General features: G+C 35.5%; 7 protein-coding genes and 1 long non-coding RNA gene across 9 annotated transcripts; 6 read left to right on the forward strand and 2 right to left on the reverse strand.

Annotated features, from left to right (window-relative positions):
- The first annotated feature begins 6,204 nt into the window (after window positions 1-6,204).
- Window positions 6,205-8,443, forward strand: LOC107770988 (peroxidase 43-like). The gene is made up of 4 exons (XM_075227585.1): window positions 6,205-6,577; window positions 6,672-6,854; window positions 7,401-7,563; window positions 7,953-8,443. Exons 1-4 carry the CDS (start codon window positions 6,347-6,349, stop codon window positions 8,381-8,383), a joined length of 1,008 nt encoding a protein of 335 aa, XP_075083686.1. The 5' UTR covers window positions 6,205-6,346; the 3' UTR covers window positions 8,384-8,443.
- A 2,935-nt stretch (window positions 8,444-11,378) lies between these two features.
- LOC107770982 (putative arabinosyltransferase ARAD1) lies at window positions 11,379-18,262 on the forward strand. The gene is made up of 8 exons (XM_016590307.2): window positions 11,379-11,890; window positions 14,756-14,902; window positions 15,099-15,163; window positions 15,713-15,782; window positions 16,204-16,422; window positions 17,248-17,391; window positions 17,479-17,614; window positions 17,701-18,262. Exons 1-8 carry the CDS (start codon window positions 11,417-11,419, stop codon window positions 17,928-17,930), a joined length of 1,485 nt encoding a protein of 494 aa, XP_016445793.1. The 5' UTR covers window positions 11,379-11,416; the 3' UTR covers window positions 17,931-18,262.
- A 771-nt stretch (window positions 18,263-19,033) lies between these two features.
- On the forward strand, window positions 19,034-21,209 carry LOC107770985 (psbP domain-containing protein 4, chloroplastic). The gene is made up of 5 exons (XM_016590312.2): window positions 19,034-19,728; window positions 20,029-20,132; window positions 20,278-20,389; window positions 20,568-20,795; window positions 20,879-21,209. The coding sequence occupies exons 1-5, from the start codon at window positions 19,401-19,403 to the stop codon at window positions 20,941-20,943; spliced, it is 837 nt and encodes a 278-aa protein (XP_016445798.1). The 5' UTR covers window positions 19,034-19,400; the 3' UTR covers window positions 20,944-21,209.
- Window positions 19,571-20,653, reverse strand: LOC107770986 (uncharacterized). The gene is made up of 4 exons (XR_001644720.2): window positions 20,515-20,653; window positions 20,195-20,368; window positions 20,043-20,115; window positions 19,571-19,710 (listed from the first exon to the last, which is right to left on the reverse strand). It is a non-coding gene; the product is annotated as an uncharacterized LOC107770986 (long non-coding RNA).
- Window positions 21,210-21,297: 88 nt separating the features above from the next.
- Window positions 21,298-23,276, reverse strand: LOC107770983 (pentatricopeptide repeat-containing protein At3g21470-like). Its single transcript, XM_016590308.2, has one exon. It carries the CDS (start codon window positions 22,924-22,926, stop codon window positions 21,298-21,300), a length of 1,629 nt encoding a protein of 542 aa, XP_016445794.1. The 5' UTR covers window positions 22,927-23,276.
- A 516-nt stretch (window positions 23,277-23,792) lies between these two features.
- LOC107770989 (putative pentatricopeptide repeat-containing protein At3g15930) lies at window positions 23,793-25,352 on the forward strand. The gene has a single exon (XM_016590315.1). It carries the CDS (start codon window positions 23,793-23,795, stop codon window positions 25,350-25,352), a length of 1,560 nt encoding a protein of 519 aa, XP_016445801.1.
- A 363-nt stretch (window positions 25,353-25,715) lies between these two features.
- LOC107770984 (bidirectional sugar transporter SWEET1a) lies at window positions 25,716-38,607 on the forward strand. Of its 2 annotated transcripts, XM_016590310.2 has the most exons (6): window positions 34,714-34,931; window positions 35,037-35,073; window positions 35,198-35,293; window positions 35,436-35,715; window positions 37,930-38,049; window positions 38,154-38,607. In XM_016590310.2, exons 1-6 carry the CDS (start codon window positions 34,889-34,891, stop codon window positions 38,328-38,330), a joined length of 753 nt encoding a protein of 250 aa, XP_016445796.1. In that variant the 5' UTR covers window positions 34,714-34,888; the 3' UTR covers window positions 38,331-38,607. The 2 variants fall into 2 exon arrangements, with proteins under 2 accessions (XP_016445795.1, XP_016445796.1); XM_016590309.2 differs by lacking the exons at window positions 34,714-34,931; window positions 35,037-35,073 and adding an exon at window positions 25,716-25,882.
- A 3,209-nt stretch (window positions 38,608-41,816) lies between these two features.
- Window positions 41,817-44,536, forward strand: LOC107770987 (bidirectional sugar transporter SWEET1-like). The gene is made up of 6 exons (XM_016590313.2): window positions 41,817-41,953; window positions 42,076-42,112; window positions 42,213-42,308; window positions 43,220-43,499; window positions 43,777-43,896; window positions 44,074-44,536. Exons 1-6 carry the CDS (start codon window positions 41,908-41,910, stop codon window positions 44,293-44,295), a joined length of 801 nt encoding a protein of 266 aa, XP_016445799.1. The 5' UTR covers window positions 41,817-41,907; the 3' UTR covers window positions 44,296-44,536.
- Window positions 44,537-71,397: the final 26,861 nt, after the last annotated feature.

A 71,397-nucleotide genomic window follows, 5' to 3' on the forward strand; every position in this document is an offset into this window, starting at 1 on the left:
ACCAACATAAAGCGGTTATGCCGCCTCACTCCAATGTATGCGGGTGGAAATGCATCAACGATACCAATACCAACACAAAGCGGCTATGCCGCCTTACCCCAATGTATGCGGGTGGAAATGCATCAACAATACCAATACCCACACAAAGCGGCTATGCCTCCTAAGCGCCTATGCCGCCTCACCCTAATATATATATATGTGGGTGGTGGTGCCACAACAATACCAAAACTATACATAAAGCGGTCGTACTGCTTCACCCCAATGTATGCAGGTGGAGGTGCATTCCCACAATACCATGATCCCCACACAAAGCGGTCATGCCGTCTCACCCCAATATATGCGGGTGGAGGTGTATCATAATCACAATCTCTACACAACTTGGCATAATAACTTTCACATAAGTCACGACTTGAAATTATAACATGTGGATACACAATCCATAGTTTGGGACACATCCTTAATTTATAATGCAATATGATAAGAGCATTTGAATCACGAATTGAACATATATCTTCATCACAAAACTTATCGGAATACTCGATTTGTAATCAACATCTTGGAACTTACAAGGATAATGGAAATTCCAATTCTTAAAGAAGAGTTTAGCCAACATACCTCAATTCGTCCCTTAATGATACTACAACGATGCACTACACTAAGAAACTTCAATCTAAAATAACAACATCCAATGGGACCAATATTAGTAACAAATCTCATAGGTTCATTGTATTCATAAATTTCATCGCCAAGATTACCATTCATCTTCTCTTTTATTTTCTCAAAAGTACTATTCATGCCATGAGCTAGAGTTTTATAATCCAATTTTTTAACCATTAAAACTTGTAACAAATGCTTCAAATACTTCTAACTACTCATAATAAACGAGTTTGAAGCATTAAAATTATCTCTAGTGGATCAATCTTGAAAAATCACAACTTTGGTGATTTTTGTGTTCTTGAGGATTTGATAATGAAATCTTGTATTTGGATGTAAGAATGATGTTAGAACTCATGTATATTGAGTAATAATCAACCCAAAATATCATTAACAACTTACCTTGGTTGATTGGACTTGATTTGAGCTCAAAATCGCTCTTTCACCTCAAGAACCCTAACCCCCAAATACACAAAATACCCTCTTCCCCTGATTATGTATTTATAGGCCCAGAATTATGGGTTTCGGATGCGGCCTTGGATGCTTTGCATCCCCGCTTCACTCCTCTTTGAAGCTCGGATGCGGACTTGAATGCTACGGCAGCACTTCACTGCCAGCCTCTCTTTCGGACGCGGCCTCGGATGCTTCGTATCCGCAGACTCCTCCGCCAGCCTTTGGTAATTTGGTCATAACTTCTTGTATGAATGTCCAAATGAAGAACGGTTTGAAGAGTTAGAGACTAGACTCAAAGACCTTTAATTGGATAGGTAATACCTCACATAAAACCTTATATATATGTAGATATGTCCGTCCAAAATTTAGTCTTGTGCGTACTCATTTGGAACTTTAGTCTATCATGAAATTTCCAACTTGACTTGGACTTATGGCTCTCCCTAGACCCCACATCACTTATAATATGACTCATACACTTATTATCATATCCAATTGATATTCATCCTATTAATAGTCCTCATCTTCACACAAAATAATATAATTAGCGCACATCGACTTTCTTAATAGCGCTTAGGTATTTTGAAATTTTCCGGGGTATTACAGAATCGAATAGCCTTGGCCCTCAAGTTCGATCACCCTTGAACCAAGAGAAGTTTCAAGTGATATAAGAACAAAGTAACAAGATAATGAAAGCTAGAAAAAGACAGTACATCACATTTACGCAATATAAAGCAATATAGTGTCTTTTTCTAGCGTTCATTATCTTGTTACTCTGTTCTTATATCAGTTGAAACTTCTCTTGGTTCAAGGGTGATCGAACTCGAGGGCCAAGGCTGTTCGATTCGTTTGGTTTGCATTTATTTCTTTTATCGTCAAATTCAATATTAATATATTCTCTTAATTTGTGTCAAGTTATATCACGTATCCTTAAAACCGCATATAAATACAATTATTATCCGTTTTTAGGGTAAACATAATTATCTCGCATTGCCTCCAATGTTTGGATGGTCTTCTTAGACTGGCCATCAGTCCGGGATAGAATGTTAATTGTGATAACACTCACTCTACTTTTTTATAATTAACTACTCTTAGAGTACGCGCGTCGTGCGTGTACCTCATATTAATGTGTGCACAATTTTTTAAGAATTACATGAATATTATTACAATGTGTTTTATTTATGAAATAAAAATTAAAGAAAAAGGTATAAATTTCTAAAAATAAAGAATGTTGATCTAATGTAGCAAACTCAATAAGAAAGAAATTATGTCCCCTAATTAGAAGTCTTCATATGCCTTGTCGTATTTTCTGAAGATTACTGTGGGAAAACAACCTATTTAGAATTTATTTTATCTTCTACTCGTTCATCCTTATTGCTTTAAATTTATATTTATATCAATTTGATTCTTGATATTATATAACCGATTTTATTCTATTTTTTGATTTATTTTTTCACCCCAATGCTTTTCCTATGGATATTTTTGTATCCTGAGTATGTTGAATTTGAGAAAAATAACATTGGCTTTTTAACTATTTAGCTGATTCAAAGACATTTTCTTGCCAAGTTCAATGACTTGATTATTGGTTCTCAACGGTAAAGAAAATATTTTTACAGATTCAAATTCGTAATATTAGCTCATCTCATATTTTAAAATGTTTAACTGTATTTATAATAATGTTTAACTATAAGTATATTTTTATCCAATAATAATTTTATGTTCAGAAGATAAAAATTGATCTAATAGTTTACTTATTAAGTTAATTTAAAGTTATAATATTAGAACAGTAATTAAATTATATTTTGTTATAAAAAATCAGGCATCATTTTATTATAAATAAATTTTAAAATTTAATTATTTTCTCAACCGCTTTATTAGAGTTTAAATTCAAAGCCGACGAACGTTTAAGTAAGATACCAAAATCAAAAGGAGACTACTTTGAGTCATACGTTTGGAGAACCTTAACTGAAGTGGAATTAATAATACCAAATATATAGATCTCTTACCTAGTTCAATAAGGAAAAATTCAACAAACAAATATTTAATTGATAACAAAGTCCTAAATATTAGGAACATAACTTAAAATTATAATTTTGTCTAGTGTGAAATCTATTTTGAAATGGTAAAAAAGGCGAACGATATTTTGCTAAAGATCTTGGTGCTTTTAATATAACTAGTTTTAAGATACGCGCGATGCGCGTGAACCCTATATCGATGCGTATAAAATTATAAAAATGTAAGCCCTTGAAAATATTTTTTTTAAAAAAATATAAGATCTTGAAAATGACAAATATTGGGCATATTTAATTAAAAAAAAAGGAGCGGATAGCCTAGCTAAGTATGAAAACAACCAAGATAATTTGGAAAGTTTAGTGTTCTATTACGTAACCCCTTCTTTCGTATCAAAATAATCGTCTAGGTACCATGTATGCTAGATAAGTCAACTACAAAAAGAAAAAAAATTAGCGATGGACAAATTATGTAGTCAAATAACAAAATTTATCACTAATCTTATTCAGTGATAGAATTAGTGACAGATTATTAAAAAAATTATATCAGCCACAAGACGAATTTCGTAAGTAATTTCTATTTTGTAAATTTATATTATGTAATAAACTTTCTTAGTAATAATATCAGTTTCTTTTTTACCACAAAATAAAAGTCCTTTTTCATCTATTTAACATGAATATGCATTGAGGTAATTTAGGTATTTTCTATAAACTAAATTACAGTAATTAATTTTTTATCTCAAATTAATAATTACTATTTTTTCAAAAACAATTACTATTTCAAAACCTAATGCCGTATTAAATTTTTAGAATAGAATAAACGAATTTGACCAAGCTTCTTAAAAAGTACTTATGATTTAAATTTTAAAAATAACAAAAAATCATATGAAAAGAAAATAAAGAGGCAAAATTGGTCTTTATGATTAAACAATGACAAAGAACAAAAATATTAAATAAAATCGTGAAGTTTCCTTGTTGGAAACCAACAAGAAACTTTCCTCCTATTTTTTTTTTTTTTGTATTCTTTTAGTGTTTTAATATTTTGTATCCATATTAGGAGATGATATTTAGAACTCCAAAATATTAGGAAAGTTTTTTGATTTTACAGTTTTATTCAGTGTGAAATGTATTTCTAAAGGGTAAAAAAGACGAACGACATTTCATTAAGGGCATTCGTGCTTTTAATATAGTATATATATATAGATAGATATAGATCGATAGATAATAGGTAAAACTGAAGCATATTCATAGTACCTTAGAAATATGGTGTTCTAATGTTTTATCTCTTAAAACTCTCCCGGCTTGCTATATTTAGACTTGACTTTCCAAGTCTTCCTCGAAGAAGTGTAAAGGTCATATGTATATTGAAGTGCTATTGAAAATAATTTTAATATAAGATAACGTTTTATGCTTATTCAATCAGGCTCTAAACCAAATATAAAACTCATGTATCAAAATTACAACAAGGCATATGACTTCCATGGGGAAATGTTACAACAACGGACCCAGTGTAATCCCATAAATGGGATATGGGAAGGGTAGTGTGTACGCAAATCTTACCCCTATCTTATAAAGATAGAGAAGTTGTTTCTGATAGACCCTCGGCTCAAGGAACAATGGAGATAAGGCAAAAGTAACAAACAATAGTAACAACAATATATTAAGGTAACGGCCACAAATGACACATCGTGTAATGGTAAAGATTCATGAATAAGATAATACAAAAATAATTCTAGTACTACTGGTAAGCCTAGGAGGAACACACTACTATCTGTCAACATACAACCTTAATTCTTGACCTCCACGTCTTTCTATCGTGGGTCATATACTCGGTAAGCTGGAACAATGACATGTCATGCCTAATTACCTTTCCCCAATACTTCTTAGGTCTACCCCTTCCCTTTTTCAGACCCGCAATGGACAACCTCTCACACCTCATGACCAGAGCATCTATGTCTCTCATCTTCACATGCCCGAACCATCTCAGCCTTGACTCCTGCAACTTACTCTATTTTATTTTATTTTTATTTTATAAACTCAAGATATATTTAAAAATAAATTTGTGTGATCTCTTCAAACAAACTATACTTATTGACATAGGGCACACAAAACATGCTTACCGGATTATTTAAATTTAATTTCATGAATGTAAATATTTTCCGCCATACGAAATGCCCCTTAAGGAATATATGTGGAACTTAATTTATTCCCTTTTCCTCCTACCAGGAAAAAAGGAACACCTTTGTCTCTAACCCACCTCTTTGTTCACCGGCTACAATACTATATTTCAACTTTTTTATCGTATCCAAGAAAAAATAAAGCTTTTTATCGTAAATATTTTCTTAACGTAAGCATTCTATTTCCCCACTTTTTCTTTTAATATTTCAACCGTTGATATAACCACTTAAAAAGAAGGTAGGCAAAAAAATAATAATAATAATTTATTGGTAACACCATATGGAAATGCTCTTGAACAATTTTTTCCATAGCTCTTAAAACTTTTTTTCTCTTTTACCGAAAGGGTCCATTCTCAACAAAAAGCACATAGCTGTTTAGAAACAGACATGATAGTTGAGCTCAAGATCCTTATCTCCTTCACGGGAAGAAGTCGGTGAGAACTAGCTACTAGCTACTAGCTACTACTGTAGACATTTGTTTTTTACACTTATCCTTTGAATAGAGCCAAGTTGTTGTATAATTAATATTACTTTCTCACACCTTGTGAATTATGTTGAAAATTTAGCTTGTGAACGTAGGGAGAGACAGATGTAACGTCCCTCGTTCTTATTTTCGATTAACTTTAGATTATCCTAATTGGAATAATTTAATATAAAATAAAAAGCATTTATCTGTATTGTACTTTGTACATATAAAAATATTATAAAAATGATCTGTACTGATACTAGCATTTGTATTATTAAAAGTTTAACCTTTAAAAAGTTGAAATCTTTCAATTTTGACGCACTTCTAACTATCATATAAAAAAAATATTCAGTAATATCCATAGTAATCATTTCAGGGAAAATGACACAACGTAATTAAATAAAATTTAGAAGATAAAAACAAAAGCGCTTGCTGGAAAGAAGAACGCATGGATGACATGTAGTTAGTGAATAGTGAATAGAGAGATTGACAAAATCTCAGTTATTTAATGCTTTTTACTTCTTTTACTTGACTACTATTATCATCAACTTCCTCGATCTTTCATTTGCACACTTCTTCTGCTTCTAACAATGGCGGCATTATTGTGCAAGAGAAATGCAAAGAGTTTAATTTTCAGTTCAATTATATGCTTCCTAATACAAATAACAGCTCTAAATGGACAACTTAGAGTTGGGTTTTATTCTCAAAGATGTCATAATGCAGAATCCATTGTTAGCTCTGTCGTAAAAGAAGCTTCCCAAGGAGAACCAAGAATGCCAGCCATGTTACTTAGACTCCATTTCCATGATTGCTTTGTTCAGGTTCATTAATTTTTCTTCTACCTTTTTTAGTATCAATTTTAACGAAAAATTAATTAAGCGAACATTTTTTTTTCTCCTTTTGTTAATGTTAAAGGGTTGTGATGGATCAATTTTGATTGATAATGTTAAAGAAGCTGAAAGAAATGCATTTGGACACGAAGGACTTGGAGGATTTGAAGAGATCGAGAAAGCCAAAACTCGATTGGAAGCTCAATGCCCAGGGGTGGTTTCTTGTGCAGATATTGTTGCTTTAGCTGCTAGAGACGCTATCGTCTTGGTAATTATTATGTCTATTATAAAGATTTACTTTTAAAATTACCTCATAGTAACTGACTTAGTTACAAATTAATTTGGTTGCGCAAATATTTTTTACACCGTCACTACATAAAACTTAAACTTTTGACCAAAAACTAAATTATTTTCCATACATAATTGACTCCGGATACTATTATTTCGATTTTAATTTCTTCCTTACGATTAAATGTGAAAATGTACTAATTAAGGCGGAATAGCATGTCTTTAGTCATGTGTATGACATTTTTTTTTCCTTTCAATTTCATGGTTCCTTTAAGAAGTGTATGACATATAACTTTTTTTTTTCAATTTCATATTCTTTTTGTGTAATTCGAGATTATTAAGAAAGAGCTCCATGTTAGGATTACTGTGTTGTTAAGATAATTTTTGTTATAACGTAAGTACATATATTATATATATATATATATATATATATATATATATATATCATGTTTATGTATTTGCATTTTCTAAATTAAGAGATACTTAGTAACAGTCTAATTCTCTTTTGCTGCATTATGAGATATAGGCTGGCGGACCATTTTATGAAGTTGAGACAGGTAGAAGAGATGGTAGAGTATCCGATTTGTCTCTTGCAGCTGCAATGCCAGATGTGGATGACTCAATTGATGTTTTAAAAGGAAAATTCAAAAATAAAGGCTTCACTGAAAAAGAACTCGTCATTTTGAGTGGTATGATCTATTCCTTCTACTTCAGTTTTATCCATTGGTATGATATAACCCATCTATTTCATTTATTAAACTTAACTTACACATACAGTATAACATGGATACTGTAATTATAGCAAGTTATCTATCGTACTTTTAGATTATTAATTCCACAAGTTATATGTAGTTACTTTTTTAGTGAATTAATCGAGTAAAAATTCCTCTGTACTTTCAATATATAAAAGTTAAACTCGTATACTAAGACATATAAATAGTGATATTAATCGTAATAAACATACAGAATATTCAATGTATCACTGATAGAATTTGGTTTATAGCTATAATATCATATATTTTTGTCACTTTATTATAAGTTTGACATTAATTTATTATGTATCATGTTAAACATCTAGGGGCACATACTATTGGCACAACAGCTTGTTTTTTCATGCCTCGAAGATTATACAATTTCACTGGAAGATCAGATGCAGATCCAACTATCAATTCTAAGTTCCTCCCAGAGTTAAGAAGCAAATGCCCCAAAAATGGAAACATAAATTTCAGAATACCTCTTGATAACGCAAGCGAACGAAAATTTGACGATCAGATTTTGCACAACATAAAGAATGGTTTCGCAGTTATAGCATCAGATGCAAGGCTTTATGACGACAAAATTACACGAGCAGTGATTGATTCTTATCTTCAGAGAAAGAAATCGATTCCTAATTCACCATCATTTGCAAGGGATTTTGGTTTAACCATGATAAAGTTAGGAAGGCTTGATGTCAAGACTGGATTAGTAGGAGAGATTAGAAAGGTTTGTAATTCTTTTAATAAAATGTAATAACATTAATATTGAGCCATACTATTACTTAATTAACGTCTTAATAGTCTTCGAGAAGAATAAGATGTGATGCCTCCCTATAGTTTTTATTCATTTGGTTCCACAATCTGGGGCTTATGCTGGATTATATTGTTGGGTTGACCTATTTCAAAATTGTTGTTATTACTTAGCTTATGTGCCTTATTTTAAGCTCCAATATCTCAATCCAAATACGTAATTGCTTATTTTTTTCCGGCTCTAACACTTCTAAAGTGATTTTCAACACTTGGTGCTTTAAAAACTTCTTAAATTTAGCTTTATCCAAAAAGATTCATAGTCTATTACCGAAGTAAAAAATACATGGAAAAAAAGTATATTACAAGAACACACACACAAAAGACTTCGGAGAACGAATCACGAGCAAGCTAATGTAGTATCATCGTATTTTTCTGTCATAATTTCTTAAACTGAAACTATAAGGATTTCAAATCATGAAGAAGAGAAGGGAATGTGTAACTTGAACAAGTGAGAATGGTAGAATAATATGCTTTGAGCTCAATCAATTTTTTCATCCCTTGGCAGTTTGGACACGATGAAGTGATGGGAATTCTACGAAGAAAATAATTGCTCCCAAAAACAGGATTGGAAGTTCTTCAAAATGATTATTAATGTTCATATGACTATCCTTAAACTTTTAGAACCCGTTTGATTGGTAGAAAAAGAGGTTTAATCATCCCATTATACTCTTCTAAAATCTTATACTAGTATATTGTTTGGTTGCTTCTTGTGTTTTCACATAAATACTTGCATAAATTATGGTTGAATATATGTATCAAAAAAGAGCAAAATTCATTTGTAGCTACTCTATGCAAACTTATATCATTTGGTAGCCACAAAATTTCAGATACATTTAGTAGCCTAAAAGATATTAGAATGGCCGGTCCAAATTCCATCAACCCCACAACATCTACCTTTTATTTTCCACCATCTATCAGACATTCACACAAAAAAGCTCCACCGTTGCCTTATCGCTATTGCACCGCCGTCGCTACCGCCATGGCACCGCTACCACCTCCACGCACCGCTGCCATCGCACCGCCTTACCCACATCCCAAAAACGATAGATCATCAAAAAAACAGACTCATGCACTCCTAGACCAGCCTCATCCACCCCAATTCCACCACCAAACCTAAAGAATTAAGGACTAAAAGAGGGGGTGGGGGGGGGGGGAGGGGTGGGGGGAGTGAGAAGTAAAAAAAATAAAAGGCAGTGTAAACTGACAAATTGAACTCAACGAAATAAGATCTAAAAGAGAAAAAGAAATAAAAATTGAGTATTTATGAGAGAAAAATTATACAATTTATATACGAAAGATATATTAATTATTTACTTTATATACAATTATAAATTCTATGTGCACTGCATATATACATTATATACTATTATATACTTTATATATAAAATTATATGAACATTGAATTTGTATAAAAATGTACATGTATTATATAAGTACATATCGTATACATATAAATGTGCATACATAATATATACATATTATATACAATATTCTCAACACTCAATGTGGCCACTGTAATCTTTCACGCCCAGTTACGCTCATTTTTGTATAATATGTGTATACTAAATGTATATATACTATTATATACTTTATATACAAAATTATATCAACATTGAATTTGTATAAAAAGTGTATATGTATTATATAAGTATAGATACACCTTTCATATAAATGTGCATACATAATATATACACATTATATACAATATTCTCAACACTCAATGGTAGCCATTGTAATCAGTTTTGTATAATAAATGTATCATTGGTGTAAAATGTATACACACCGATTATACACCATATTATACCATTATTATACATTGATTACACAATGTATAAATAAAGGAGCACTTATGGTAATGGAGGACAATGAACTTGGCCGAAAAAAGCTTTTCTCTGGCTGTCACTATTTTATTTTCTCCATTTTTGACCTTCTTGTAAAATTCATCCGAAAAAATATCATGCAATATTATATCTGAAAGTGGACAGAAAGCAAAGAAAGCAGCAACCACCGCCAAGCTTTTACCGGAAATTACTCAAAGAAGGTAGATATTTTTGCATCTAAGTAAAGGAGGAGGAGATTTCAAAGAAAAAAAGAGAAATTTTAAAAAGATGTATGTTGGTGTCGCTATAGGAGAAGAAAAAAAAAAGAAAAAAAATGAGGGAGTGAAGAAGGGAAAAGATAAGAAGAGAGGGAAAGATGAAAGTCACTGGTAGATTGAAGAAGGACAATATGAGAAGAGAAAGAGACGGAGTGAGGAGTAGGCGACTGAAAATGGGAGAAGTACATTGAGAATAGTGGCTATAATTTGTCAATAAATTGGACCTAAAGGCTATTTCATGTCCATGGGAAAAAATATAGGCTAATAAAAATTCCAGGGGCCATAGATGGTCATTTTATCTATAAAAAATTAACAAAAAGCCCTTACACCAGAGGCGAATCTAGGATTTTAGTTATATTGGTTCAACATTTAAAGTTACGAGTTCATATCTACTATTTATTGTAATTTTAGTAATTTTTCATAATTTATGCTTCGCGTCGAAAGTATTGAGTTCATTTGAACCCGGTAGTTCTATTGTGCATCCGCCCCTGCCTTACACACTTTAGATTTATTTCTCTTTTTCTTTGAAAAAAATAAAAGCATTTGTATTATTAAAATTTTATATTATAATACCTTCATTATTAATTATTATATTGCTAATACCTGCATAATTTGTTAACAAAACCAAACAACTCCTATAAAAGTCCTTTTATTTGCAAATAAGTTAATACTAGTATAATAGTATTATAATACGAGATTAAATAATAATTGAATTATCTAATAAAATATTATTATTAATGGACATTTGGTTTATTGGATTAAAAAAGAATAAACAAGGTATAATTTAATATAAAGGTTTGGTTTACTTGAAATATCCATAATTAACAAAAAAAGAAGAAAAGATGTCCATAATTTTCCAGAAACTAAAACGATAGCTGTATGAATATTGAACCTAGCAAACGACGACGTTCGCGGCTTTCATCTCCATTTCCTTCTTCGCCTTTCTACTCACTGTCACTACCCTGCTCAGTAGCAACAACGATGGGGAGCATACACAACAGCAAGAGCAGGCTCAACAGCAACACCATTACTCCCTGCACTCGCACACACCAGATCGGCGCTCTAGCTCTCGTTATCACCACCTTCTTCCTCACCAGAATCTTCGATCAGTCCTTCAATCGCTCCTCCTTCTCAATCCCTACTACTCCATACCGATCCAAAAACGACGTCGTAAGGTTCTCGGATTCATCAAGTGGGTCCATCTTCTGGCCACAACGTGGGTATGGGACCCACCTTTCTTTGAAGATTTACGTGTATGATGAGAACGAGATTGATGGGTTGAAACACTTGTTGTATGGCCGTGATGAGAAGATTTCTCCTGATTCTTGCCTTAAAGGCCAATGGGGTACTCAGGTAGTTTCTTCCATATTCCCCTGTGTTGTTATTGGGAATTTGTTTTTAAAGTTAAACGGAAATTTGTGGTTTTTTATTTGTATTACAAATTATTAGCTTGATTTTTATTTTTCCTATTGATTATGCAACTTCTAACATTTGAGCTCGGTAACACCCTAATAGTGAGAAAATGATGATTCGCTAAAAAAGTTACTATCTTTGTTTTAATTATGTATTCCCTATCTCGGTTTGAAGTTGCTTTAGAGTAGTTAATTGTTGGACGGCATGAATTTAGATTAACTGTAACATGCGTGTAAATGTGGTTATCAAAAGCTAGTAGCAAAACTAGGTAACTTGAAATAACTTTCAGTCTAAATCAGGTCACTGATCTTAATGCAAGAGAATGATTGAGGTGGATTTTGCCTGTGGGAAGAATTGTACATAAGTTGGAATATAGAACTTACATTTGCCCTCATATCTAACTTCAATTATTACATTATTGAAAAAATTGAAGTCCTATTTATTCTCAAATGTTACTTTTTCCGTATCTGACATCGAGGGATTATTATCTAAAAGTCATTGTTGTACATGAGGTGGTGAGCTGGGTTGTATATTTTGTAACTATCTCTTCTTTTTGAATTTGAAGTATTTGGTGCAAAGGAAGGGAGATTGATAAAGGAGAAACCAGAAAAGGTCCTTTTACCAGAGTATGCTGGTGAGAGAGGAGACCACTTTTCCATACTCCTCGATCTGGATTCCTAGGTCGCTCACGAAGGTGTGCTTTTTTGCATGGCTAGCGGCGAGGGGAGTGATCTTGACTGCTGAAAATCTCCGAAAGAGAGGAATTACACTTGTTAGTTGGTGCTACATGTGTAAAATCTTAGGGGAAGAAGTTGATCACCTTTTGTTGCATTGCCCTGTGTCCTCTGCTTTGTGGAGGGCAATCCTGAATCTTTTTAGTGTTCAATGGGTGATGCCAAGCACTGTTAAGGAAATGTTATATAGCTGGGGCGGTTTCTGTAGAAGAAGAAAGCAAAAGGCGTGGAAGTTCGCCCCGTTAGCTCTCATGTGGGTAGTATGGGGGAGAGAAATAGGAGAGCTTTTGAGGAGATTGAGTCTCCTTTTTCACATCTTAAGAATAGTTTTTTATCTTTGATCGCTTTTTGGTGCACTCATTTAGCCCCTACTTGTATAGAAGATTGGGCGTCTTTTGTAGAGAATCATGTTCTGATGTAAATTCTCTACGTCTTTGGTATACTTCGTGTATACGGGAGTTCTCTCCCTTTTGATTAATACAATTTACCTTATCAAAAAAAAGGAGAAACCAGAAAAGGATCCTCAGGGAACATATCCGTTTTTTGGTTAAGTGATGTCTGAGGAAATACTAATGAGAAGCACATTTGTCCCTCTGTAACTTGAGAAATTACTTGAAATCCTTCCTTGTAATTCTCTATCATCGTTTGAGAATTACTTGCAAAGTTACTCGAGATCCTGTCCAGCCTTTCTACTCCCAATCTACTATGGCCATGGAGAAAAATCTGAAAAAATAAAGCTCCTTATAAGGTGAAGTGTTTTGTCTAGTTAGTTGCGAAGGAGGCTTGCCCAACCCAATACAATCTTCAAAGGAGACGCTTACCAGAGTGCACAAGATGTCCACTTTGTGAAGGTCAAATAGAGGAAGTCAACCATCTGTTCCTGCACTGTCACTTCACACACCAAATGTGGTTACTCTTCTTCAATATCCTGAACATTAAATGTTCCATGCCAAAAACAAGCCTCGACTTTCTGAAGAGTTGTCACAGAAAAAAGATCTAGCAAGACAACTATCAGTATTTGGTATTCCATCTCAGCAACTATTTGGTGGACTCTTTGGGGGGGAAAGAAACCATAGAGTTTTTGAAATTTCTACTTACTTCATCATCATTCAATGATTACCCTCCTAGAATTTCTTTTCCACCTTTCTCTACTTGAAAAGCCAATGGGCTTGTCTGGATGAATGCTGTGTCGGAAGCCGTGATCACATAGGCAATTCCGCCCACAGTGCTGTTACGACGGCAGGTCACCGGGAGTGAAGTAAACCCGGCTCCTGATGTAGCATTCATTCGGACCATTCAACGTTTGATTCTTTCTATCGGGGATACCAGAGAGGATTGCGCCAACCAAAGCTTTGACTCTGAGAGTGAGAGTTGGCGTCAATCTCACGCCTTGTCATCAGATAACAAAGTTGATTTCGCCCCAGAACCCTCCGCAGCCCGATGGCTCTGTGAGAGGGCAAATCTACCAAGAAACCATTGAATTTTTTAGGGCAAATTTAGAATTGTAATTAGCCTTAAGCATAGTTGTATACTTCTGCTACACATCTGGTGCAAGATGGCATTGTGAATGATGTTGAAGCCATTCTTCATTTCCTTAGCACATTACAGTATATGCGACTATAAATCCTCTGCTGTAATTTTCGAACCAGTACGTTCTTAGTGATGGTTTTCATTAATAATTTGCTCTTTACTTATTAAAAAGGTCCTCTATCTTTATTTGGAAATAAATAAAGAGGTTCCGATATTTTTGTCCTTTTACTTCTCCTTTTTTATTTCCTTAGCTTCTGAAGTTCCGTTTACAAGCACGACTCTTTGTATTAATAAATGTCTCCATCTCTGCAAGGTATGGGAGAGAATTCACTCTCCATGTTTTCTTCTAAGTATGGACAAAATCTGAGTATCTTTATGTTGACTCCTTTTTTTGGGGGGGCAGCATAAGGAAAAACCTGCAAGAATTAGATTGTTACCTCCCCAACAATTACATGAAAATCTTTCGTTATTTTGCTGCTTGTTTTAGTTTTAAAATTAATCTCTAATGTTTCTCTATCTCGTTCGTCTGATTTGACCGTAGGTTAAGATACACAGGATGCTTTTGCAATCAAGGTTACGGACCAGAAAGAAAGAAGAGGCAGATCTTTTCTTTGTGCCTGCTTATCCTAAATGTGTTAGAGTGATGGGCGGCCTGAATGACAAAGAGATTAATCAGACTTATGTGAAGGTACTAAAGAATCAGGGTCCTTAACATTACATTTATTCTGTCAAATAGCTTTCGAAGTTTTATTTATTGCTATAGTTCAATGATTAAGATTTTTTTCTTTGATTTATCTCTTTAACTGCAATGTCACATTATCCATTTCCTTTCATTTAGGTTTTCCTTTGTGTACGCTCTTCTTTCTTGACACTTTTCCTTGCAGGTGTTAGGTCAAATGCCATATTTCAGGTTATCTGGTGGCCGCAACCACATTTTTGTCTTCCCAAGGTATTATTAGTCATAGCGAGATATTTAAACATTATTTACCCTATAAAAAATGAAGATCTTTAAACACATAGATAAAGGGAATGCATCGGAATCCAATTATACGATACTTGCTTCACAGAAAATAGACGACCCAGCGGTAGTCGTATTTCATTTGTTAAACTGGTATATATGAATAAACAGGCATAGCTGAGTTCTGCATAAGCTTGGATGTAGATATGAAGCCACAACTTCAAAGTTGCATTTTGCAATCTAATAAAAATATGGTCTAATGATAGTTGTATTTCATTTGTCAAAACTGCAATGTGAATAAGGCAGGAACCCAGCCAAGCTACTGCATGAACTGGGATGTAGATATGAAGCCACAACTTCAACGTTGCGGTCATTTAAAATATTAATCACGACTGTTACTTGTGCTAAAATGCTGATGCAAGTAGGCATGTAGTTAAATTTTCTTAGTTGCATTTTAATTGAAAGAATAACAGTTTTAGACGGTTCATTAATCTTCGTTATGACTTGTTTCTTATGCATGTTACTTTTGCTGAACTGCAGTGGGGCTGGAGCACATTTATTTAAATCATGGGCGACATACTTGAATCGGTCTATAATTCTTACCCCTGAGGTAGGGTCTTCGAAAATTTCAGTCTACAATCCTTACCCCACATAAACCGTAGAAAATGTTTCAAGGGTTGCTGCGCTGTCTTTCACTATGCATTTATCTATTTTTGTTTCTGTCTGTCTCATGGAACCGCAACTTGCTCACCCTAACTGTATTGTTTCCTCGGTCAGTTTATTGTGACAATTTCTCCTTTGACGATGGATTATTTTTCCCTTAAACAATTCAATGTATCATGCGTAGAGCCCGTCTATAAAAAAGAAAATATAACCTCTGTCCAGGGACATGAGTCAATTAGCAAGTTCCTTTTAATTGTAATTTAAGTTTGCTAATGTTATTCTTCATGTTTGTTGTCTCAACATGCTTGTACCTAGTCATGCCTGTTATCTTCAATAAGTTAATTCACATATCATTGCATCTAATGCAGGGGGATCGCACGGATAAAAGAGACACTAGTGCCTTTAATACATGGAAAGATATTATAATCCCTGGAAATATTGATGATGGGATGACTACTCATGGCTCTAGGCTAGTTGAGCCTTTGCCTTTGTCGAAGAGGAAACATTTAGCTAACTATTTAGGTCGAGCACAAGGAAAGGTGGGTCGCCTTCAGCTGATAGAGCTCGCGAAGCAATTCCCGGAGAAGGTATGCTTTCTCCTTGTCTCCATTGATTTTGCGCATGTAGCTTCATAGCTTGGTCTAGAATAATGACTCACTGGCAAAAAGGGTTTGTTCTATTGGTTAAGAATATCCAAATATTTTTGAGAGTGTATGATACAGTAGTCCATGTGTGGACTATCGATTTTCAAGACACACCTAAATTTGATAATTCAGTTCATACCTATGGTTGTTTTTCTTCGGAAGCAGTTTTTTCATGATTGTTTTAACTAAAAGTCTAGTACACAAAAACTCACCATTTTACTCCCCTTGTAATGTCCTGTTTAAGTTCCTCTAATCTCTAACATCTCTCTTAATTGGTCCCAGCTCACAAACATCTTACCAGTGTATCTTCGGTCAATATGGTAGTAGCATTAATTCTATGGTGAATGTCTGATGTCTCAAAAGTCATTTTCTCCAATTGAAAATTTCCCCTACCTCTCAAAAGATATAACAGCTCACAGAAATCCTGAACAACCCTCTTAAATTTCTCAAATACGTGTCAAATTTATCTTCCTCTCCTACTGCATTGCTGCCGATGGTAGGCTAGTGAAATCGACATTTGACCTCATATGATTACACATAGTAGCTAAGCTGTCAAACATTATTCTGTCGGTTCTTCTCCAGGTACAGGGATTTTTCAGTTTATCTGCATGCGTGAGAATCCATAGTTCTCCAATATGACTAATTATGCTTGATTCCAGTTCAACCGTCAGATCTTTGTAAAACATGACTAATTATGTTTGCTTCCAGTTGAGTCCCATATAATTGTCTTGTTTGTCCAAAAGATGGTCTTTTTGATTCTATCAACAGTTGGAATGTCCAGAATTGAAATTCAGTGGTCCCGACAAGCTAGGAAGGAGGGAATATTTTGAACATCTCCGCATTGCCAAGTTCTGCCTGGCTCCACGTGGTGAATCATCATGGACGCTTCGCTTTTATGAATCCTTCTTTGTGGTTAGTCTCTCATATCTTGTGTGAATGACTAAAACTCGTCAAACTGCATTTCCTGAGCTGTTTTATGCTACGTTTTCAATTAAACAGGAATGTGTTCCAGTAATCCTATCAGATCAAGCAGAATTACCATTTCAGAATGTGATTGACTACACCCAGATATCAATCAAATGGCCATCCACTCATATAGGAACTGAACTTCTGGACTACCTAGAGTCAATACCTGGTCAGCACACTGCTTTTCTTGTTCTGGCATCTTGCATTCAAGTTAGTAGCCAATAGGATCATGACATAACTTTCTTTCATTCTCAGATAAAGACGTAGAAGAGATGATAGCTAGGGGTCGGAAGATCAGATGCTTATTCGCTTATACTCCCGAGTCTGACTCCTGCTCTGCGTTTAATGCAATTATGTGGGAACTACAGAGAAAAGTAAGGCAATTCCATCAGTCATCAGAAACTTTCTGGCTCCATAATAGAACTATAGTCAACAGAGATTTGGTGGAATTCAGCAAGTGGAAACCACCTATGCCTCTGCCTTGAATATGCTTTACACGACTTGTAGATCAATTGTGCGTTTGTTATAGTTGCATTGTAATTTTTTCCAGAGTTATAAATGACCACAGTCCATTTTTTTCTCTCTCCAGAGCTATAGAGAAAATCTCACTAATTATTTACATTTTCTTTCTTCGTGTTTTGTCCTTGAAAAAGTTGTAACGTTTATTAGGTTGTCACAGGAATTGTGATTCCTTAGGCTATTTTGAAGTTAGGATGCACCACTTAGTGGTTTTCGTTTGTGTTCTCGGAATATAATTATTGACCAGCCTTTTCATATGGACTTTTTGATTCTTGTTATTTAAAGTAAAGAGAGAAGAAAAGATCTGTGGTTTGTCTCCCTCTTTTTCTCGGACCAGTATGATGGCAGAGATTGAAGCAAAGCAGCTTTCTTTCTTGGCAAGATAAGAAATATGTTATCCCTAAATCAGTTTCAATCTACTAAATGCATAACATTATACTCGTATCACATAGAAGGGCAGCCCGGTACACTAAGCTCCCGCTATGCGCGGGATCCAGGGAAGGGCCGGACCACAAGGGTTTATCGAGTAGCTTTACCCTACATTTCTGCAAGAGACTGTTTTCATGGCTCGAACCCGTGACTTCCTGGTCACGCGCATCCGGGAAGGGCCGGACCACAAGGGTCTATTGTAAGTAGCTTTACCCTGCATTTTTGCAAGAGGCTGTTTCTACGGCTCGAACCCATGACCTCTTGGTCACGCGCATTCCGGGAAGGGCCGGGCCACTAGGGTCTATCGTAAGTAGCTTTACCCTGCATTTCTGCAAGAGGCTGTTTCTACGGCTCGAACCCGTGACCTCCTAAACAGCCTCTTCACATAAATTGATATATAGTAACTTAGTTTATCACTTAACTATAGTAACTTATTGTAATTTGGTCCAAATATCGAGTGTGGGGTAAATTATTAATTTTACAAGTGTTTTTTCTTTTTCAATTCCTTGCAAAAAAATTCACCAAATTGAGCCAAAATTTTGTTGAACTTGCAAAAGTAGACGCGATCTGGGAAGCTCTTGTTCATTTACATGAATTGCTTAAGGGAATAACCACACAATATAGTCTTTATTTTTATTTAATTTGGTGAGCATCAAGTGACAAGTGGTAACATGTAAAACCAGAACTTTCAAAAACTTTTATTTGATAGAAGCAAAAACCAATCTTCAAATCAGTGACACCACAACCACAAAAATCTCAAAGACATTTTAGGGCCTGTGGACCTCAGCTTTTGCTAGGTGTCAAGTGTCAACCCAATCAGAAAGCTCTTTTTAACTTGAGCAGGGAAGAACTGATACCAGAAGTTTTAGAGAACAATCCAACAGCAGATTCAGAAAGGCTTAATCTGCAAACTTCTTTTTGAAATTTCCCGTATTGAATTTCCTCAAGATTGCATAGAGAACCTTTGAGAAACCTCATTTCTCTCCTACTTTCTTGGTTGAGAGGAAATGGGAACATTTGTATACAGCAGCAGTTGCCTTTCTTGGAAAAACAATCTGAGCAGACAGGTGATTTCATCTCACCTAGTAGTTCCTCATGGTGTCACAGAAAAAGGGTGTTCAAGAATTAAGGCTGCTGCTTGTTCCAAAGAAGATGTGCATGTGAGTCAGGATTGTGAAAAATCTGGAGGCTCATTGAATAGGAGGTCAACTATTGTATCTGGAGTCTCTTTGATTTCATCAGTCCTGCTTGGTTTTCCTGGAGAGGGATCTGCTGTGGTGAAACAAGGCCTCCTAGCAGGGAGAGTTCCTGGACTTTCTGAACCAGATGAAGAAGGTTAGTTTCATAATCCCACACTTCATAAGCTGCAGTAAGCTTATTGGCATATTCATGAGTGATGTTGGAAAACTTGGACAACTAGTAGACTCTTACCAAATCAAATAGAATTATTCACAACCTCAAATAGCAACAAAAGATTGTGTGTAGGCTGGAAAATTGCATAGACAGAGACTACATTCAGATAATGAAAGAACACAGAGCGTGTATATAACTGAAATTCTTCACGTCTTTTTCGTCTGTGCTTTTTCTTTTTCCAAGTAAATGTTCATCTTAACAAGGGCAAAATTGCTCAGGCAGGTTGGAGGACATACCGAAGACCGGATGACAAGTCAGGTGGACATGGTGTTGGATGGAGTCCTATCATTCCTTATGCTTTTTCAGTGCCTGATAATTGGGAAGAGGTAAGAATCCAGTTATTCACAACTGTATGTATTTTAATATTCAACAATGTCAGAGAAATTACCTTTCAGCTTGATGTCAATTTGCTTTGCACAATTGGACATACCTTAGTCAGGTTCACTTTTGAAGTTTTCACCTATTGAACAGGTCCCTGTGTCAATTGCTGATCTAGGTGGTACAGAGATTGATTTGAGGTTTGCGAACCCCAAAGAAGGGCGTATCTCTGTAGTTGTGGCTCCTGTTAAAAGATTTTCAGATGGTGAGCATCTCATGTTTTTTCTTCCTTCTATTCTAGTACTGAAGCTAAGAGAACTAAAAGAGATTAGGTGGACATAGGGATGAACGTGTAAAAAACACACTGGCAAATAAATATATCAACTCAACTTGTATCTGACGGATTCAATCTTGGTGGTATTCTAACTCCAAATATGACCCAGAAATTGGTGAAGAAGCCACCATAGAACAAATTGGACCTCCAGATAAAGTGATCAGCGCTTTTGGGCCTGAAGTCATTGGAGAGAGTGTGGAAGGTAAAGTCTTAAGAGCTGAAGTAGCAGAGCATTCAGGAAGAAAATATTACCAGTTCGAATTAGAGCCACCACACGTAATGATCACAGCAACAGCCGCCGGAAATCGCCTATACTTGTTCAATGTCACTGGAAATGGTAAAGATTCAAATCCGCGTTTTCTATCTTCGGAATATCTGCTATATAGTAGTTAAATCCTACAACTCTCTGTGATTTCACAGGTCTTCAATGGAAAAAGTATTACAAAGATTTGAGAAAGATTGCTGAGTCTTTTAGGGTTGTCTGATTGGCACATCGACTCCATGTGTGATAGTACCTTAGCAAAAGTGGAATACACAAGGAAGAAGAGTTGGTGGCTACAATCATAAATATTTAGAAGCAGCCACTTTACCTCTAGCATTATATACAGTTCAATATATTAGAGGAGCATCTCCTCGAGATTGAGTTTTGTAACAATTTTTTGCTAGCAATGGTTATAGTTAACATCTACTGATGTTGCAAGTTTCAGAAGGCACCTCTTTTGGATTAATATCTACATTAGGCATTGATAGCTCTGTTTGATTATTCCTGCAATCACCTCAGCATCGTCTAATGGCTAGAGTTAGTATCATGTTTTAGAAGTTAATTATTCTGGCAATACTTACATAAAATTAGTCTCCGGTCCATCAAGCATGACCACACTACACCCAGGTGTCTTTTGAGACCCTTTATTTGACAAGGCAAACCTCATCCTTTCAGCCTTCTCCCATCTTTCAGAGGCAGCATATATATTAGAAAGAATCACATAATGTGCATCAACACTGGAATTGCAACTGGAGCTCAATTTTTTAACCTCTTTCAGAATGTTTTCTACCACATCTGTGTCTGAGTGAACCCGGCATGCTCCAAGCAGAGCCCCTAAAACTGTGTCATTTGGTGTGACAGGCATGCCTTTTATCAATTCACAAGCCTCCTTTAATCTTCCGGCCCTTCCCAAAAGGTCAACAAGACAACCATAATGCTTGATGCTTGCCTTCAACCCATATTTCTCCATCCCGGAGAAAATCTCTAAACCTTCCTCCACGAATCCACCATGGGCACAAGCCGATAGCACTGAAAGAAATGTTATATCATTAGGTTTCACTCCTGAGCTCTCCATTCTCTCGAAGAAATTAATTGCCTCCACACAGTGGCCATGAGAGGCATAACCAGATATCAGCGAGTTCCAAGCTGCATCACTTTTAACTAACATTCCTTCAAAAATTAATCTGGCATTACTTAAATCCCCACATTTTGCATACATATCAACCAACCCATTAAGAACAAATTGATTCAATTCAATCCCTTTCCGAATTATCATTTCATGTATTTCCTTGCCAACATCCAGCAAAGCCAGCTGTGCACTAGCCGATAAAACACTAACTACAGTAACCTCATCCGGTTCAAACCCCTCATCTTGCATTTTAGTAAACGCTTCTAAGGCTTCTTCACAGTATCCATTCTGTGTATAACCACATATCAATGAATTCCAATTCACCAAGTTCTTCATAGTCATCCTATCAAATATGGCCTTGGCACTCTTAACATCACCATTCTTAAAATACCCAGAAACCATCGACGACCAGACATAGAAATTTCTTCTTGGCATTACCTCAAACAGTTCCCTTGCAGCATCCATATCTCCATTACTAGCATACCCATCAACCATCACACTCCATGTGACTACATTCCTCAACTCATCCGGCACCCGGTTAAAAAAACTCCTAGCCATCACGATATCTCCATTTCTAGCATACCCGTCAATCATTTCATTCCAAGTCACAATTGTCTTCTCAGACATATTCTCAAACAACAAAATTGCAGTCTTTGTACCACCACCTTTCATATATCCTGATATCATAGCATTCCATGTTATCACATTTCTTTCAGGCATATAATCAAACACCTTCCGGGCACTCCAAATTTCTCCACATTTCCCATACATACCCAACAATGCAGTCCCCACCATAACATTACAATCAAATCCTGATTTCACAGATTCAGCATGTAAAGCTTTGCCGAGGCTAAGCATTGAAAGTGCAGCACATGCCTTTAGCACCAAAGGAACAGCACCCACTATTGAACTTCCAGTAACACGATTACGGTTGTATATTAAAAGGGCTTCTTTGAATTTTCCTTGATATACGCAGTTCTTTATGTTATAAGCCCAATTTGTTAATGGGTTTGTGATATTATTCAGCGAGGACAATCCAGAACTTTGAATTTGGCAATTCTTATGGCTGTTTTTCATTTTACAGTGAGGATCATTTCTGAGTTCCTTGTGGCCAAGGATAAAGTTTATTGCTTTAATCGTTCTTTCAAATGTCAATTAGCTGACTCAAAAGTTTCTGATGGCTCTTTTGGATTTTAGTCCTTCTATTTTCTGATGATTATATTTCTGGTCCTGTGTATTTCAAGTTATATGAAGTAACTAATTTAGAGTTAAAACTTAATGGATTAACTGGTTTTGTAAACTAGATTAGCAAAACAAATTGATTTGAATACAAGGAATTTTGATATTTAAGTCATAGTGTCAAATATATTCTTTTCTTTCTGAAATTTCAACAAAGAGTAATAATTGTGCGGAGTCAAGTAACCTCTGTTCATTTATGTTGACTTCACTGATGAAAAGCCTAAAATTACTCGGCTCATATTTCATGTAAGTTAAAATTTAAAACTATCATTTAAAATTAAGCAAAATACGTGGTCCAAAAATACTGATTAAAGAAACGAGGTCCTAAAAATGCAATTTCCTTTTTTACTTTCCAACCCCCTGCCCCTTTTGTTGCCACTCTATTAACTGTATTACCCGTATTGAACCTTTTCCGTTTTCAAGACCCACACAAAAAAATGGAGCAAACATTGCTCCAATTTTTACAGAAATGCAAAACTAGCAAACAATTGAAAGAGACTCATCTTCAGATTATTGTAAATAGCCTCATGAATAGCAACTTTATAGTGCCAAAGCTTATGTCTTTATCCTCAAACCTTATTTCACTTGATTATACACTCGACTTTTTTAGAACATTACAAAATCCAAGCCTTATTGTATACAACACGTTGATTAAATGCTTCATAGGAAAGACACTGAAATATGCATTATATACTTATAGTAACATGAGGATATCAAATATTGCACCTAATAGTTTTACATTTACTTTTCTCTTGAGGTGTTTTGAGTCTTTTGACTCTTTAGAAGCTGGCCAAGTAGTGCATGGTCACATTGTGAAGTTGGGTTTTGAGTCTAGTGTGTTTGCTAAGAATACCCTTATGGATTTTTATGCTAAATGTGGTGGGAATTTAGACTCAGCTCGGAAGGTGTTTGATGAAATGCCTGATCGGGATGTTGTTTCGTGGAACACGATGATTGGTGGTTATATGATTCATGGTGATCAAGAACGTGCCCTTTGTTTATTCGAGGCTATGCCCGAGAGGAATGTTGTTACGTGGAATTCGGTTATTGCTGGGCTATTGAAAGCAGGGAACATGGAGTTGGCTCGTTCTGTTTTTAAGCGTATGCCGGAGAAAAATGATGTTTCCTGGAACACAATGATTTCTGGATGTGTAAAGTTAAGTGACATAGAAGCTGCTATAGCTGTTTTTGATAAGATGCCGGAGAAAAGTGTAATTTCTTGGACTGCAATGGTGTCAGGATATGCTACAATTGGTGATCTTCAATCAGCAAGAAAGATGTTTGACCGAATACCAGCAAAAAATGTGGTTTCATGGAATGCCTTGATTGCTGGATATGTAAATTACCATATGTTTGATGAAGCTCTTTCAGTGTTTCAGCATATGTTGATCGATGGGAATTGCAAACCCAATCAGACCACTTTGATTAGTATACTCTCAGCTTGTTCACATTTGGGATCTCATGAGCATGGAAAATGGATCGATTCTTTTATAAGAAAGAACAAATTTGACTTATCAGTCCCACTAGGAAATGCTTTAATTGATACATTTGCAAAATGTGGAGATATGGAAAATGCAAAAGCAGTTTTCTTAAGGATGGCTCAGAGATGCATAATTACTTGGACTACAATGATATCAGGATTAGCAGTGAATGGGCACTGCAGAGACGCCCTAGAACTATACGAAAAGATGTGCTTGGAGGGAGTAGAGCCGGATGATGTTGTATTTATTGCTGTTCTGTCAGCTTGCACTCACGGTGGGCTGCTGGAAGAAGGGAAAAGGGTATTTGACCAGATGGTGACGAAGTTTGGCATTAAACCGCGGATTGATCATTATGGATGCATGGTTGATCTTCTTGGCCGAGCTGGAAAGTTTGAAGAAGCACTGAGTTTCATTAAGAGCATGCATTTGGAACCTAACGCAGTCATTTGGGCCACTTTACTTTCTGCTTGTAAAATTCATGGAAATGGGGAGTTGTTAGATTCCTTAACCCGGAGGATCCTGGAGCAAGAGCCTGACAACCCGAGTTATTTGACATTGATAATGAACTTAAGCTCTTCTATTGGGCGGTGGCAGGATGCCTTGAACTTCCGTAGAGCTACTAGAGACAAGGGAATAGAAAAAATTCCTGGTTGTAGCTCAATCCAAATAGGAAATAGTGTCCATGAGTTCTTAGCTAAAGATACAAAGCACTCACAAAGGAAGGAAATCTATAGAGTTTTAGGGTGTTTAAATGGACACTTAAAATTATGTGAGGTCGAATGAAATATGATGGCCATGGTTTCTTAGAGATTCTAGCGATAGCAAGATTTTTCTATAATATCTATTTCTTGACAGCTACTTGAATATGCATGGTTCTGAAGCCTGTATAGAAATGAGTTAAGTGAGAGCTTAAAGATTATAGTTCGTGACCAAGTTGAGTTTTTGATTTTCTTCATGGGTTTAGCCAAGTGGCACCAAGCTTGACCAGATTATGTTTTATGGAGAGTTTTGAACCAGGCACCTATTGATATAACCCAGTCCATTCCTGTTGGATCTGTGATTAAAAATAACTATGCGGAGTTTTACAGTCATGAGAGGGTCCTCAGAAGCTGAAAATTTCGTCAAAAAGCCGAATCTGCTGAAGAAATGTGGATGGGAGCATTCGGTGCAAAGCTCTCGTTGGCTAATAACATTAGTTTTACAGTCATGAGAGGGTCCTCAGAAGCTGAAAATTTCGTCAAAAAGCCGAATCTTCTGAAGAAATGTGGATGGGAGCATTCGGTGCAAAGCTCTCGTTGGCTAATAACATTATGGTACACTACTGTTTTCTCACTATCTTGTCTTCAGTTTTGCCCTCACTATCTTCTCATTGGATGTTCGTTACATGGATCACACCTTCTTTGTCTGTTGTTCTTTCCCGTCTAAATTTTTAATATCAATTAAGTTTTTATGAAAGTCATTGTCATAGATCATAATCTTGTCAAATATTACAACTAGCTGATGCCGTTGCACCTTATTGTTCCAAGTTTTAACAGTGATCTACTTATTCTATAAGGTAAATATTATCATATTTGAAATATATTAAAAAAACTTAAAAAGAATTAAAATGCAGTATTTAGACTGAGCAGAAAGGTTTAATTTCGGATTTCTTCTATACCATGCAACTCTCGACATTAAATCATGCTAGTTAGACAAAATACCGATTAATTCAGTTCCCTCAAGTGCTCAATTCATCAAGCCTTGAATTGTCATTCTTCCTTTAGCTCAAATACTTCTTGAACCAAGCAAAACTAGGTCAAACAGGACAACATAGCACTTAAACTAACGCTAACCAGACCTTACTCATGTTTATAGTATTTAAACTCTAAGTTAGCCATACTGGGAATATCCCCAGATAAGGCTTAGATGTTTATTCTTACAATTCTTCAAAGATTTCATCATCAAAACCAAAATTCACCTCAACATTGTAGAAATCTTTAATATCCTTCTGCTTGTGCACTCCACAATACTGAATTGCGGTACCTAGAGGGCGTTTGAAGCCCTAACCTTCATTTACTGCCTTAGCAGTAGGGGGCTGCTCTAGTATTAAGTTTGCTAGTTTTTGTCTCAACCATGTTCTAAATACTATCTGAGACTTGTTCGGGTGAGGCACAATACAAGTTGGGGCAACTAATGAGCAATCTACACAAGACATCTCTAAATAAGTAGTCACTTGCAATTCCTAAGAGCGTGGTGTTAGTACCTCAATGTGACAACAAGGTACGATAGACAAATCCTATGCACGGATGTCACTTGGTAACAAGTGGTCTTATCAACGTTAATTGACATCCTATGCAATTACTTTGAGATCTTCATATTAATTACCCTTTTTCTTCTTATTTCTTTTATTTATGTTGTTTCGGCTATCTTTCAAGATCCTCTGTAATTTGAGTGTGAGCTAGTACCGGGATTAATGTGTCAGTGTCTTTACAGATGACACATTAGTCTGTGTAACATGATTCAGTCCTTTTCTATATATGCTATGTCTTAAAAGTTGATTTAAACAGGAAATCAAAATGAAAATTGATAAATTTATTTAAATTCATGAAAGAATTGTGTTTAAAGATATCAAAAACTTAGAAACAAAAACAAATATTTAATATGAGATTAAAAAATTAAGTTATTTGAACTTGTGCTGTTATGTGGATCCAAAAACCCAATTTGTTTAACAATGATTGGGAGACATCAGTGGCCATGGTGGAGGTGAACTTTTGACCTATATTCGTAAGCCATGATAGAATTTATTACTCGCATTTGTCTTTTCAAGAAGCACTAATGCTTTTGAAATGATTTAGAGTATTTGATTAAAGATGATTTGTTTGTAGTCCTGGAGAAGATTAATCACTTAGTATTTCTTCTACTTTCCTCATCTTTTTTTCTTTGTTCCCTCCTTATTGTGATCCAATCCTAATGGTGCCAGCAACTTAGTTCATCTTATTCATTCGTTTCATTCACCTTCACTTGCCTGTTTGTTCTTATTCGAACTAATTAGAGATTGCAACATTTTTCCTCCTGGAAATATTCCTGAATCAAATTAACAAGTAGTCCTAATATAACTTTTTTCTCCTTCCACAAAGGTACTCTAGGCCCTACAAATTAATTAAACATTAAACCAAAAAGAAAGGACTCCACGTAAAAGAGAGAAGAGTGGTGCATGGAATACAGAGTGGAATCTTTTTCTTTTTTTACTGAAGAAAACAAAAATTATTGGTTCCATTAGTGGGTATCTTTTTGTTCTTAGAATATCTTAATGCGGATGCTTTTTGGTCTTTAGGACGAAGTTCTATTAGAATAGTTTTCAGTACTTCTGATTTTGCTCAACTTTAAGCGGAAGATAAGGTTGAGTGAAATAAATATCAACCGCCAATAATTCTCCTTTCTTTAGTTCTTATATGCTCTCTGAATCCAGAGATGTTGAAGAGGCAAAAGAGAGGTGATGCTTTGAGCGATTAATTAAAGGTCAATCTCTTTTTTCCCCTAAATAGAAAAAGTTAGTGATTATACATTTACAGTTAAAAGAAGAAGCAAGATTCGCACTCACATGCATATAAGAACCTTGTTTTATCAATCTCGGCATACGAGAACCTTCTATAACGAAATACCCATATCTGGAAAAGTAGTTTTCCTTTTTGAAAAATAGTTATAAGATAGACTAAAGTTAATTATCTCATTGTTTTATGGATTTTTTCCTTCAAGATACACTATCTATAAACTTGTAGAAAAATGACTATTTCTGTTATATGATAAATACCTAGATGATTATTATTGTACCGCTCCACCTATACTTGAAGGGGTATCTCATTCAAAAGCCAAAGTAATAGGCATGTGCCTAAGGAAAATTTCTTTGGTTTGCTAGCCAATTTTGTTAAATTTCTTTAGTTTGGTAGCCAACTTTGTTGAATTTCTTTGGTTAGGTAGCCAACTTTGTTGAATTGTCAACATTGAAGAAAAAGAAGGAAAAATGTGTGCAAATTGTCAAATATAGTAGGCTTTAGAGAGTGAGGTTTCGGCTATAAAAGGAGAGCTTCAGCTCTCATTTCTACACACTAACAAAGAGAGAAAGAAAGAGTGAGGTTTCACAGACAAGGTATAAGAAAATAATCTGTGAAAAAAATAGAGAGTGATCGATATTGTAGTGAGGTGGGAATATCAAAAGAGGGTTATTTCTTTTGAGTGTTGTAGTGGTTTTTGGAGTATTTTACTCGGACCTACAAAGTGTAAAATTCCTTGCTATAGTGATATCAGTTGCTTGTCTCGGGGCCGTGATTTTTTCCTTATTCAAAAGGATTTTTCACGTAAAAATCTTGGTGTCGTTGTGACTCTTTTATTCTTGTTAATTACCGTATCTCGGTGCTACGTTATTATTCCGCTTTTATTACTGTGAATATTATTTCTGTAGGGGGTTTATTCCCAACAACTGGTATCAGAGCACAAGTTCTGCTCGTTCATAGAAATACTATTCACTGTCGGTAGTACTATACTCGGTGAAAAACAAAAATGTCTGGAGTAAAGTACGAGGTAGCAAAATTTAACGGAGATAGCGATTTCTCAACATGGCAAAGAAGGATGAGGGATCTGCTCATCGAACAAGGATTACACAAGGTACTAGATGCTGATGCCAAAAAGCCTGATACCATTAAAGCTGAGGATTGGGCTGACTTGGATGAAAGGGCTGCTAGTGCAATCAGGTTGCACTTATCAGATGATGTGGTAAATAACATCATTGATGAAGACACTACATGTGGCATTTGGACAAGTTTGGAAAGCCTATACATGTCCAAAATGCTAACAAATAAATTGTACCCGAACAAGCAGCTATACGCCCTACACATGGGTGAAGGTACGAATTTTTTGTCACATTTAAATGTGTTTAACGGACTAATCACACAGCTCGCCAACCTCGGAGTGAAAATCGAGGAAGAAGATAAAGCCATCTTGCTATTAAACTTGTTGCCATCTTCGTATGATAATTTGGCAACAACCATCCTGCACGGTAAGACTACCATTGAGTTGAAAGATGTCACATCGGCTCTTCTACTCAATGAGAAGATGAGAAAGAAGCCTGAAAATCAAGGACATGCTCTCATCACAGAAGGTACAGGCAGGAGTTATCAAAGGAATTCAAACAACTATGGTAGATCCGGAGCTCGTGAAAAGTCTAAGAACCGATCCAAATCAAGAGCTAGAAATTGCTAAAATTGTGATCAACCAGGTCACTTCAAAAGAGATTGCCCAAATCCAAGGAAGGGCAAAGGTGAAACCAGTGGCCGGAAGAATGACGACAACACAACCGCCATGGTGCAAAACAATGATAATGTTGTCCTCTTTATAAATGATGAAGAGGAATGCATGCACTTATCAGGTCCAGAGTCGGAATGAGTGGTTAATACAACAACATCTTACCATGCCACACCGGTAAAAGATTTTTTTTGCGGATATGTAGCAGGTGATTTCGGCCTTGTGAGAATGAGTAACACAAGTTACTCAAAGATTGCGGGGATTGGTGACATTTGTATCAAGACAAATGTCGGATGCACATTGGTTCTGAAGGACGTGCGACATGTACCTGATTTGCGGATGAACTTGATCCCGAGAGTTACTTTAGACCGAGATGGATACGAGAACTATTTTGCAAATCAAAAGTGGAGACTCACCAAGGGATCATTTGTGATTGCAAAGGGAGTTGCTCGTGAAATATGCCAAGGTGAATTGAACGCGGCACAAGATGAGATTTTTGCAGATTTGTGGCACAAAAGAATGGGTCATATGAGCGAGAAGGGATTGCAGATTCTTGCCAGGAAATCACTCATTTCTTATGCCAAATGTACAACGGTAAAACCTTGTGACTACTGTTTATTTGGTAAGCAGCATAGAGTCTCATTTCAGACATCGTCTGAAAGAAAATTGAATATACTTGATTTGGTATATTCTGATGTTTGTGGTCCAATGGAAATTGAATCGATGGGCGGTAACAAATATTTTGTTACTTTTATTGATAATGCTTCACGAAAATTATGGGTTTATATTTTGAAAACCAAATATTAGGTGTTTCAAGTTTTTTTCCAGAAGTTTCATGCTCTAGTGGAAAGGGAGACAAACCAAAAGTTAAAGCGTCTCTGAAGTGACAATGGAGGTGAGTACACTTCAAGGGAATTTGAAGAGTACTGTTCGAGCCATGGGATCAGACATGAAAAGACAGTTCCTGGAACTCCACAACACAATGGCGTAGCCGAAAGGATGAACCGCACCATAGTAGAGAAGGTGAGAAGCATGCTCAGAAGGGCTATACTGCTTAAGTCATTATGGGGTGAAGCAGTTCAGACAACCTATTACCTGATCAATAGGAGTCCATCAGTTCCGTTGGCATTTGACATCCCAGAGAGAGTTTGGACCAACAAGGAGGTGTCTTACTCGCATTTGAAGGTGTTCGGTTGCAGAGCTTTTGCGCATGTACCAAAGGAGCAGAGAACAAAGCTAGATGATAAATCTGTTCCATGTATATTCATTGATACGGAGATGAAGAGTTTGGATACAGATTGTGGGATCTTGTAAAGAAGAAGGCCATCAAAAACAGAGATGTAGTCTTCCGAGAAAGTGAAGTTGGAACTGCTGATGATATGTCAGAGAAGGCCAAGAATGGTATAATTCCTAACCTTGTTACCATTCCTTCTTCTTCTAACTATCCCACAAGTGCAGAAAGTACGACCGACGAGGTTGCCGAGCAGGGGGGAGCAACCTGATGAGGTTATTGAGCAGGAGGAGCAACTTGATGATGGTGTCGAGCAAGTGGAGCACCCCACTCAGGAATAAGAACAACCTCAACCTCTGAGGAGATCAGAGAGGCCAAGGGTAGAGTCATGCAAGTACCCTTCCATGGAGTATGTCCCCATCAGTGATGAAGGGGAGCCAGAAAGTCTTAAGGAGGTGCTGTCTCATCCAGAAAAGAACCAGTGGATGAAAGCCATACAAGAAGAGATGGAATCTCTACAGAAAAATGGCACGTACAAGATGGTTGAACTTCCAAAGGGTAAAAGACCACTCAAATGCAAATGGGTCTTTAAACTCAAGAAAGATGGAAATGGCAAGCTGGTCAGATACAAAGCTCTATTGATGGTAAAATGTTTCGAATAGAAGATAGGTATTGATTTTGATGAAATTCTCTCACATGTTGTCAAAATGACTTCTATTCGAACAATTTTGAGCTTAGCAGCTAGCCTAGATCTTGAAGTGGAGCAGTTGGATGTGAAAACTGCATTTCTTCATGGAGATTTAGAAGAGGAGATTTATATGGAGTAGCCAGAAGGATTTGAAATAGCTGAAAGGAAACACATGGTGTGCAAACTGAATAAGAGTCTTTATGGGTTGAAGCATGCACCATGTTAGTAGTACAAGAAGTTTGACTCATTCATGAAAAGTCAAACTTACACAAAGACATATTCTGATCCATGTGTATACTTCAAAAGATTTTTTGACAATAATTTTATTATTTTGTTGTTGTATGTGGATGACATGTTAATTGTAGAAAAAGACAAGGGGCTGATCGCAAAGTTGAAGGGAGATTTGTCCAAGTCATTTGATATAAAGGACTTGGGTCCAACACAACAAATTTTGGGTATAAAGATAGTTCGAGAGTGAACAAGTAGAAAGTTGTGGCTGTCTCAGGAGAAGTACATTGAACGTGTACTGGAACGCTTCAACATGAAGAATGCTAAGCCAGTCAGCACACCTCTTGCTAGTCATCTAAAGTTGAGCAAGAAGATGTGTCCTACAATAGAGAGGAGAAAAGGAACATGGCTAGAGTTCCTTATTCTTCAGCAGTCGGAAGCTTGATGTATGCAATGGTATGCACCAGACCTGATATTACTCATGCAGTTGGTGTTGTCAGCAGGTTTCTTGAAAATCCTGGAAAAGAACACTTAGAAGTAGTCAAGTGGATACTCAGGTACCTGAGAGGTACCACGAGAGATTGTTTGTGCTTTGGAGGATCTCATCCAATCTTGAAGGGCTATACAAATACTGATATGGCAGGTGACATTGATAACAGAAAATCCACTACTGGATATTTGTTTACATTTTCAAGGGGAGCTATATCATGGCAGTCGAGGTTGCAGAAGTGTGTCGCACTCTCTACAACTGAAACAGAGTATATTGCCGCTATTGAAGCTGGCAAGGAGATGTTATGGCTCAAGCGGTTTCTTCAAGAGCTGGAATTGCATCAAAAGGAGTATGTCGTCTATTGTGACAGTCAAAATGCAATAGACTTGAGCAAGAACTCCATGTACCATGCAAGAACAAAGCATATAGATGTGAGATATTATTGGATTCGTGAGCAGGTGGAGAACGAATCTTTACAGGTCAAAAAGATTCACACGAATGAAAATCGTGTTGATATGTTGACCAAGGTGGTACCAAGAGACAAATTCGAATTATGCAAAGAACTTGTCGGCATGCACTCAAACTAGAAGACAGTTCTACCTCCTCTAGATGAATGAGACTGGAGGGGGAGATTGAAGGGGTCCATCTCATTCAAAAGCCAAAGTAATAGGCATGTGCCTAAGGAATTTTTTTTTGGTTTGGTAGCCAACTTTGTTGAATTGTCAACATTGAAGAAAAAGAAGGAAAAGTGTGTGCAGATTGTCAAATATAGTAGGCTTTAGAGAGTGAGGCTTCGGCTATTAAAAGGAGAGTTTCGGCTCTCATTTCTACACACCAACAAAGAGAGAAAGAAAGAGTGAGGTTTCACAGACAAGGTATAAGAAAATAGTCTGTGAGAAAAATAGAGAGTGATCGATATTGTAGTGAGGTGGGAATATCAAAAGAGGGTTATTTCTTTTGAGTGTTGTAGTAGTCTTTGGAGTATTTTACTCGGACCTACAAAGTGTAAAATTCCTTGCTATAGTGATATCAGTTGCTCGTCTCGGGGCCGTGGTTTTTTCCTTATTCAAAAGGGTTTTCCACGTAAAAGTCTTGGTGTCGTTGTCACTCTTTTATTCTTGTTAATTACCGTATCTCGGTGCTACGTTATTATTCCGCTTTTATTATTGTGAATATTATTTCTGTAGGGGGTTTATTCCCAACAATAAACTCTCTTCAACTTTACCATCCATGGCCAACGAAATTCAACATTAATTTGAGAAAACCTTGGGTGGATTGAGCCCCTATTTAAGCAAACTCTTCTGTTTTTCTTCCCCTTGGCTTGGGTTTCACCCAAAGTTGCTTTGACATATTGGGCTCCTGATGACTTATAAATTTAACATAAGACTCAAGTAATTATAACTGGAGTTCATAATGAATTAACATTATGGTTGAAAGAAGCGATTGAAAACTTCTACAGGTGAGTGTTTTTACAGATTCTAAAATAAAATTGGATTTGACACAAGACTTTAGCATCGCAGATTGTGAATCCTATCATATTATTACTAGTTAAAATTTATTAGTTTCATGGGTTGTTAACCCCTTAGCTGTATATTGTCTTATAGATTCATTGAAGAGTCGATCGAGTTGATCAGATTGAAGTTCTGTTGAGCAAATAGGATAACATAACGTGAGTGGTAACTTAACACATAACTAGCTTGGCATTTTTCTACATTGAATTAAACATAAGCTTGTGATAATTGGATTTGAGAACTTCAATAATATAAGTGTTAATGATCTTAGTTGCCATGTTTTTGACAAAGTATGCATTCTTGTGGACAAGCTCTTGAGATAAAATGACAAGCTTTTTGATATAGGTCAACCATATTTGAGTATATGAAATGATAATTGCACATGAAAGCTGTCCTAGTACTTTGTACTGTTCCAAACTAACTGGAAATAGAAATTCACAAAGTGCTGCTTGAACTTGGACTATTCCTATTTTTTTTGTCAAATCTTTTTATTTCTTCCTTAATATAAGTATAAAAATTAATGCTGAAGGAAAAAGTAAAAATAGATAACAGCAACGGAAAAGCTAAAGTTCAAAGTATGTTTTCAAGTCCAAACATTTAGATCACATATATGAGTGAAATATATAGTAGGAAAATATTATGCCACAAAATCCTGATAAGGAGTGTTTACCCTCTAATGGAATAATGGATGCGTATGTATTCGTTACCAGTGAATTCCGAATATCAAATAGTTATTAATAAAGGACCGAATCTCCCATACTATTGCTACTGCAAATCATGCAAGTAAAAGACAAATTAGCCCTTTTTGGGTCTACATTAGACATATATAAACCCAGAAACCACTTGCTAGCCCTGCATCATATGCTCATTTCCAGTTTTGTAGCTTGAAGAGAGATGAGAGACATCAAAATTCTCCACACTACTTTCGGAATTTTAGGTGGGATTATTCATTGTCCATGCATCTTCTTGTGCTTAGTCCTACTTTTTTCTGGATATTGATTATTATACTCTTTTCCTTCTTTTACTTTTTTCCATGGAATAGGAGATGTTTTTGGTTTATTACTCTTCATGGCGCCCATGTAAGAATTCTTCACAATTTTCGTTTTTTTTTGTGTGTGCGTGCTATTTTTGTCTTCTTTTTTGTTTTTTTTCCTCATCAAAGCTAAAAGTGACTAAATGATCAAATTTTGACACTACATACAGGATTACATTCAAAAGGATTATTAGGAAGAAATCAACAGAACAGTTCTCTAGCATGCCTTATCTAATAAGTCTGCTCCAATGCTTGCTCTCAGCCTGGTAAGTTTCTTTATGTAACTTGAAAACCTTTAATGTTTCTCCTATTAATACTCTGTAAAATAAGTTTAGCATTGTTTTTCCATTTTTCTTTGAGAAGTTATTGAGTTTAATTTAGGAATCCGACTTGTGGTGAATCAAACAGGTACAGTTTACCTTTTGTGTCACCAAACAACCTGCTGGTAACTGTCATCAGTGCCATAGGCATTGGCCTGGAGGCAACTTACGTGCTTATTTTCCTCATATTTTCCCCCAAGAAAGGGAAGGCCAAGATCTGCGGATACCTCTTTGTGGTCCTTTCTATCTTCTCTAGTCTGGCCTTGGTTTCCATATTGGCATTTCATGGCAATAAAAGGAAGCTCTTTTGTGGCTTTGCGTTTGCAGCTGCTTGTGTTATGATGTATGGTTCTCCTCTCTCTGTAATGGTAAGTACTCTTTCTCTTACACATGCATGTTATGTCCTCCGTCCCATTTTATGTGATGTTTGACTAGGTATGAAATCTAATAAATTAAAGAACACTTTTGATATGTTAGCCAAATATATGCATAGTACCAAACATATCTTTTTAAATGAATAATGGTGAGAGTTTCATATCTCTTCATTTTCTCTACCCTTAAACAATGAACTTTTATATCAAATGGGTCCCGAGAATTCATGTTATTAAGGGTAAAATAAAGATACTTAGTAAGCTAGCGTTTGGACATAGATTTGGTTGAAACTTCAAAAAGGAATTTTTGAAGTTGTGTTGAAAAATAATTTTTGGAAGTTGAAGTTGTGTTTGGACATGCATTTTACTTGAAAAAGTGTTGAAATTTTATGAGTGAAAGAAAAACTTTCGCCTAAAAACTGGTCCAAACCAGTTTGTGGAACTTGATCAATTTGTTTTTAAAAAAAAACTGATCAAATTCCATGAATAGACAATATTTTCAATTTTTTTTGAAAAAAAGTAGTCAAAATCTATGTCCAAACGGGAAGTAAATAATTCCAAAAAAAAATGTCATAAACTAAAAATAAAAGTGTATCCTATAAAATGGAACAGAGAGAATACTAAGTAATTATACTCAATAGGGTACTAGAAGCTATGTTAAGCGGACTCTCCAAAATACTGCCGCACCCGTATGGAATCCTCCAAAAATACACTACTTTTGGAGGATCCGATCAGGGGCGGAGCTACAGTAGTGGGTGCGGGTTCGGGCGAACCCAGTGACTTTTTCCGGAACCATGTATTTGTATTGAAATATTTACTAAATCTATATAAATATATACTGCCGAACCCAATAACAAAATGGGTCTTGGTTCAACGGTAAGTGTTGTGGGTTCGCTGAAAAAGATCGGGGTTCGATTCTCCCAGGAAGCAATGTTTTATTTTAAAATTTAGAACCCACACTCTTAAATCCCTAGCTCCGCCTCTGGATCCGATACATACCCGACAATATTTTCGGAGAGTCCTAGCAACATAGACTAGAAGTAAGAAAATTTGAAGTTTGTCATCCTTCATGATCTGTTCTTTTTAAGTTCGTGTGCTTGGGCATTTTCTTCGCCTTTAGATGTAGGTTGTCTTATTTATTGATTGGTCATTTTGTTGTGGACAACAGGGCGGGTTCAAGGCCAAATCTACTAAGGCAAAGGCTTTAGGCCCCAAAATTTTGGGGCCCCTTTTTATTATTATTAATAGTAGGTGGTATGACTAGTTTTCTGTAAATTTATTTAATATCTTAAGATAAAAATTAGTCTAAGATTTTTATAAAAAATGGGTAAGAGAACTTTTTAACCATGTGATTGATTAGCTGTGGCACATATAGCCTTAGAGCTACGGGTTCAACTGAACTCTGTACTTCTTACATGGAACATAGATATATGTGAAAAATAAGAAATATTAGATTCTGAACCCATTTTTTTGAAGGTTGAACCCATCAAATTAAAATTCTAGATCCGTATCTGTTGATTAGCTATATTGTCAATTGAAAAAATGTTTGATTAATAATAGAGTTGAAAAAGGTACTTCATACACTACATGGGGATAAACTTTTTTCCTTTTTTTTTTTAACTGAAAAGAACTTTGCAAAGTACAACCTTTTGCTTTAAGTTATGTTGCTTGGACTCTCCTAAAATGTGGCCGGGTGCGTGTCGGATTCTCCAAAAATAGTGCATTTTTGGAGGATCCGACACGGGTGCGGCAACATTTTGGAGAGTCCGCGCAACATAGCTGAAAACTAATAATATTCATGATTGATTCAAATTTTCCAAATTAACATTGACGTTGTTTTGAACTAGTATAATTTTTGTGGATGAATTTCAATAAAAGAGTTAACTTATCTGGTACTGCTATTGCAGGATTATGATTTTATTTACATGTTTTTACTGTGGACTTAGGGCTGTTTATTTAAGATTACAATATTTGAATTTGAAAACATATTTAATTATTACTATAAACTAATTTCTTCTAAAATTTAGCACTGAATATTTAAAGAAAATAAGTGTATTCTAAAAAAAGAAAGAGTTGAGGAGGTTTGAAATATCAAGCATGGCCTAAATGACCACTGAGAAAGTTTCCAAAAAGTAAGCTCGTATTATGAAGTAAAATAAGATACTCTTTTATGTTATTTTCTTTCAATATTCCTTCTCTCTCCCTTGGCAGAGGCTGGTGATCAAATCTAAAAGTGTGGAGTACATGCCCTTCTTCTTGTCTCTATCTGTTTTCATCAACAGTACTTCATGGTTAATCTTCGCCCTGCTTGGAAAGGATCCTTTCATTTTTGTAAGTAGCTATTCAGTAACTTCTACTTAGGTCATTTCATGACCAGAAAGTTAATAACATTGACAAATCTTAAGATTAAATCTCACAAAACTGTTGTTTTATAGGTTCCAAATGCTGCCGGAACTATATTAGGAGCTGCACAGTTGATTTTATATGCAGTTTATCGTGATAAAAAAGAAGTTAAGAAAGACGGAATTAATGAATCAGTAGATCAGATGAGGACTGGGAAACTCCAAGACGAGAAGATAGTTGACATCCAAAATGAGAATGCAAATCCATAACATTCATATGTACACAAAGTTTCTGAACTTTATTACCCATGTACTGTAAAGTTTCTGTTTGGAACCAAAAGTTATGGTCACTTGTCTAATGTCGAATGAAAAAGGAGTTAGGTTCAAAAGTATAGAGAAAGTTCAATCACTGTGTAATCTTTTCTCTTTAACTTTTTAGCAGCTTTTAGTTTTTCTGTTTTTATCTAATTTTCTTGTCAAACTGTGCATATGTATTCTTTGGAACAAGGAACAAAACCATACAAAAACCATCTCAAATTTCGATCTATGGATATAGTAATTAGAGATTGAACTTGGGATGAAAAGAAACGCAATTCTGAAGTCTAAACAAATGGCAGCTAATTGTTTCACTGGATCCTTTAGGAAAGGATTAGACAATATAATATTGTGGATGACAATGCAGCTTAGTTTTATGCTTTCTTGGTCATTGGCCGACCTAACTTTGCTGATGAAAACATATATAGTGCTTGAATTAGCTTTTGGCTGGTTGGTGAGATATTCATCTGACCAATCGAATTACGAACTTTGTGCTTCTTGATTCTATATGGTTTCCTCCTTGCACAAAACCAAGCAATTTAGCTTTAACAATCATAAAAAATTAATGTAAAAATACATATTACCTTGTGATAGTTAAATGTGTCCGTAAAGATACGTGTCTTGCATTCATTTATTTGTTGCAAATATTGGTTCAATTCTTTTGGTTTGTTTAAAAATATTTCTAGATGTATAGCCTTTTAACTTAATTAGATTTTGTATAACACTCCTTAAACTCATTCATCTAATCATTTCTTGTTCTTGTTGAATGATTTTATTAATGAATGAAATATTGTTTTTTTTTTGCTTTGATTTACACATAATTTGCCATGAGCAAAGAAACTTTTTTCTTTTAGAGGAAGTGTTAGATAACGATAGATGCTTTCATTGTCATGTGGTTTAGAGACACTAAATATCGCAAAAAATAAAAAAGAATCGCAAGCACAAAGTACCCATCAGGTGATGCAGTGTCAAATTGTCATAATTTGAATCCTGAAGATTATGTTTTGTACGTAGATCTTTTTAATTCCACTGCGAGTGCTAATTTGCCTTTTATTTTATTTTTTTATTTTTTATAATACCATATCCATGATTTAATTCTCATATTTTTGTATTACTATTTTGGTGAGCTCGTGTTTTGAGTAATTTTTCACCTTTTCACTAAAATAATTAAATACATTTACTCGGCAGCTGAATTGTTCTTACTCAATAAATGTAAAGAAAAGCCAAAATATTTTTGAAGAATTAACCCAAATAGCCGTCTACCTAGCCTCTTAAATTAAAAATAGCCAGTGGAGGTATAATGTATGCATAATTTATGTATTATATGTTAATATGTGTATAACTATGTATAATGAATGTATAATCTATGTATATGGCTAGAAAAAATAAACAATAAATATGGTCGGCTATTTGTGTAAAGATCCCTAATATTTTTATGTAGAAATATATAGATGAGGCTTTAGCTATAAAAGCTCTTATTGGTGGAAAATATACCTTTAACAGAATATTAATTCTCTACTCACTATATTCTCATTGTTTCCGACAAGGATAGCACTTACGTTTTGTTCCATTTTTTCCGTTTAAAGTTATATAAGTAAATGTCATGGTGGGATTCACTGTCATAAAATGAAAATCATAATATTGTCAAAGATAACAATTAGCTTACGTTATTGCGTATCAAGAATGCTCCTGTTTGTTTCCTTGGATGGTTAATCTAGTCTGATCTATTTGTTCTATAATTAAGGGTTATATATTTATAGCATTAAAATATGTGAAACTTAATGGGATAGCTCAATTAAAGATATCATTATATGCAATAGGAAAATATATGACAAAGTAAACTACAACTTCTATAGAACGTACGATAGTAAATAAGATCAACAACAGTTGTATATACGAGTAAATATAGTGGGCATCTAAGGTCCACAAACAAATATGTCAGGATGAGTGCATTATTAAGAAAGATGGATCCAAAATATAAATTTTACGGATTCAACCTTTAATTCTTACGATTGCGTACCTATTGCACTTTTGGAATTATAAGTTCAAATTTTTATTTTTTTAAATAGCAATTTTCTTACATCTATATCTATTTTTCATGTTGAAAATATTGAGATAAGTTGAACCCATTGACTATATGCTACATCATACACTGCTACTAGTCTTAATATACACATTTTGTTTAATCATATAAGATTTTATAGCGACAAAAGAAGAATATGAATTTCAACGTGTGAAAATTTAGAAAGAATTAACCAAACAAAAAAAGAAATAAAAAGAAAAAGTACTTAATTAATACCCAAAAAATAACACTAGATACACCCATCTCCCATGGGCATCTACTTTTAGAAAAAAAAAGGAAAAAACAACAAGATTGACATAAGATTTGTACTCACAATCTCACCTAGAGAGATACACTCAATAACCATCATATCATATAATACTTTGAGCGTAGGTGCACACAAATATATTTAAATATTTTTTTTTAAAATATAACATTACTATACATGATTTAGGGCGGGAGCATAGGTTCACGTGCCCCATGGAACCCCTAGATACGCCCCTGCTAAAAATGTGATGTTATGATGGGTGCATGCCGCATGATCATAATAAAATCTGAGAAGGTCGTCTAAAATTGTTTGGACATATCGTACATAAATATATGTCCATATGCACAGTATGTGGAGGTAATATTATGATGATCGAGAGTGTTAAACTAAAGAGGAACGATCAAAAGTTTCATGGCCATGAATTCTATAAAAATATCTGCAATTTCTCTGAATTAATACAGTCTTAATTCAATAACGTAACAAAATGGAAATACGAATTCATAGATGATACCAACAAGTTGAGATTCTTCCAGTTAATTATTACACTTATATAAATTAGATCTGGTATTGTCTGCCACGAATTTACTGAGTCCTGTATGTCACTAGAGGATTAAATATTTGATTTTTAGAACCTCTACTTACAAACAATAGCGACCCAGAAATTTCAGTTGAAAATATAAAGGAGGAAATATACAAAAAGCTCAACATCTACTATATTATACATAAAAAATAATTTTAACCTAGTATATATTGTATAATTTTTTGACGAAAGGGGTTCGGATGAACCACTTCCGCCCCCTGCTGCCACCCATGGTTACAGAGAAGACAATTTAAATAGTATTGGAATGAAATGAGTGGGAACATGTATATATATAGAGTCATAGCCGATTAGTATTGATAATGTAATGTTTAAGTAAGAAATTCGAGGCTGCAAATTATAGCTTACATTATTTTCCCTGTTTTACCCTAATTCATCAAAACAACCAAATGATTCAAAGCAATTAAGTGGAGTTTGTAGGGCCTGGATCACACTGAATATTCTAGTGCAGAACAAGCAAACAAAAAGTAGTGGATAATTCCTCAGCAAATCACCAAATTATGGCTCTATATATCATATATGTATGTAGATATAAATCATGCTTAATTGCCTGCACCATTTTATACATACTGGGATAAACTAATTATCATCATTCTCAGTTAATATGGGTCATGTCATCAAAATTCTCCACACGACCTTCGGACTTTTTGGTGGGATTTTAATTTTATTGTCCTATTATTGCTTCCTGTGTTTATTAATTAATTCTTAATTAGTTGAATTCCTTTGAGTTGTTTATGATATATTTTTTCTTCATCTGTTTTTCTTTGAATAGGAAATGTTTTTGGTATATTACTCTTCTTGGCGCCCTTGTAAGTCTTCGATCAAGTTTAATTTTCTTTCTTTATGTATGCATGTGTGTTGTTATCTCAACAAAACTAATAAAAGAATTGTCATATTTTGACACTACAGGATTACATTCAAAAGGATTATTATGAAGAGATCAACAGAGAAATTTTCGGGTGTGCCATATTTAATGAGTCTGTTCAACTGCTTGTTCTCAGCTTGGTAATTACTAAGCTTCTCCAAGTCACATTTCAACCAGCTGTTTTTTCCAACTCTTTTTTAGTGATCAAGTTTAGCGTCTGAGCCATGACCAGACCAGGGGGAGAAGAGAGGGGGGCAACTAACCAAATTAGTATTTAAAAAATAAAAGAAGGAAATTGTTAGTTTTCAAATCTTAATTAATAGATGACAATTTTTCACAAACCCTAGTCGTAAGAGAAAACAGTCTGCCACACGACATTAGTGCAACTCCTATTGTCTCCTTCTCCTTTCCACTTAGCTTCTTTGATTTCAAAAAAGTAGCTTAAAAAAGACAAATAATTTTTTATTTAAGTATCGGATTATAATACAAGATATTGAGAGGTAAGGTGGAACAAGATATAGTGTTGAAATATGCTACCAACTCAAATAAAAATTTTATCCGCGCGTGAGAGTGGAAATACATTTATTTATAACTTTATTTCGTAGATCAAGCACCCGCAAAAATTCATTCTTTTCCTTTCATAATGGAAGGCAATCACGATACTCGAACCACATTTTTTGTCTAAGAATACTACATGTGAGAGAGAGCAGGCAACTTTTGGAAGTTTTTTTTCTTTTTTATAATGTGTAACTTGAACGAATATTTCGTCTAAAAATTTAATTTGTTAGAAATGAAATACTTTTATTTATTTATGTTAGGTTTGCAACACAATTCCTCACATGGGGACCTGACTTTTTTTTTTGTTTCCGGGAACATGTACAACAAAATTCCTTTTTTTCTTTGACAATGAAACTTGAACCCATGACCTCAGCACATGAATACTTTTCTTAAAAAAACATCCAATTAGAGATAGTAGTGTTCTTGATTTTTTTTCTGAAAAACAAATATTGAGTTTAATTTAGGAATTCTACTTGTTGTGAATAAAAAACAGGTATGGTCTGCCTTTTGTGTCAGCGAACAACACGTTGTTAACAGTTCTGGCTTCTATAGGTGGTGGGTTGGAGGCAATCTATGTGTTAATTTTCCTCATATTTGCACCCAAGAGGGAGAAGATTAAGATGTCTGGAACTCTATTTGTGGTGCTTTCCATATTTTCAATCGTGGCTTTGGTCTCTGTGTTAACACTCCATGGCAATAAAAGAAAGCTCCTTTGTGGCTTAGCTTTTGCTATTACCTGTATTATGATGTTTGCTGCTCCTCTTACTGTTATGGTATGTCTTTTAATCTTACCTCATATATACTACTAATAAGTAACCGGATATCACTCGTTATATTATTGGATCAAAAGAACCCCTACCCTCTTGCTATCCAAACACATATACTCTTGACTTGACAGACTGGACACGTGGCATCCATCCAAAACTTTTGGTCCATCCTATCTTAGATTAGACCCGACTCACCCCACGGATAGCATAAATAGACTATTTCGCATAACTAAGAAATACATTTTGACGTTTTTGTTTCCTTTGTCCTTTATTTCTTTGGCAGAGGCAAGTGATCAAATCTAAAAGTGTAGAGTACATGCCATTCTTCTTGTCACTATCTGTATTCAACTCTAGTACCTCATGGGCAATCTACGGCTTGCTTGGGAAGGACCCCTTCATTATTGTAAGTAGCTTTAATTTGAAACATTCAGTGGCTTTTACTTTGATCTTTTCATAACTAAAATTTTACTAGTTATTTTGTAGAAACACATGATAATTACTTGGTTGATCTCCAAATTAGAGGCTGGAAAAATAAATCCACAAATCATTATGTGGATAACTAAATCTTAATTTTTGCTAGGTACCAAATGCAATTGGAACTTTATTAGGATCGGTGCAGTTGATTTTATATGCAATTTATCGCGATAACAAAGGGGAAGGCAAGAAAGACGAAATGAACGGTTCAATCGAAACAGGGCTTGGAAAATTCCAAGAAAAGAAGCTAGATTGCGTCGAAAATGAGATGCAGAAAAATATAACTGAGAAAAATATGGAAGCAAATAAGATGGATTATGAACTATAGCTGGAGGAGGGTGTATTTGAGCGAACTTGTTGTAGTTAGATTCATTGATGCAGTTAGCAAGGTGTTTATTGTATTTGCAATTAAGAGCATTTTAGTGGCTGGTGTTACAATGAAACATTTAAGCCACCAATTATATATGTATAAATCATAATAGGAGTATCCCTAAATCAGTCACAAATCATCAAATCAATTTGCAATTTCAGCTTACTATATATAGTTCCTTTTTTTGTCTTGGTTTCAACCATTTCAGTTTTCTTGGAGGTATTCATTTTCCCCGAGTGGAGTCCAATTTTCTCGACTTCAATTCTCTAGCTTCTAAAATTTTGGTATCAAATGGTAGTACGTATTAGAGTTATCAGGAGCTTTTTTAAAGGTGTGATTCTACAAGATAGATACATTGTTCTCCATCATTTGAAAGAAAACATGGATATATATATATATATATATATATATATATATATATATATATATATATATATATATATATATATATATATATATATTTTTTTTTTTTTTTTTTTTGAAACCAAAAGAATACATGGATGCTTCCTTAATACAAATAGATATTAAGCTTAGAAATCACCTTTCAAGTCAACAAACTCTAGATTTCAAAGAGGACAAAATAAAAAATAACTCCAATATTAGTTTAATCTCCTGAAAAGTTGCACACCATTTTATGCTGAGATTCATTGCTCAATGGTGCCATATAGTGGGAATCAAAGAGAGTGGTTATGGTAAAGTATTTTCGGTATTGAAAATGAGAGAATGTGGAATAAGGATAAGGCATTGGGTATTACAAGTTTCGTTAAATAAGAAGTTAATATAGGCCTTGAGCTCCTGAGCTTTGGAGTTCTGAAATTTTTCTTCCAATGTCATGCATTTTCTTAATTTTAACTAATTAGAAACTCCAATACATGTACCATGAAATAAAAAGCCAAGTTACCAGAGATTGGATGAAACTGGCAGTAAAACGACGTAATATCCCACGAAACTTAAGTTGACCCTTTTTTTTTTCTTTCTTTTCTTTACTCTTATGTTTTTTTTTTCATTCAACATGTTCGATTGATCATCTAACTTCTTCGTTTTACAAAAGAGAACGATACTTAATCTGGAGGTAAACAAAGTAAGAATATAATTCTCAGCTTTTCTTCCACTAAAATTAGTCAAAAGATCCGCTTAATTTTCATTCAAAGGCAGAAGTATCTAAACCTTTTTTTTGGATAGTCTTTTTCTTAATGATGAGTAAAGCGGTCACATTAAGATGTCTGATAAAACGTATCCATTTCAAGTAAGAACAGTTAGTATATTACGCTGAAAAAGCAAAAGAGATGCCATTGTCTTTTCTTAAGATTTCTTTAAGTTTCAATGTTTCCAACATGGCGGGGCAAGGGGGTTTGGGGGGGAGTGGAATAAGTATTTTGGTTTTGAATGATGATAAAAGGGCCAAAATGAAAAGAAAAGAAAATAGAAGGAAAAAGGAAGGAACATTGAGCTGAAAGGTGTATAGAGTTAATGTTATTCTTTTGCCATTTTTATTTAATAATACGGCAGCAACATTAGGAGATAAAAGAATAGAGTCTAACCATTTCCCACTCGCCTGTAAGATGGACGTCATCAATTAATCCCCAATTCTTGCCTAACAACATTACTAAATGGTTTTAAAGGTGATAAAGAATTTTTTTGGACTCAATACTACTAAATGACTATATACACGTAAATAAACTAATTCTGAAAAATGTTTAGCAATCTTATCGCGTTTGAGTCGGTACAAGAATATGTTCATTAGGTGAGGGTGGGATGGACCTAGACGATATACGGGTTCGGTCGAACATAGTAGCATTAGTCTAAATTTTATATTTGTATTAAAAAAAATTATTATATACATACAAAATTTAAATAAAAAACTTAGTTACTAACACATAATATTTTTATTCTAAAATTTAGAACTCATAAAGTTCAAATACTGATTCCACTTGTGCTCACGACCATCTACTTTTGTATTGTGACGCTAAACTGCTGCAAAACAAGCCAGCAAAAGGAAGTATTTTCTATATATATCACATGTAATCAAGATTGGCTGCACCTTTTGCTTCTCGTTTCAGGTTGTTTCCACCTTTTGTGCTCGAGAGGAAATTAAGCTTCTCTGCCATGGAAGTAATCCATACTCTCCACACCGTCTTTGGCATTTTTGGTGGGACTTTCATTTTCTTGTAGTTTTCTTTTTTTTAATTTCTTGGATATTGTCCATGATAACTATCATGAGGTTTTTAATTTATCCTTTCTTCTTGGGGCAGGAATTTTAAATAGTTTGTTACTCTTGGCGCCTATGTAAGCCTTCTTGAATTTCCACTTTTACTGTGTGTGTTTGTGGTTTTTTTTCTCTCTCGCTCTTTTTCCCGTTACTGATTTTGGTGCTTTGTGATAATTTATTTACTAATTTCTGATGATGTTATAGGATTAACTTTCAGAGGATTATTAGAAAGAGATCAACAGAAATTTTTTCAGGCATACCATATGTTATTAGTCTGTTCAACTGCTTGTTCTCAATGTGGTATGTTTTTTTCTTTAATATTTATTTTATACTTTACGCACATTGTGCAACTTCACTGGAAAGAGAAGGCCAAGATCTCTGAGATTCTATTTCTTCTCTTTCTTATCTTCTCAACCGTGGCCTTGTTTAACCCAAAAAAATGATTTTCAATGTCAAAGTAATAAATTTTATATGACGGGCCACAAACAACCGATTCGATCCGAAAGATATAAATTTTCGTTAATACAATGTGATAGAGAAGTAAAAAATAAATTCAATGACAGATAATATATTAAATATAAAGCAGAGAAAAAATAATTCTTATTGAATGATCCTTGATAGGATGATGAGCCGAACAAAGCTTGAAGGGCGAACTATGACTAACTTGGGAGCAAGATGCTATGAATTACAATTTATAGAATTCTAGAGAAGAAAATGAGATTCTCCATTGTGATAAAAGTGTGTCTATTTATAGGGCTAAATCTATGTAACCATTCTCCTTGAATTACGGGTCCATTATGAGCATTTACTCAATTCATCCGTAACTTTTGGAAGACTTGTAACAGCCGTGTAAATGCTGAAATTCCATAACCGATGAGTTAATTCCGTAACTGATGAGTTAATTCCATAAATGATGAGTTAATTCTGTAAATGATGAGTCAATCTCGTGCCTGTTGAGTCAATCCCGTGCCTGTTGAGTCAATCTCATAATTGATTGCCTTGTTCTGACTGTTACAATCATTTATTGCATTTATTGTATGTTATATAATTGATTTGTAACTGATGGCGTAATGATGATAAATCTCATATAATCCGGGATTAATTGATTCTTTCCTCATTTGTAATTATGAACTATTCTCCCGTACTTGATCCAGGGCTACTATGTGATGATTAATTCCGAGACTAACATGCACTGTACGAGTATGTTTGGTCCAGAGGGTGTTTCACATATCACCTTTACATGTCATTCTTCACCTTTCTCATAACTTTGCTAACACATGTCACCATTTAATAGACCCATGTGGCGAGTCTACTTTTCACTAATACAGATAGTCCCCCATTTTTCGGTTACTCACTGTGATGTGATCGGGAAGTGGAAGATTTTATCTTTTTCACCCTCGCCTCTGCCTCATTTAAAACCTTGTCGTAAAAACCCCAACATGGACAAAAACCAGCCGAAGGAAAAAAGAGTGCAGAGCTTGGGGATTCAGATGACAACTTCGTCACTTATTTTTCTTTTGTCAATGATCGGTTGGTGCTGAAAAAGTACCACTACCACAAAAAGTTTGATCTCATATTTTTTAGTGTCCATCCGGAATATTTAATCTTTGAGTTTTGACTCTTAGGCTTTTAGTTGTACCCAAAACTTTTATAACCTCACATCCTTAGAGACCGGGGATGTTAATAACCATGAATTTCTTTACTTCTGATTTTAATAAAGTCCAGAAATTTAATACATTCGGTTAACTTGACAATCGGCAAACAAAGCATTTGACTGTTTAGCCATTAGATTGGATGACTTTAGAAGAAGAGTACTATGGGTACTGATCTGGATAGTTTTCTTGCACGTCTTCCAAATAAAAAATTTGAAAAGGGGAGAAAAAAGCTTTCCGAGGATAGTCAGAGTAATCCTCGAACTAATCCCCAGCCTACTCAGTTTCGTCTCCAAGCTAGATGATATTTTCATTATCATGGCGGATGATAGAGAGAGTTCTCTGATTTGAGAAAGATATAAGTACTGCAAATATAAGTAATGTAATCACACTTGTCTAGATATTATTTGGTACGGTAGAAAATTTAACCGAGTACTAATTTTTTGTCATGACCCAATTTTTCCTTCCGTGCGACGTCGTGACGGCACCTAGTCTCTACAACTAAGTAAGCCTAATATTTTTTGCGGAAATAATAAAATAAAAATATAAATTTAACCAACTATTTAAAAATATACAACAATCCCAAAATCCGGAATATCGTGAATCACAAACTACAGGAGGAAAAGTCTAGTGTCTATATATATATTAGAGTCTATCAAAAGAAAATACAGAAGATAATGGACATGGGGAAGAGTAGGAAGTGGACTCCGAGGTTTGCGGACGCGGCAGATATACCTTGAAGTCTCCAAAGTTGTTCCGGCTCACTAATAGTGCGGCTGATAAGGAGCACCTGGATCTGCACAAGAAAAATATGTGCTGAAGAGTAGCATGAGTACACCACAATCGATACCCAGTAAGTGCCAAGCCTAACTTCGGTAGAGTAGTGACGAGGTCAGGTCCGGGCCCTACTGGAATATGATAATAAAGCAAGGCAAGAATGAAATATCGCAGTAAAATAAAGACTGAAATTTAATAAGAAAGAATTCATAGAAGGTAACGGCTCAATACACAGAAATACAATAGGGGATCTCGCGAGATACCGTCTCGTAGTTCCAAACGTAAATGTGCAGGGGATCTCCCGCAATACCGTTTCGTAGTCCCAAAGTAAATATGCAGTACAAGGGGATCTCCCGAAATACCGTTTCGTAGTCCCAAAGTAAATATGCAGTACAAGGGGATATCCCGAAATACCGTTCCGTAGTCCCAAAGTAAATATGCAGTACAAGGGGAGCTCCCGGAATACCATCCCGTAGTCCCAAAGTAAATATGCAGCGCAAACAATAGAAATACAACTATATCACGAAATCTTATGATTTAGACTAAGTACCAGTCAAGGAAGAAGCAGGAAATTCACTAAGCATGCTGCACAGAGTTCACATAAGCAGTTAAGACACGTAGACATGCTGTATTAGACTAAACAGGATAGCTACACATATTGGAATAAATCAATTAAGAATAAAAATAGATTAATACTCATTAAAATGGTATAACTCAAAATAAAAGGAAAACAAGTTGCTGCACAGTAAAAAAATCGGGTTTTTCCACAACTAGCCCGTGTACGTACTTGTCACCTCACGTACTCGGCACTCACATATCAAAATAGTTCCAAATCTTAGGGGAATTTCCCCTGCACAAAGTTAGGCAAGCCAGTTACCTCGAACCATGCTCAATCAATCGGTCACAATGCTTTTCCCACGAATATCCGGCTCCGAATGGCCCAAATCTAGCCAAAAGTAATTACATATCATAAATACAACCATAATAGACTCATCTAATTAATGAAATCAATACTTTAACAAAAATTTCGAAATTCGTCCTAAATAGTCGACTCGGGCCCACGTCTTGGAATCGGGTAAAATTCAAAATCCGAAAGCCCATTCACTCACGAGTCTAACCATATCAAATTTATAAAAATCCGACACCAAATGGTCCTTCAAATTCACAAATCAAACTTTTCAAATCTCTAGCCTCCAACTCCCAATTTCCACCTTAAATACACACTAACTAGGTGGCAAAATAAATGGGAAACAAGATTATTGATAAAAAATAATCACAAGGGACTTACCTCAAGAAACCCTCAAAAAAGGCTCTCAAGAAATCCCCAAACCCGAGCTCAAAATCTTGAAAATGAGCAAAAATCGCGAACCTTTGCATTTTAGAGTTATGTCGAGACATCTCGCGCCTGCGAACTCTCTGTCGCATCTACGACTATCGCAGGTGCGGAAAAGGCATGAATAGGGCCATTGTGGATCCTTGAAAAGTTATTAGTCCAGTATGGTATGATCAAAATCGATATGAGGTTGCGTGTAGCTTGTAATGTTATGTGAGCAGGATGGATCTCGAGATGCAGGTCATTTATCACATGTTAGTTGCGCTTGAGTTTCGTATCGTGTGACACTATTCGTCTCCCCAGAGTCGTACTTTTTGCACTCGGCTTGCTTGTGGTCGATATTCGGTCATCTCGTAAGTATAAGCGTTACGACTTGATGTGTGTGTTTTCTTCTTAATTTTTATGTGCGGATCGGGTGGCACACCGCCACGGGTATACTATTTGGATCAGGTTGCATGCCGTAGCAGTGTCATGTTGGATCGGGTTGCAGGCCGCAACAGTGAGATGTTGAGTACGGTTCTCTATACTTATTTTTGTGTGTCTTGTTTCTCGTCTCCGAGAAAGGTTTATACCATCGATTTGGCCGTTTTATTCGTTACACGGGTTGGGTAGTTAGTTCCTTATCGGAGTTCGTTCTTCCTTATGAGTCATATTCGAGTTGTAGCTTGTTGGCGCTGCATGAGATTTTAGACAGTGTTTAAGGTGGCTTATTTCCCGAGCAGCTTGTACTGGGTGAGACGAGATTTATTTGATCTGAGATCAGTGCGATCGAATTTATGTAGGGTATATTTAAGAGAAAATATCGTTATTCAGTTCAGAATAAGGTAATGGTTCTTTTCAGGAGGAGACACTCCGTGATTTATTGATTCTGCAGGTAGTAATGAGTTTCTACGCATCTCTTTCGTCGTGGAAATATTGCAAGAGTTGGAACATGGCTTATATGTGTTATGAGGTGTATTGCAGGCATCAGATTCGTGAAATTGCAACTATTGTTGTCGGAGGATGTTATTATGGGTAAACGACTTATGTGGTGCATGGTGTAATTTTAGCATAGGTGCATGATCACGTTTTGGTGCAGTGTGTAGGGATTGATACGGTGTTCATATGTTAGAATCGGGCCTCGTAGAGAATTCTGGATGTTGGAATTTGGTTCTAAGGCTTGTTAGCCAAAGTTATAGGGAGGATCTTCAGTCTGGCACGATCTAATATGCTCATATGGTTTGTGGTGGCACGGGTACGTGCACGAGGTGCTAAACAGTGATTTTGGTCAGCTCCAGAACAGTTATTGGCACGTTTAAGGACAAACATATGTTTAAGTGGGGGAGAATGTAACGACACAACCTATCATTTTGAGCTTTAGCGCATCGTTCGATGGTTTGAGGCCTTGAGTAGCTTCACTTTATGTACTATGACTTATACGCGTAGTCGGAATTGAGTTTCGGGAAGTTCGGAGTTGATTCAGATGGAAAATTCTCATCTCGAAAGCTTTAAGTTGGAAGAGCTGACTAAGATTTAACTTTTGAGTAAACGATCTCGGAATCGGGATTTAAAGATCCCAATAGGTTCGTATGATATTTTCGGACTTGGGCGTATGTTCGGATTGAGTATCGGGTCACCCGGGAGCATTTCGGCGCTTATTGTGGAAAGTTGACATTTTGAAAGTTTTAGAATTTCCTAAGTTTGGTTTGAGGTGGATATTTAATTTTTCCCTCTTTACATATTCTCCTTTTCAGCTCAGTATATTCCCTTCCCTCTCTCTCAACAAACCAGTATATACATATATAATATATTCTAATATAGGATAGATCTTCACTACTTAATTTATATTGTATAAGCCTTAAGATTTTACCCTTGGAAAATGGTAGCCATGCAATATCAAAGGTCTTGTGCTTCAAAATTAGATTGGAATTCTAATTTTTATAGTCTTGTGTTTTATCAAAATGGAAAAGGGGAAGAAAAAGAAAACAAAAAATAAAATAAAAACCTAGAGCTAAAGGTTGAAAAGCGCCGCTAAGCTCATCATCTTCTTCACGCCACCAAGAGCCAATCTGAAACCTGTTTTTTTTTTCCTACACTAAAACAGTCTGAAAACCAATTACTTGCATCACTAAAAGAGCTGCAATTTAAGCTCCATTTTTAGCCATGAACTCTAAGTTTTAACTACTAAACTTCACCTTTAAATCAGCCCCTAAGACCACCCCTAAATAGTCCAAAAATAACACCTAAACATTACCAAAAACACCTTGAAAACCCAGCTGAAATATAGCTCCAAAAACTGCCACCAAACTCCATAAAAACAGACCCTTGAACCATTGCAATCGTCCGCTAAAGTAGCTGTAAAAAATACAGCAGTGCTCCGCCAAAAAACCTCCATTAACGTCATCTCCAAAGTGGCTTCAAAGACTACTCCAAAATAATTGCGACACCAGCCTCAAATCACAGCAAAGCTAGCTGCGAGACAGACCCAAAACGACCCACAACAGCAGCTCAAATCGCTGCCAGTTTTTCCCAGAAAAAAATATGGTTCCGAAACCACTGTAAAAATACACCAACACTTCATCCCATAAGCCTTGAAACAACTGCTGAAAACTACCACCAAAACATTGTTGGAATCACTGTCAAAGTGGGGTAGCGTTCGAGTTTTTCCTGTTCGAGGTTCGGGTCAATAGCTCGTTTGTTTTGGTTCGTTGTTTTGAGATCGTAGTTCATTGTACGTGGCGAAAAATATGCAGCAATAAATACAATTCAAGACTCCTCTTGGTGATGACCATGTGCAGATAGATATGTTGGATACGAAGTCAAATACTCTATAGCCTACAGATCTGTGGATCAAGAGCAAGGCGCTATGGGTTATGTTTGCCTCCTAGGCTTATTCAAGTTCGAGCAATGGATGAGCAATGGGTTTTGGGGTCTCTTTACTCCATGACTGGGGAGACAATAATGGAGCACTTGATTATAGGTTCTCCGCAAGTGAAGGTGAAGAAAGCGAGATATTAAACTATAGCCGATCAGTGATGTTGATTTGCCTACTCCCAAGGAGCGGTTTTATCGAGCCGACGACTCCATAGCAGCAACTGCCCACCTGTTATCAATGCTTGGCAGAGCGTATAAAAGGAAAAAAAAATTCGGATCGTGTGGCTTTGAATTGAAGAAGTTAGAGAGGTATTGGAGCCGGTTATGGAACTTCGGAGCGAGGTAAGTCTCTTGTCTAATCTTGTAAGGGGTAAATTACCTCATAGGTGATTAAATTATTAATTATTATTAATTGTGGGAGCTACGTACGCACGAAGTGACAAGAGTCCGTGCGTAGCTACTATTAATGCTAAAGTCCGGGTAGTTTAGGACTCAAAAATATGAATTACTTGTGTAAATTGTATTCTTTACTTAATTAAATTATTTGATATATATATTTATATATTGTGAATTGTTAGGAAAATATTAAAGGATGGAAATCCCATATGCTTAATTTTTTGTTTAAATTAATTAATTATTAAGAGAAATTATTCTTCCTCCCGAATTTATCTTGTAATAAATATACTCTCCTCCCGGAGGTACATAAGAAATTGTCCTCCTTTCTTGTGGAGCGGGCCGAATGCCTCGGCAGGATAGATGCATCTATGGATCGTGCCGCACGTCCCTCGGTAGTGTACACGAAACTCTGGATCGGGTCGTACGACCTCGGCAGAAATCGTGCTTAATAATAATAATAACTACACGATACTTGGACAGTTTATTGCAGCTTGTAAAGCTGTTTGATAAATTAGAAATTTATTGAAATTGAATTGCATCTTGTAAAGCTATTTGATAAATTAGAATTTTTATTGAAATTGAAGGATTTAATTAATAGATTGGAAATTGTTGCATTTTAAGGATTTTTATTATTTCTGCTAATTGAATAAAATTATTGTTAACTTTGTGAATCATGCTGATTTGAATAATTATAATTTATTCCATTTATTATTGTTGACCCTTAGTGAGTGTCAAAGTCGGTCATCTCGTCTCTACCACTTTGAGATTAGGCTTGATACTTACTGGGTACATGTTGTTTACGTACTCATGCTACACTTGCTGCACATTTTGTGCAGGATCTGAGATAGATAATAGTGGAGGACATATCATCGCACATTCTCGTTATCCAGGGGCGTAGTGGTGAGCTGCCTTTCTGAGCCATCCTGCAGCTACCAGTGCCTCTTCTAGTATTTTTAATTCTGTCTATTTTCATTTCAGACAGTATTTGGAGTTTTGTATAATCTACTAGATGCTCATACACTTGTGACACCAGGTCTTGGCACACACATTGGTAGAATTTGGTGTCTTATATTTTTCCTTGGAATTAAATTTTATCGATATATGTTTAAATCATTAGTTGGCTTGCCTAGTTGTAGTGTTGGGCGCCATCATGACCTATAGGTGAGTTTGGGTCGTGACAATATATCCCCCACACATATTCAACTTAAATACATTATAAGTTCTATTATATCATTACTTCAATTATACAAGTTATCATGCTTCATTTTTAATTTTAATAAGAATACTTAATCCTTGAAAATTTAAGAGTTCTCCCGTGATTTTTATATGAGAAGCCATATACTGTTCTAGAAGACACAAACAAAATCAAATAATTGATAAAAGATGTCTTCCTTTTTCTCAGTGAGAAAATGCAAATTGTTCTATTAGTTTAATCAATAAAAAATAATATAAAAATTATTTCCAACAAATTAGAAAGAACTACCTCAAAAGTAGAATCCAGGTGTGATATTTTAATTTATCTACTCTTTTTGTGTTGTGGAGAGAACTTTCTTCTCTACCAAGCATATAACCATGCATACATTTGGATGATCATATGTTGCCTTTCTCTAGAAGTAATCGTCTATAATTATAATGAAGTTACGTGTAATTGACGGTTTCAAAAAGGACTATGTTAATACTAAATGTTAGACAATATCTTATATATAATACTACAATTTTGTTGACGTTTTATTTTTTGAAGAAATAATTTAGTTTTTCAAAAACTATAAAAGTTGGTATGTCAATTAATTTTGACTATGGCAATTAACTGTACAGATTTTTAATTTGTTGGGTACCTTAAATATTTATATTTTGTTGTTAGGTTTCTTTAACGTCAACAATCATTTTTATTCCTTGAGAATATTTATTTTTCAAGCTCCAAATAAAATAAAATAACCAAAAAGGCATTGTTCTAATAATTCTCCCTCATTAGGATTACTTTGTCTAATATTTAGGATTTGAAGTTAACCAATATTATTCTTATATTTTTTGAATTATTATAGTAAATTTGTGATATGATTTGAACGGAATAAGGCTGGGGAAGATGGGTGTATTTTGTGGGACAACTAATTTACTCACAATTATATTGGCAAATAAGAAAGAATAACTTTTGCATATTTTGTTTGATTTTTTTCTTCGACATCAGCAAGTTTGGCAGATATATCAGCCCAAGCTTTCCAGCTCCATGAATAATTCTGCATATCTGGCGTATCAAACCTTGAATTCGTCTGGACATAATTTATGCATTATAAGATTTTCTTTGGGATGTGTGTACTTTATAATTATTTTACATAATTCAAATAAAGGGAAACGTTATATTAGGACTTTTTACCTAGTTCAAATAAGGAAGAATTTAATAGACAAAATTTAGTTGGTTTTGAACTCCTAAATATTAGGTAAATAATTAAATTACTATCCCTAAATAAAGGAAAATAGTTAAATGACTATTTTGTCTAGTGTGAACTCTATTTTTAAAGAGAAAAAAAGACGAACGATATTTCGCTAAGAGCCTTCGTGCTTTTAATATAGTACTAGTATTAGGGTACGCGCTTTGCACATGTACCTATATCAATAAATATATAATTTTTAAAAATTACGTAAATATTATAAAATAATATATTTGAGTTATTAAATAAATATTAAAAAATATAAGTTCCTAAAAATAATGAATATTAATCTCACTAAGCTAGCTCAATAAAACAAAGAAATCATACTTCATGTAAGTCTTTCTATGCCTTATGATGATTTATGAGGAGTGAAATATCTTATGAAAATAATTGTTATCTTTGTTATCAAAACTAAAAAAATACTTTTTCCATAAATATTCAAAGATAATAAAATAAATTGAAAATTTGAATCTTTTGATCTTTTATAAATTGTAGAGGGATGGGGTAGGACTATAGTTCCTATAAAAGTATTGATAAATAACAATTTAAAGTCTTAAATGACTAATCTTGAATTAAAAGAAATAATATAATACTATACTGAAATATATAGGAAGCTGTCATTTATTGGAATGAATATAAATAGAAACAATAATAATAATGACAACGTCTTTTGATACCTTTTGTCTTATGTTACATCCTTAATGCTTTAACTTAGCATTTTTAGCTATTTAACTTTTAATACTATATTAAAATAAACTTTGCTATATTTTTTTTATTTCTTTCATGGCAGATGCTCTTCTTGTGAAAATAAATTTATGTACCTTAAAAGTTTTATCAACTTGATAAATAATTTTACTTACATAATGGTTTTGAAAAAAATGAATTAATTATTTTTCTAATTTATTAATTCAAAGACTTAATGATTTGTTGAGATTTCATGTTTATGATAGTATATAAGATACAAATTATTTTTGAACTTTTTTCCTACTCGAACAATATATTATTCTCTTTATTAATTTTTGTAGTATTTAAAACTATATTTAATAATTAAAATATATAATTAGTTCGTACAAGATCTCTTACATTTAATATTACATCTTGTTAGAATTATAAGTTCCCCAATAAGAAGAATGAATGTGAAACATATTTTCATCGAAATTGCCGTCGGTTATACAATGAAAAGAAAAACTAATATTACTCCTATTTCCCCAAATAATATCTACTTTAAACTCCTTAATATTAGGACTTCTTACATAATTCAAATAAGGAAAGATTTGATAATTAAAATTTTAATTAATTTTAAAGTTCTAAATATTAGGATAATAACTAAATTATAATTTTGTCTAATGTAAAGTTTATTTTTAAAGAGTAAAAAAAGCGAACGGCATTTCGCTAAGGGCCTTCGTGCTTTTAATATAGTATAGATAGATATAGATATAGATATAGATATAGATGTAGATATATATAAAAGTGTAAATACGAAAAAAATAATTAAGTTACATGCTTTACGCGTGTACCTATATCGATGAGTATTAAATTTTTAATATTTTATAAATATTATTAAATAATGTATATTTGAAATGCAATAGTCGATTGACTTTTTAAAGTTTTTCTAGAATAATTTAATTTTTCCTAATATGTATTATTTTGAAATCAACTAAAGTTTTGGTTATTAAATTCTTCCTAATTTGAATTATGTAAGAAACTCCGAATATTTAGGTATTTAAAACCAAATAATACTTTACTTGAATAAATTCTTTCCTTATTTATTTAATAATTAAATAATTTATTGTTTTGGTTAGGTTTCTTACGTCTATAGTTATTTTTGATTTGTTTTACGGAAAAAGAAAGTGCTAGTTTTAAACTATAGTCTTTTAGCTCACTATACATATTTTGTTGGATATATAGAAATTAGAAAAATTAATAGGACGGTATAATATCTAGGTTACGTTATTGAATAAGAAAGTGATTATATAAGGTAAAACTTTAATTGATTTTGACTTCCTAAATTTTAGGATTTCATATTGATTTCAAAGTCATAAATATAAGGAAAATATTGTGAATGACAACTTTGTTCAGCGTGAAATCTATTTTTAAATGGTAAAAAAGGCGAACGACATTTCGTTAAGGGCTTTCGTGCTTTTAATATAACTAGTATTAGAGTACGCACGTTGCGCGTGTATCCCATATTTTGAAATTCATTCTAAAAATACAAAAATATGGTCGACTAACTTTCAAAAGACATCTTTTTTTCTCATGATAAAAATGCAGATTGTTCGATTGTTTAAAAAATACTATATAGGAATTGTTTCCAACATATTTGAAAAGAATAAAATATTATTGCAAAAGTAAATTATTATGGAAAAAGTGGATTAATTCAACCGCTATAGTATGATTAATCTACAATTCTTTCTTTGTTAGAACACATAATCATACATCTCAGATTCTTCATTCGGATGTATCCGAGTGTTGTTTTCCATGGAAAGCAAGAGTATATGATTGTAGTAGTATTACTTGCAATTGTTTGATTATGAAAGGGCTACGTTCATACTATCGTGGAAGGACTTAGAATATGAAATTCATGTTAAGATCAAAATTAGAATTTATTCTTTTCATCAATTCCTACATATGTAACATTTTTGTTTTTCTTTGTGTACTTATAATCAGTTCTCATTTAAATAAAGACTTTTTAAAAGTAAATCCAATTTGATTAAAAAAATATTTTAATTGTTTATATTTTCTAAAAATATTTTTATGATAAAATCTACAAAAATATTTTTGCTTTTTAATTTTTTAATTTGTTATGATTTCTTATTTTGTTTTATTTATTTTTTACTTTCATAAACAAATGTAAATGATTTTCGGCGAATTGTAACCTCAATGTTTTTTTTTTACTATTTTGTTTTCACGTATAGAATGGTAAAAGCTTTAATATTACTTAGTGAGATGATTTGTACTCTTAAAATTGTATAGTTGAAAATATTTTGAACTAACCTCAAAAATATTCTAATAAAATAAAAGGCAAGCGGTCTACAAAAGTTAGAAGAAAAAGAAAGAAAAAATACTCTTAAATCGAAAGTTGTCGAAACTATCCTAGTTTGTAATTGAACGTGCTTATCTAATATTCCTAAATTTAAATGGAGTTGAAAGTGTATGAATTCTAGAATTGAAAATTAAAGTCCTAAATATTAGGACAATAATTAAATAATTATTTCTAAATATTAAGAAAAAAATTAAATGACTATTCCTAAATAGTAGGGAAATAATGAAATGACTATTTTGTCTAGTGTGAAATTCATCTTTAAAGGGTAAAAAAGGCGAACAACATTTCGCTAAGGGTCTTCGTGCTTTTAATATAGTATAGATATAGATATATATGTGTGTGTATATATATATATATTGAATAACTCACCACGTTGGGTAAAAGTCAAACCAAAGGTGCAACTTTTAGACATCGCACATGAAACGATGCATCCAAATATATACATTTCAAGTCTATACGACTAAATATGAGCACTCAAATAAATTCATAAAGTGCCAAGAAAAATGTAATGACTCGGCCGGCCGTTGTGAGAGTAATAGCCTTGATCCCCTATTTACTGCTTCTCCCATATCTATTTCTGCTATTGTGACTTGCCGGGAGGTTTCGTTTTGATTTTTGAAGTGTTTTGGGATACTTAGTCCCTAAATGGAGGTTTAAGCCTTGGGATTTGGACTGTAGTCTGAACTATGTGAAGACGACTCCAGAATGGAATTCCGTCAGTTCCGTTAGCTCCGTTAGGTGATTTTGGACTTAGGGGCGTGTCTGGATTGTGTTTTGGAGATCCGTAGCTTATTTAGGCTTGAAATGGCGAAAGTCGAATTTTTGGAGATTTTGACTGGTAGTGAACTTTTTGATATCGGAGTCAGATTTCGATTCTGGAAGTTGGAGTAGGTCCGTAATATTAATTATGATTTATGTACAAAATTTGAGATCAAACGGATGTGATTTGGTAGGTTTCGACATCGGTTGTAGAAGTTTATAGTTTCAAGTTCATTAAGTTTGAATCGGAGGGTGATTCGCGATTTTTGCTCAATTTTAACATTTTGAGCTCGGGTTTGGCGATTTCTTGAGAGCATTTTTGAGAGGTTTCTTGAGGTTAGTCCCTTGTGCTTATTTTTTATCAATAATCTTGCTTCCCCATTTATTTTCCCTCCTAGTTAGTGTGTATTTAAGGTGCAAATTGGGAGTTTGAGGCTAGGGATTTGGAAAGTCTGATTTGTGAATTTGAAGAACCATTTGGTGTCGGATTTTTATAAATTTGATATGGTTAGACTCATGAGTAAATGGGCTTTCGGATTTTATGACTTTTACCCGATTTCGAGACGTGGGCCCGGGTCGACGTTTTAGGATGAATTTCGGAATTTTTGTTAAGGTATTGATTTTATTAATTAGATGAGTTTATTATGGTTGTATTTATGATATGTAATTGCTTTTGGCTTGATTTGGGCCATTCGGAGCCGAATATTCGTGGGAAAAGCATTGTGACCGATTGATTGAGCTTGGTTCGAGGTAAGTGGCTTGCCTAACTTTGTGCGGGAGAAATCCCCCTAAGATTTGGAACTATTATGATATGTGAGCGACGTGTATGTGAGGTGACGAGTACGTACACGGGCTAGTTGTGAAAAAATCCAATTTTCTTACTGAGCAACAACCTAATTTCCTTTTATTTTGAGTTATACCATTTTAATGAGTATTAATCTATTTTCATTCTTAATTGAGTTATTCCAATATGTGTAGCTATCATGTTTAGTCTAATACAGCATGTCTACGTATCTTAACTGCTTATGTGAACTCTGTGCAGCATGCTTAGTGAATTTCTTGCTTCTTCCTTGACTGGTACTTAGTCTAAATCGTAAGATTTCGTGATGTAGTTGTATTTCTATTGTTTGCGCTGCATATTTACTTTGGGACTACGGAATGGTATTCTGGGAGATCTCCATGTACTGCATATTTACTTTGGGACTACGAAACGGTATTTCGGGAGATCCCCCATATCTTGCATATTTACTTTGGGACTACGGAATAGTATTCCGGGAGATTCCCTTGCACATTTATGTTTGGGACTACGAGACGGTATCTCGGGAGATCCCATGTTGTATTTCTATGTTTTGAGATGTTACCTTCTATGAATTCTTTCTTGTTAAATTTTAGTCTTTATTTTACTGCAATATTTCATTCTTGCCTTGCTTTATTATCATATTCCAGTAGGGCCCGGACCTGACCTCGTCACTACTTTACCGAGGTTAGGCTTGGCACTTACTGGGTACCGATTGTGGTGTACTCATGCTACTCTTCAGCACATATTTTTCGTGTGCAGATCCAGGTACTCCTTATTAGCCGCACTATCAGTGAGTCGGGACAACTTTGGATACTTTAAGGTATATCTGCCGCATCCGCAGACCTCGGAGTCCCCTTCTTACTCTTCCCCATGTCCATTATCTTCTGTATTTTCTTTTGATAGACTCTAATATATAGAGACAATAGACTTTTCCTCCTGTAGTTTGTGATTCACGATGTTTCGGGTTTTGGAATTATTGTGTATTTTTGAATAGTTGGTTAAATTTATATTTTTATTTTATTATTTACGCAAAAATGTTAGGTTTACCTAGTTGTAGAGACTAGGTGCCGTCACGATGTCGCACGGAAGGGAAAATTGGGTCGTGACAAGTTGGTATCAGAGCTCTAGGTTCATAGGTGTCGTGAGTCACAAGCCAGTTTATTAGAGTCTCGCGGATCGGTACGGAGACGTCTGTACCTATCTTCGGGAGGCTATGGAACTGTTAGGAAACTTTCACTACTTTGATTCCTTGTCGTGCGAAAATTGTTGACTTCAAAAGAATTCTAAACTTCTGTATTCTATTCTCTCACAAATGGTGAGGACACGTACAAGCGGATCTTATGACCAGTCACTCGCGCCCCCTGCTAGAGCTGCGAGAGGACAGGGTCGGGGTAGAGGCCGAGGACGACCACGTGGTGCAGCCAGAGCACCCGCATGAGCTGCTACAGAGAAGCCCCCAGTAGCTCCAGCTGGAGGGCAGACACATGAGATACATGTTGCTGCACCATCCCTCTAGGAGACTCTAGCCCAGTTTCTGAGCATGTTCAGAACCTTAGCTCAGGCTGGATTGATTCCACTTGCTCTTGCCACATCTCAGACCGGGGGAGGAGAACAGACTCCTGTCGCCGGTACCCTAGAGCAGCGAGTTCAGGTCAACCAAGTTCCATAGTTTGTACCAATGCAGCCGGTAGCTCCAACTCAGCTCGAGGTTAGGGAAGAAGCTTCTGAGGTGGAGCAGCTCAGACTTGAGAGGTACAAGAAGTACCACCCACCTACTTCAGCGGATTGGCTACATATGACGCTTAGGGTTTTCTGGAGGAGTGTCATCGTATACTCCATTCTATGGGCGTAGCGGAGACGAGCGGGGTTTCTTTTACTACATTCCAGCTTATAGGAGCAGCCTATCGGTGGTGGCGTACCTATAAGCTGAGTAGTCTGGATGAGGTAGTTTTACTTACATGGACTCAGTTCTCAGACATATTTTTTTAGAGAGTATGTCCCTCAGAGCCTCAGGGACTCATGGCACGCGGAGTTTGAGCAACTGCGCCAGGGTGCTATGACTGTGTTAGAGTATGTAGTTCGTATCAGTGATTTGGCCCGACATGCACCGACCTTGGTTGCCACAGTTCGAGAGAGGGTTCGACGGTTTATTGAGGGACTCCACCCCAGTATCCGGATTAGTATGGCCAAGGAGTTGGAGATGGATATTTCTTATCAGCGGGTTGTGAGTATTGCTAGGAGATTGGAGGGCATGCTTGCCCGGGATAGAGAAGAGAGAGAGACCAAGAGGTCTCGAGAGACTGGTTATTATTTTGGAGCTCGTGCCCCGGCAGCTCGCCATGGTAGGGGTTATGTGAGTAGCCTCATTCATTCAGCTCTTCCAGCCGCCAGCGGTGTTCCAGCTCCTTCTAGACCCCACGAGCCTTATTATGCACCGCCAGTATCTAGTGCGCCTCCTGCACGGGGTGTTCCTAGCAGCCAGTCCAGCAGACCTAGCCCGAGCCAGTCACAGCAGCCACGCCCTCCCAGAGCTTGTTTTGAGTGTGGCGAGACTTTCCATGTGGTGAGGGATTGCCCCAGGATTAGGAGGGGTGCACCTCCACAGACTTCTCAGCCACAGCGTGCTCCACCGGGTCCTCGGGCTATGATTACAACGCCAGCTGCCACCCCACCTACTCAGCCTGCCCGAGGTGGAGGTCGGGGAGGTAGAGGTCGCCCTAGAAGGGGAGGTCAGGCCAGATATTATGAACTTCCTGCTCATACAGAGGCAGTTGCTTCTGATTCTGTCATTACAGGTATTGTTCCGGTCTGTCATAGAGATGCGTCGGTATTATTTGACCCAGGCTCTACATATTCTTATGTGTCCTCTTATTTTGCCCCGTATTTGGGCATATCTCGGGATTCTTTAAGTTCCCCTATTTATATGTCTACTCCTGTGGAAGATTCTCTTGTTGTGGATTGTGTGTATCGGTCGTGTTTGATTGCTCTTAGTGGTTTCGAGACCAGAGCCGATTTATTATTGCTCAGCATGGTGGACTTTGATATTATTTTGGGCATGGACTGGTTGTCGCCCCATTATGCTATTCTTGATTGTCACGCTAAAACCGTGACGCTGGCTATGCCAGGATTTCCGCGATTAGAGTGGAGAGGTACCTTAGAGTATACTCCCACCAGAGTTATTTCATTTCTTAAAGCTCAACGAATGGTTGAGAAGGGGTGTGACATGTATCTAGCTTATGTGAGAGACGTCAGTATTGATACCCCTACAGTGGAGTCAGTTCCAGTAGTGAGGGATTTTCCAGATGTGTTGCCGCCTGACAGAGATATTAATTTTGGTATTGATTTGTTGCTGAGCACTCAGCCCATCTCTATTCCTTCATATCGTATGGCTCCTCCTGAGTTGAAGGAGCAGTTACAGGAGTTGCTTGATAAGGGCTTCATTTGGCCCAGTGTGTCACCTTGGGGTGCTCCTGCCTTAATTGTGAAGAAGAAGGATGATTCTATGCGGATGTGTATTGATTACCGCCAGTTAAGGGTGGCAAGTGGGCCGGTCCAGGCCCGGGACCGGCCCGGAACCGCGGGCCAAACGGGCTAAACGGGTCACGACCGTTTGGCCCGATTTATTGGGCCTGGGCCGGTCTCGTGGGCCGGTCCTATGATTTGGGCCCGTCAGGCCCGGGACCGTTTAGCCCGCCAGGGCCTGGGACCGGCCCGGTTCCTTAGCGGGCCAAACGGTCCCAACGGCTATTTATTTTTTATTTTTATAAAAAAATGTTTTTTTTAAAAAAACCAACGGCTATTTTTAAAAAAAAAAAATATATAGTCGTTGGGCTGTCAAAAATAGCCGTTGGCTATTTATAAAATAGCCATTTAACCCCCCCAACTTTGTTTTAATCCCAAACTTTTTATAATTACACTTTTTCCCTATTTTCAACTATAAATACCCCATCATTCTTTCATTTTTTTCTTACAAAATTATCAATCTATCACAATCTCTCTCTAATTTTCTTCTATAATTGCTACTATTGCTTACTTTATTGTTACAATTTGTGAAACAATTGTGAAGTTGGTGAATTGAAGTCTTCAACGATAATCAATTTCCAACAAGTTGTTCGTCAATTCGGTAAACTCGTTCCAACTCTTAAGTTTTAATATTATAATTTTGTTTATTTTATTTATTTTCTATTACTTTATTAATTAAGATGGTTTCCTTAAAAAAACGTTTTGGTAAAAATAAGAAAAATCCAAGAGTGACGAATCTAGTGCTCAATTTGTTCCTCCCCCACTGCCCCGGGATCCCCGAACCAAACTCCATATACGTCCTACACCTGCTATTCTTGATAGCGATAATAGTTTATTATAATTTACTGAAAGTCAATTTTGCCATAATATTAGATCTGGTGAACAATTAGACCATGAATTAATGAATGCTCTTTATTCTAATCCAACTATTGATGAAAATGATGACGAGGAAATAGATTTTGATGAAACTCAACCGGATGATGATACACCAACTAGTCCTGCTCCTGATGTTAACCCAACTAGTGGTAACCCTGCTAATCCAAATGATGCCCCATTTGATACTCCTGTTACTACCCCTACTTTTTCTAGACAACCTAGCAAACGGACGGAAACATCTCCCGTTTGGCCATTTTTTACTCAACTAATTCCAGGAAATAAGGCTAAGTGTAAAACTTGTGGCACGGAGTTAGTTTTTAAGTATTTTGGATCGTGGGGGAGGGGGATGGGGGACGGGAACTTTGGCTAGACACATAATGAAACACCCTCAAGATAAAGTGAGATATCTTCATCTGAAAGCTTTGGCCGAGGGAAAAAGTTTACCTACTCCTAGTCAGGTTGATCCTAGTACCGGTTCAAATAAATTTCAATCGGGAATTAACACTGTTACCGGTGGTATTTTATATTATGATCCCAAAAAAGATCGGGAAGAATTGACAAAAATGGTAACTGTTATGTGTTTACCCTATAGTTTTCCTTCTGATCCTAACTTTGTGCATTATATTAGAAAAATTTTAATCCTACTTATAAAGGTTTTCCTCGCACAACCGTAAAGAGCGATATTTATAAATATAAACATGAATATGAGCAATATTTGCGCTATTTATTTACTCATATAAATTATCGTGTTGCTATTACAACTGATATTGGTAGAAGTGGTAACGACTTTGATTACCTTACTGTTACCAGTCATTGGATTGATGAGGATTGGATAATACAACAGCGCATTATTTCTTATAGAATAATTAATTCACGTCACACAGGGTAGTTTATTGCTAGCACAGTTACAGATATTTGTAGATATTTTTGCATTAGTGATAAAATAATGTCAATTTCAATGGATAATGCTACTAGTAACACAAATGCTATAGCCTTACTTACCACTACGCTAAATCCTACATTTAGTGATATTTTTCATGTTAGATGTATTTGTCATATTTACCATTTAATTGTGGGTGATGGTATGAGAATTTTAAATATTAAAATTGAAAAGGTTAAAATGGCTCTTAACTGGCTTTTTTATTCAAACCGTAGAAGTAGACTTAGAGAATATTTTAAAAGATGCGATGAATTTGGCCTAAGAGAAAGAAAGGTTCCTAAAACTTGTCCAACTAGATGGAATTACATGTATGAAAGTTTGGTTGTTGCATATGAATGTAGAAACCCCATAAACTCAACATTTAATGCACATGTAAGTGATGATGAGCACCTTACAAATGGGGATTGGGCTAATGTTAAAATACTTGTAGAATTTTTAGAAAAAATTCATATTTCTACAAATGAATTTTCTGGGCAATATTATCCTACTATTTTTAACTGTTTAGTTTATATTGCAGAACTTGCAAATTTGTTTGCTCATTTTTCAGAGGGTGGGAAAATTTATAAACTTGCTATTGATTCTATGAGAAAAAAGTTTAAAAAATATTTTTTCCCTATTCCCCCTATTTATGGTATTTCTGCTTTGTTAAATCCTTGTATGAAATTAGGAGGTCCTCATTTTTGGTATGAAACTGTTTATAATGGTTTAGCACTTAAAGATGAGGAATTGTCTCAACTTCCGGAAACAATAGCCTCAATTAGAATAAATGCTCAAACTATTTTTAATACTTATCAAGTTGCATTAAATCATGCTAGACCAAATGTTCCAACTCATTCTTCTTCTGATTCTCAATCATCTAAAAGAACTGCGGGAGTAAGAGCACTTAGTGCTTGGGCGGGGTTTAAGAGTTCTCAAGGTTCTAGTAGTAGTAATTTTTCACAACTAAATGAGCTTGACGTTTATTTGTCGCAGGGAATTGAGGAAGTGAATCCCGACGGTTCCTTTAATCTTTTGGAATGGTGGAAGGACAAAGAAAAATATTTTCCGGTTCTTTCAAGGATGGCCCGAGACATTTTAACTATTCAAGCTTCAACAATGGCATCAGAGAGCGCTTTCAGTCAAGCAAGACTTCAACTCGGTGATTATAGAGCGTCTATGAGGGAGAGTTTGAAAAAATCAGTACTTTTCAGAGATTGGATCCGGTCGGAAAGAAGAAATTTTGGACTTGCTGAATCACAACCAGATGAAGACGAAGCTTACGAAGAAATGCTAGCTGAACTTGCGGAGGATGTTGCTTCTCCCGGAAGTGGCGATGACCAAGCAACTTTTCCGCCACCACCAACGAAAATTCCTCCGGACCTTGATAGATTTATGAAGTATATAAGAGATACCATGTAACTTGTATGAACAAAAATTAGTATGTATTATGTAACTTATATTTTGGCACATCTTGATTAGTTTTTTTTCTTCTCAATGGTAGTATTAGCACCTTGTTGTGCTCATTCCATAGGGGGATGAAGACTAAGAAAGATATTGCCATATTTTTTAATGCTATAATAAAATTACAAGTCATATCTCTTTACAATATTTTTGTCTTTAGACTTAGATATTATTTTTAACATCCTTTTGTCTTTAGACTAATATATATACTATATATAAGATGTATATATAGTATATAAGCTGTATATATAACTTATCGAATATAACTATATATCTATTATAGTATAACTTTTATATATATACTATACTATACTATATATACATCTTATATATAGTATATAAGATGTATATATAGCATATCGAATATATATATATATATATATATATATATATACATTTAATATATATATACTGTACTATATATATATATATTTAATATATATATATATACTATACTATATATACATCTTATATATAGTATATAAGATGTATATATAACTTATCGAATATAGCTTATATATATAGAACATATTATATATACATTTAATATATATATTATACTATATATACATCTTATATATAGTATATAAGATGTATATATAGCTTATCGAATATAGCTTTTATATATATATATATATATATATATATATATATATATATATATATATATACTATATATACATTTAATATATATACTATACTATATATACATCTTATATATAGTATATAAGATGTATATATAGCTTATCGAATATAGCTTATATATATATATACTATATATACATTTAATATATATACTATACTATATATACATTTAATATATATACTATACTATATATACATCTTATATATAGTATATAAGATGTATATATAGCTTATCGAATATAGCTTATATATATATACATCTTATATCGATATACTATATATACATCTTATATACTATATATATACTGTATATACATCTTATATACTATATATACATCTTATATACTATATATATTCGAATATCTATACATCTTAGATATTTATTTTAACATCTTTTTGTCTCTAATATCTAATTTTTTATTTTTTATTTTAAAAATATTAGGCCCACTTAGCCCGTTTAGCCCGCGGCCCGGGACCGTTTAGCCCGGGACCAAACGGTCCCGGTCCCGGGCCGATCCTTAGAAAAATCCCGTTTAGACCCGGGCCCGTTTAATTTGGGCCCGGACCGGGACCGTTTGGACCGGCCCACTTGGCCCGTTTAGGCCCGGGACCGGCCCACTTGCCAGCCCTACCGCCAGTTGAACAAAGTCACAGTGAAGAACAAGTATCCATTGCCTCATATTGACGACTTATTTGATCAGTTACAAGGTGCCAGAGTGTTTTCCAAGATTGACTTACGTTCAGTATATCATCAGTTGAAGATTCGGGAACCAGATATCCCGAAGACTGCTTTCAGGACCAAATATGGTCACTATGAGTTTCTTGTTATGTCTTTTGGGCTGACAAATGCCCCAGCAGCTTTTATGCACTTGATGCACAGTGTGTTCCGGCCTTATCTTGACTCATTCGTCATTGTGTTTATTGATAACATTCTGGTATACTCCCGGAGTCGGGAGGATCATGAGCAGCACCTGAGGATTGCGCTTCAGACCTTAAGAGAAAAGAAGTTATATGCAAAAAATTTAAAGTGTGAGTTTTGGCTAGACTTAGTGGCATTCTTGGGTCATATAATATCGAGTGAGGGGATCCAGGTGGATCCGAAGAAGATTGAAGCAGTGCAAAGTTGGCCCAGACCGTCCTCAGCTACAGAGATCCGAAGTTTTCTTGGTTTGGCGGGGTATTACCGTCGATTTGTAGAGAGTTTCTCATCTATTGCAGCACCTATGACCAGGCTAACCTAGAAGGATGCTCCGTTCAGGTGGACAGAGGAATATGAGGAGAGCTTTCAGAAGCTCAAGACAGCTTTGACTACAGCCCCAGTATTGGTATTGCCTATAGGTTCGGGGTCTTATACTGTATATTGTGATGCCTCGCGGATTGGTCTCGGCGCGGTGTTAATGCAGGATGGTAGGGTGATTGCCTACGTGTCTAGACAACTGAAGGTGCATGAAAAGAACTATCATGTCCACGACCTTGAGTTAGCAGTTATTGTTCATGCTATGAAGATTTGGCGGTATTATTTGTACGGTGTTCCTTGTGAGATTTACACCTATCATCGGAATTTGCAGCATCTGTTCAAGTAGAAGGATCTTAATTTGCGTCAGAGGAGGTGGTTGGAGTTGCTTAAGGATTATGATATCACCATTTTGTACCACCCTAGGAAGGCCAATGTGGTGGTTGTTGCTTTGAGTCGCAGGGCAGAGAGTTTGGGGAGCTTAGCATATCTACCAGCAGCAGAGAGGCCCATGGCGTTGGATGTTCAGGCCTTAGCCAACCAGTTTGTGAGATTAGATATCTCTGAGCCGAGTCGAGTATTGGCTTGTGTGGTCTCTCGGTCTTCTCTTTATGATCGTATCAGGGAGTGTCAGTGTGTTTATTCATCTGGGTGCCGCGAAGATGTATCAGTACTTGAGGCAGCATTACTGGTGGAAGAGAATGAAGAAGGACATAGTGGAGTATGTGGCTCGGAGCCTAAATTGCCAGCAGGTGAAGTATGAGTATCAGCGACCAGGTGGGTTGCTTCAGAAAGTGGAGATTCCGGAATGGAAATGGGAGCGGATCACTATGGATTTCGTTGTTTGACTCCCACGGACTCAGCGGAGGTTTGATGCAGTTTTGGTAATTGTGGATAGGCTAACCAAGTCGGCTCATTTCATTCATGTGATGACTACCTATTCTTCCGAGCAGCTAGCTCGAATCTATATCCGTGAGATCGTCAGGCTTCATGGCGTACCGGTATCTATTATCTCTGACTGGGGTACACAATTTACTTCATGATTCTGGAGAGCTGGACAGCATGAGTTTGGTACTCAGGTTGAGTTGAGCACAGCATTTCACCCTTAGACGGACGGACAGTCCGAGCGTACTATTCACATACTGGAGGATATGCTCCGCGCTTGTGTGATAGATTTTGGTGGTGCTTGGGACCAGTTCTTGCCACTTGAGGAGTTTGCCTACAACAACAGTTATCAGTCCAGCATTCATATGGCACCATATGAGGCTCTGTATGGTAGGTGGTGTCGGTCCCCAGTAGGTTGGTTCGAGCCCGGTGAGGCCATATTATTGGGTACGGACTTGGTTCAGGATGCCTTGGAAAAGGTTACGGTGATTCAGGAGAGACTTCGCACAGCCCAGTCCAGACAGAAGAGTTACGCGGACTGAAAGGTTCACGATGTTGCATTCATGGTTGGAGAGCGGGTCTTGCTCCGGGTTTTGCCTATGAAGGGCGTTATGAGATTCGGAAAGAAGGGCAAGCTGAGCCCAAGGTTCATTGGTCCTTTTGAGGTGTTGCGGTGTGTTGGGGAAGTATCTTATGAGCTTGCCTTACCTCCTAGCCTAGCAGGAGTTCATCCGGTATTTCATGTTTCGATGCTCCGGAAGTATCACGGTGATCTGGCTCACGTATTGGATTTCAGCTCAGTCCAATTTTACAAGGATCAATCTTATGTTGAAGAGCCAATGGCTATTTTAGACAGGCAGGTCAGAAAGCTAAGGTCAAAGAACATTGCTTCTCTGAAGGTTCCGTGGAGGGGACAGCCGGTCGAGGGGGCGACTTGGGAGAATGAGCAGGATATGCGTAGCCGTTATCCTCATCTTTTCACCACTTCAGGTATGTCTCTATGCTCGTTCGAGGACGAACGATTGTTTTAAAGGGAGGAGGATGTAACGACCCGGCCGGTCGTTTTGAGAGTAATATCCCCGATCTTTTATTTACTGCTTCTCCCATATCTATTTCTACTATTGTGACTTGCCGGGAGGTTTCATTTTGGTTTTTGGAGTGTTTTGGGATTAAGCCTTAGGATTTGGACCGTAGTCGGAACTGTGTGAAGACTACTCCAGAATGGAATTCTGTCAGTTTCGTTAGCTCCGTTAGGTGATTTTCGACTTAGG

The sequence above is a fragment of the Nicotiana tabacum genome, chromosome 12, assembly GCF_000715075.1.
Source record: "Nicotiana tabacum cultivar K326 chromosome 12, ASM71507v2, whole genome shotgun sequence".
In the NCBI taxonomy this organism is placed as follows: domain Eukaryota; kingdom Viridiplantae; phylum Streptophyta; class Magnoliopsida; order Solanales; family Solanaceae; genus Nicotiana; species Nicotiana tabacum.

Bases quoted from the DNA above. Each gene is read 5' to 3' on its own strand.
- LOC107770982 (XM_016590307.2), top strand. From the start codon at position 11,417: ATGAATATTGAACCTAGCAAACGACGACGTTCGCGGCTTTCATCTCCA. The intron at 15,164-15,712 runs GTATTATTAGTC...GCTGAACTGCAG, and splicing joins CACATTTTTGTCTTCCCAAG to TGGGGCTGGAGCACATTTAT. The intron at 17,392-17,478 runs GTTAGTCTCTCA...TCAATTAAACAG, and splicing joins TTTATGAATCCTTCTTTGTG to GAATGTGTTCCAGTAATCCT.
- LOC107770988 (XM_075227585.1), top strand. From the start codon at position 6,347: ATGGCGGCATTATTGTGCAAGAGAAATGCAAAGAGTTTAATTTTCAGT. The intron at 6,578-6,671 runs GTTCATTAATTT...TTAATGTTAAAG, and splicing joins TCCATGATTGCTTTGTTCAG to GGTTGTGATGGATCAATTTT. The intron at 7,564-7,952 runs GTATGATCTATT...TTAAACATCTAG, and splicing joins AGAACTCGTCATTTTGAGTG to GGGCACATACTATTGGCACA.
- LOC107770984 (XM_016590309.2), top strand. From the start codon at position 25,716: ATGTGGATGGGAGCATTCGGTGCAAAGCTCTCGTTGGCTAATAACATT. The intron at 35,294-35,435 runs GTAAGTTTCTTT...TGAATCAAACAG, and splicing joins CAATGCTTGCTCTCAGCCTG to GTACAGTTTACCTTTTGTGT. The intron at 35,716-37,929 runs GTAAGTACTCTT...CTCCCTTGGCAG, and splicing joins GTTCTCCTCTCTCTGTAATG to AGGCTGGTGATCAAATCTAA.
- LOC107770983 (XM_016590308.2), bottom strand. From the start codon at position 22,926: ATGAAAAACAGCCATAAGAATTGCCAAATTCAAAGTTCTGGATTGTCC.
- LOC107770989 (XM_016590315.1), top strand. From the start codon at position 23,793: ATGAGGATATCAAATATTGCACCTAATAGTTTTACATTTACTTTTCTC.
- LOC107770987 (XM_016590313.2), top strand. From the start codon at position 41,908: ATGGGTCATGTCATCAAAATTCTCCACACGACCTTCGGACTTTTTG. The intron at 42,113-42,212 runs GTAAGTCTTCGA...TTGACACTACAG, and splicing joins TTACTCTTCTTGGCGCCCTT to GATTACATTCAAAAGGATTA. The intron at 43,897-44,073 runs GTAAGTAGCTTT...AATTTTTGCTAG, and splicing joins GGAAGGACCCCTTCATTATT to GTACCAAATGCAATTGGAAC.
- LOC107770985 (XM_016590312.2), top strand. From the start codon at position 19,401: ATGGGAACATTTGTATACAGCAGCAGTTGCCTTTCTTGGAAAAACAAT. The intron at 19,729-20,028 runs GTTAGTTTCATA...TTGCTCAGGCAG, and splicing joins TTCTGAACCAGATGAAGAAG to GTTGGAGGACATACCGAAGA. The intron at 20,133-20,277 runs GTAAGAATCCAG...CCTATTGAACAG, and splicing joins TGCCTGATAATTGGGAAGAG to GTCCCTGTGTCAATTGCTGA.